Genomic DNA, 72089 nt, shown 5'->3' on the forward strand with positions numbered 1-72089 from the left:
ACCCAAGAAGGTACGTACCTACCCTTAGAAAATTTGCTCTATAAGTACCTCCTTGAACTGCAGATTTGGGTTTAGGTTTAACTATATAAACAAATGAACAAAAAAAATGCATTTTACTAAGTTAGAACTTGTATTTTGACTGCATAACCACTTATGCCTCTTTCTCAGGCATCTTCATAAACTGTCATGCACATTTTTTACCATGCATAACCTATAATGCGCTAGTTTTTAAAATGACATAAACAACCAGTTGACTGCGTAACATATTATGCATATTTTCTAAGAAGGTAAGAAAAGTTTATTAACTGATGCATAAAAGGAATTCAACGTACCTGGTTTATAGACGACACATTCCTGACCAGGCTCTTCTTCTTCCTCTTCCTCTTCCTCTTCTTCTTCTTCTTCTTCTTCTTCACTTTCGGGTATTTCAGTTTGCTTTTTCTTATTTATCCTTTTCAAGTCTTCTGATTATCTAGGTTCACGTTTTTTTTTTCTTCTGATTATAAACAACTTGCTTGACTGAAACACACCAAATCAACATTGAAACAAATCAATCACACCAAAGAAACAATATATCACATAAAAGATATCACAAGGAAATATTACCAGCTTCTTCATCATCTACTTATTTCTCATTATATGTATTATCATCCTCATTCTCTGTATCATCACCCAAAACTTCATTTGGTGCAGCTTTCTTTGCTTTATCTTTTCCCTTAGTAGCTTCATCATCCTGCACACTATATGCACTAGTGTTCGCAATTAATTGCTCCTCATCTACCCGATCAGAATCTAACAGCAAACAAAAGCAAAATCATGCATAACAAAAATGTTCAAGATGTGTAACAGAAAGATAAATAAATGTTCAGAAATATGAAAAATGTAGGCAAATTAAGTTCTTACCAGTTTTCTTTTTAGTCTTTGTTTTCTTATCTACTTAAGGTTTAGGTGATTCCTAATCTTTTAATCTCTGTGATTTCCTTGATGGGGTTGCTTCAGGATCTTTTTTAACACACAATGAAAAAAATAAATATGTCATTCATAACAGATAACACAGTAACTTTGGTAAGCATAATCTTTCATGCAACTGCATAACCGGTTATGCAAATTTTACTTATGTTGTATAACGTTTTATTTAACATTTTTTCCTGCATAACACATGAGTCACACATGAATTAGTGTAGATGCATATCCGAGACTATCTTTCTATTCTTAACAGCGTCATGCTTTTCCTTGGTTCTCATATCCGTTAGATGTTGGTCATCATTGGTTTTCATCTTTTCCTCTTCTAAGTGATTATCATCAGCAGATAAACATGAAGTTAAAATCGAAGAAGTAAAATGGAAAAAAGATTATTCATAACAAGTTTGACAAGTTATGCAGTGATTTTTGATAAGAATAACATGTGATGCACCTGCACAACTGGTTATGCACCTTTTTTTTTATGTTGCATAACCTGTGATGCACCTGGATAACTGGTTATGTACATTTTATTTTATGCTGCATAACTTGTTATTTACCATCTTTTTCCTGCATAACATATGTTATTTTCGGCAGAATTTGTTATGCAAACATGAAACACACATGAACTAGTGTAGATGCATACCTGACACTTCCTTTCTCTTCTTCATAGCATCGTGCTTTGCCTTGTTTTTCATCTCCTTCAGTGGTTGGTCACTATCAATTTATCCTTTTTCATCTGCAACATCAATAGGTAAAAATGATGTTAAAATCGAAGAAGAAGAAGAAAGTGATAAAGAAAAACAAATTATGAGTTACATTCAGGATGAAAATCTCACCAGAAACATTTTTCTTCCTAAATTTGCTCTCTTTTTTTTTCCGGATTACCGCCTTCTGGTTCATCATCGGCAGTTACTATAACAAAACTTAAAATATTAAAAAAAAACAAAATGGAAAAAACAAAATCAAACACTAACAGATCAATCTAATGATAGATCTCACCTTTTTTTTTTCTGTTTCTTCGACTTGATTTTCCTTTAGGATTTCCCTTTTTCGTCTTTTAGGTCATCACCATCAAGAAGAAAAGTTAAAATCGAAAATAAAATAAAATAAAATCTATTGAATGCATGCAAGAATACCATTGATTAAACTAGTTTTAATACCAGATTTGTTCTCTTTAACATCTTTTGACATCTGAAGACGTATTTTTGTTGGTGTTTCATCCATCTTTGTTGAACTGTAAGTAGTTTCTAAGGTTTTTTAGGGTTTGTAAACTATTGTGAAATTGATTTCTAAGGTTTAATCAACTCCAATCATCGATTTGAACGATTGATTTTCGTATATTTGAATGATGGAGAAAAGAATTTCTCTGCTGATTGATCCATTATGGAAACAGTTGAAGAAGAAATAAATATTGTGACGATTCATGAAGTTAATGAAACTGCCCGAAACTGCTGAAGGGTAATAGCGTAGTTCTACGCTTTTTTAATATTTTTTAAAAATTTTTGGTGTGACTGGATCCTGAAAATATCTTGGACTTGTGGATACAAATTTTTCTTTTTTTGGACCTGCGCCTAATTTTCCCGTTTCAATATTTCTGGACCTAAAACCAGACCCATTAACATCCCGAGTACCGTTTAGTTTGGAGCTCATTCATGCAAAACAAGGCAATCCTCCACTTTCAAGTAACTCTCTCTCTGATTCCTTTGCTTCTTCCCGAGGTGGTAGTCTTTGCCAACACAACATCAAGTAAATTTGGGTCCTTTCAACAGTTGGCCTATATATATATATATTTTTTATTCCCTCCATCTCTAATATAAAGGCGGGGAACTAAAATTCTTTAGTCTCAATAGATAGGTATAAAATCAATTCCAATGTGGTTTCTTCCATATTTATCCTAAAGAGTATGACATTAATAAGCTTAGTTAATGTCTTTGATAATTCCCAGGAAGAATTATACTATTTTAATATTTTAGTGGGATAAAAACTCGTATTTTATTGATATTTTTCATGTTTCCTAGATAAATATATTGAAATTGATGAGGGTAAATCAGGCAACATTAGAAAAAAATTTAAAAACCAAAAAATTTCTTATTCTAAGAGAATTCTATTTTTCCGCCTATATATAAGAGACGGAGGGAGTATGATAAAGAAGAAAATATATTAAGAGAGGAAAGAACAGTTGGTCTACATTGGTGTTAGACACTAAACTAAATCATCAGTAGAGATACTCCTCCGCGTTAAAGACTGATTATAACGTTGGGACTCGCACTTTAATCTTTACGCTATCCCCAAACATATGGAAATTGTTTTCATATCTCAAGTTCTCAACCTCATGTTTCGTAATCTTAGAAGTTAGAATCAGTCCAAGAATTGTCAACCTATCACATGTTTGCACAAAAAAAATCGAGCAGCTGCCGGATTTTAAATGCGCGTCTTCTTTATAAATTTCTTGATGAAACCTGGTTGTTGTATTCATCAACCATGGCTGTGATCAGTTGCAAAACACAATTGATAGTCTTTGCTACCTTTCTTATTGTTCTTCGTATTTTCTTCTTACTCTATGTAGTATCAAGTTCAACTGATTTTTGATTCATCAACTTGTATTGACTATTGATTTATGATGCCGTCCGGGGAGGGATCCAGTTGACATACAATACATGTCTTCTGACCACATAAAAAATTGAAACCACTCTCTTGCATGTTACCGTATTCTATGCCGCTTGTTCGCAAATTGTTGTTTAATGCCCTATCGCACTGCGCATTGTCATAAACTTATAGTATACTCCTCAGCCTTATGTAGTACTTACTAGAGGCTAGAGCACCCAGCCACCCACCATCACAACTTGTTTGGTTATGTCAATTCTATTTCTGTCACTCCTCAGCCTGGTGCAGCCAGTCGGCCTTATATTGGCAACTGTCCTCCAGCCTCGACTTAGATCTGATCATTGACTTCCTTTTTCACGACTTACTATATATGTGGATATTTTCCATCTTCATTTATTTCAATTTCTCTATCTCTCTCTCGAAAATACTATGGCTTGTTTACGTTAGAGTACCACTATAACTATCCAGCTATCGCGTCGGAATCCAACAAGAAGTCATTCTCTGTAGCTTGGAGCCCGAAGTCTACTTTGGGATTTCCAACAATAATCTTCTGAAATCATAGTCTTCCGGATATAAGATTGATTAAGATACTAAAAAATGTCTTAAGTCAAAGATCTTCCGATATGGTATAGTCAAAAACTACGCTTATACAACATGGCATAAGAGCATTTCCAACTTCCAATGGCGTTCGGATATTTAAGTTAAGATATGTGGCTCACAACAACGACAAAAAAAAAAAGTTTCTAAAATTAAGAAACGAAGATGATAGATGTGCTTTGACAGAAATCCCAATTAAATCACGGTAGAGGTAAAAGTTGTAATCCTAGTATTAGAGGGTGCACCGAAGGCCATTGGATTTCCCTCGAGGAGAAATTACAGCCCTTGTGTTGGTACGTCTAGAATTGTTGAACTAAAAACACCTATAATTGATGACATAGCCACATGGGTATCAATAAGAGTCTAAAACATTGCGAGCCGCGGGTTATAACTTCACAAAAAACCCGCTCAAACAAAAATGAAACAAAAACTCCAAATACCATAAACTGTCTAACTACCCTGATTCAACCCAAAAAAAAACCGTCGGAACCACCTCCACTCATTTAATGTTTCATAACGTTTCATAACGGACAAAAAATCTCAAAAACCACGCTCTCTTCTTCAACTCCCTCAAAACCAACCCAGAAAAATCACAGATCTGCTCTGAAACCTTCATCCCGCAGCGAAAATCATCCATGTTTCACTATTTCTTCTTCTTCTCTTCTTCGATGGTTACGTATTTCAACCATTGAAGCAAAATCTGACCTAACTAGCTTCATTTTTCTGAACTGATTAGTCTAAAAACACCAAAAATGGCGAAGAAAAAAAATCAGCAGGAGAAAAAGAAAGATGATAAGCTTAAGAAAATAGCGAAACCACCTCCAAAGGGTAAGAAATCTTATCGATTATTATTCTTCAATGGTTTTTGTTTCACTATTTTGATGTAACCAGATTATTAGGTTTAGGTTTAATTTGTATTTTAGGGGTTTCAGTTTGATTTTAGGTTTCATTTTAGGTTTTAGTTTGATTTTAGGTTTCAATTGAAAACTAATTTCAATTTTTGGGTGTGTTCATTTTTCTTCTGAAATTCTTTTTTGGGTGTGTTTATTTCTTGTGTATTATGTTGGCCTTGTTTATTTCTTGATTCTTTTTGATGAAACCAAAATTTGAGTTACATCATCTTCAGTTAATGGTGAAAAGCAGAGTTAATGGTGAAAAGCAGATTTCTATTGTTGTTGTTTGGTTTGATGTGAACAGATTTGTGATGAAACCAAAATTTGGTTTCATCATTTTTAGTTATTGGTTAGCACCAATGCTACAAGTGGGTTTTAGTTATGGTTTCATCAGTTTTGTGCTTATGGTTCATAACTAAATCATTTTAAGTTATGGTTTCATCAGTTTTATGCTTATGGTTTTGTCAGTTTTCAAGTGTAAAATTATGCTTTTTGTTTCATAGCTTTTCAATTTTTCTTATAGTTTCACCATTTTTATTTGTTATTCTCTTATGGTTTACTTATGGTTTCATAATAGGTAAAAAAAGAGAAACAGATCCGTACAGGTGTTCATTGCATCATTTGTGTGAGCTAGCAATGGAAATTAAGGAGTTGATTAAGAACAAACAACTACATGTGAAAGCTCTTAAATCATGTCCATTCTGGCATTTCTTTAAGCCATTCTATGATGGGGTAATGAACGAACAAGAGCTAATCAAAAAGACAAAAGCAGTAATTATGTTTTTAAGTTCAATAGAAAATAGAGAGGATGGTAGTCGCCCGTACTGTTTCAAGATTACTAGATCAAGGAAGATGACTCTACGTACTATTCCCGAACATTTTGCTGTGACTTTTGGTTTTCAAATGGTGAATTATGTACAAGAAGACGTCATAGATGAAGATCTGGTTACAAAGGTTAACGTCTTCGTGGCTAAGTATTTTAAAGGAAGTAGAAAGACGGGCAAAACTGATATTAAAAATTGTATGCTTTAAGCCGCAAAGGATGAATCCAGAGCGGATGACTTTGTCATGTTTTTCGTTATGATCCTTTTGGTTTCGGTATTCGTGCCCAACAAATGTGGACAAACTCTGGCATCAAAGTACTTGTACATGGTGTTTGATATGAACAAGGTGTGTTGGCCGGAAGTCTTTCATGACTATCTACTTGATTCGATAATGACAAACAGAGAAGACGTAGAAAAAGTAGTTGGTTGCGTCATCTACCCGCTGGTAAGATTTGTTCTTTTTGATTCAAAGTTAAGTATTTTTATAATATTTTTGATGATTAATTTGAATATTGGTTTGTTTGTTTTTTTCAGTATTGGTTGGCGGAGATGACAAAGATAGCACAAAGAAAAGATGGGCTCGACAAGTATCCGAGGTTTGCTAGATGGAACCTTAGCAACATCTGCCAACAAGTATTGTCTAAATTCAGCAATCTTGACAAAAAAACAGAACTTTTGTCTGAGGTAAATATTTACTTAGAAGATTTACTTTTCCGATGAAACCAATATTTGGTTTCATCAAACATTCTAGCTGAATTTTTGTTTCTTAGATAACTTCGAGGGTCTTATATGATATTGTTGTTAGAAAATATTCGAAATCTTATATGTTTTAGATATCGTCCATGTGTAAATTGTATATCATGCCATGTTCCACCAATAAAGCTTCACACCACAAGTGTAGCAACTCCTCATCTTGTACTATCTATGCAATGTTTAATTAGGTTAGTATAGTTATGATGTTTGCAATGTAGGGAAGCATATATTATGACTCAACCAATCATCCACCACTCAATCTATAAAATTTCCACTGATTGATATATAGATAGATGGGATACTGTGTTTTCCCCACATTATTGCGGTGTACCAAGTATGTCGGAATTGGCTTTGTTTTTCTTTTGGCATGTTATGAAAATTCTAGCTGAAACCAATTTTTCTTGTGTACTGCAGGATAATATTGGTCACCGAACGGGGTCATTCTTGCTTCAGTATGATGAACAAGAAATGCGCTTGGTTGAGCCCATGGAGGAAGATGATATTGTTGTTGAAGATCATGTTGAACCTGAACTGGCGATTGGTGATACTGAAAATGTTGAGGTGCCTGCGACAACTGAAGAAAATGTTGGTGCTAGCAGTGAAGCTAACACATATAATGCCAGATACCAATGGGCACGAACCTTGATTGAAAATCTTAGGACCAATGTTACAAATGTTCTTTCTGAAGAAGAAGAATCGCTGCTGGCAAAATATGATGCCGAGGAAAGGGCACAACAACCGGTACAGAGCACTTACTTGAGGCGTAAAAGAAAACAAGTTGATGTTTCAATCGTACCTGAAGCGGTTTCGAATCGTGAAGAATATGTTCCAATAGTACCTGAAGCGGTTTCGAACCGTGAAGAAGATGTTGAGGTAATATGTTAGATCAAGTTTATTAGGTTATTTTTTGTGCGATGTTTGGTATGGAAATTCTTTATTGATGGAACCAGAAAGGGTTTCATTGCATATTTATAACATTGTTGACTATGAAATCCAAGAAACTTCTATGAGTTATTCTTCTACCTGACTATAAATTTGTATGAGTTATTGCGAATCTTTTATAACCATTGTTCACTCTTAATCCAAAATTGAAACACCATTTCCTTAATGTTTTTTTTGATGAAACCAGATTTGGTTTCATCTATTTCCTTAATGTTTTTTTGATGAAACCAGATTTGGTTTCATCATTTGCAGTAAAATGTTTGTTTGATGAATTGGCCAGTTCTTTCTTTTCTTTCAAAAGTTTTATATAGTTACATTAGGTTATGAAAATACAGGAAGATGAAAAATAAACTGACTTAGATATCTTAATGTTGCAGGTGCTAACAAGGGATTCAACAAATGAAACAGACGAAGATTCTGCTCAAGCATTTGACAATATTACGATGGAACAAGAAAAGGATTCATCCAAAACACAGGAAGACACTGCTGAAACTCTTGAAGATTTTCTCATGCAACCTGAAAAGGATTCAACCAATGTAGAAACATAACACGAAACTGCAACAGGTGGAGATCCCATTATAGCTAGCGTCTTTTCAGATGTTGACCTTACAAATTTGTTAAAACAAATAGAAGGAGAACCAACAAAGCATGTCATATCTACTTCATCAAAGCCAACCACCGAAGATGAACAAGAAGGAGAGGGTAATGAGTTGACTCCAAATACCGTTTAGGATATCAAGATGGCCGAACAGGTGGAATCTGAAATGAAGAATGCTTCTTTGTCAAAGCCATCCACCGAGGATGAAAAAGAAGAGTGGGTAATGAGCTGAATCCAAATACTATTGAGGATATCAAGATAGTCGAACAGTTGGAATCTGAAATGAAGAACGCTTCTTCGTCAAAGCCAGTCATCGGTGATGAACAAGAAGGAGAGGGTACTGAGTTAACTCCAAATACCATTGAGGATATCAAAGTGGCAGAGTAGGTGGAATATGAAATGAAGAAAGCTTCTTCGTCGAAGCATATTATTGAACAAGAAGAAAACGAAACTCAGTTTGTGATTGACGAAGATGTTATTCAGCAAATGGAATCTGAATACAAGAAGAAAGGTTGTTCGTCGTCAAAGCCAAATGTTGGAAGCGTATACTACTACTCAGCCATACAAATGGAGAGTGATTTAGTTGAACTAGAAAATGAAGAACCTGGATTCAATTTAGGACTGTCGCAGAGTGACAACAAAGAGCAAGGACAGGGAGAAATCAGTGCTGAACAAAGGATGAGTAACATGATTACAAGAATGAGGGAAGACAGAAGAAAAACGAAAACACCTATCAGAATGCGGGATTACACCACTGTGGAAAGGATAAAGGTTACATCTCATAGGGGCAAGAACATCAAGGAGGTGCAAGAAGATCTGGGGATGAAGTTGAAACCAGTTGATAACTTGAAGATCTTGAAGGTACTCAACAGAAATGAGAAACCCCTCGTGACCACTTTTTTCAGAAATAACAATGAAAGGTAAGTGGGAAATAACTGATGAAACCAGATTTGGTCTCATCAAAAATTTGTTACAATTATGCATTGTTTCTCCTTTTTTGATCCATCATTCACCATCTTGTTAAAAATAAAATTAACAGGTCAACGGCGTGGGAGCATATGAATCTTCAATTACAGATATCAGGGAAGATGATGGATAATTTGATTAGAAAGGTTGACGTCGCATGAGACATCATTGAGTTATACATGTTGAAGCTGCAAAACAACATAAAAAAAAGTTGAAACAAGATGATAGCCTAAATTACAAGAGAGCTGTGTTTCTAAGCACATTTCACTATGTAAGTTTACTCTAAAATTCTCTAATGTGATTTTTTTGGAAGAAAACATTGGCGTGGAACACAAAAAAATGATGTTGTTTATATGGTAAATTTTGATGGAACCAAGTTTGGTTCCATCAAAACTTGCATGTCTGTAGCTCATTAAGGAGCTGTTATCTCGTATTTTGTTTCAGACATTACACTCATTAGGGAAGAGATGTGGTGCTGTAATAGAAGGTTTCATCGACAACATGGATTACAGCATGCAGATTTTATTCTTTCCGTTGCTGACAAACGATTGGAGATGTAAACCATTGGACATTGCTTTCTTTTGATTTAGAAACCGGGGAATTTTATCACTACAAATCCTTGGATTCCACAGAAGAAGAATGCAGAAAAAGTGATGAAAGCATGAGACAACGTATAATATCAGCATTTGCACAGCACGACGCAAAGCTCCTCCGTGATTAGCAGACAAGTCAGCCAACACCATACACTATGCACAACCCTAAATGTTGTGAACAAATGGGGTAAGTTATGTTTGGAAGTTTATACTTCACATATGCTTGAAATAATTTCATCACTTGTAAACAGTTAAAAATAAAATGATTTACAAATTGGTTCTAATGTCAGAGCACTCTCAATTAGTCGCTTGTAACAAATTGAGACATTTTTTGGGTTTTTCAGGAACGATTGTGGCCTGCATGTTTGTTACTACATGAAGAGCCTCTTGAAAGGAAACATGTCTACAGATGATATACAAGAAAAGGTGCATAATATGAGACCAAATTTGGCATTGAAGATACTCCTTGACGAAATAGAATAAGACTCGCATGTCGTGCCCATCCTCTTGAATATTCAGTTTTAGTTGAAGTTTAAATTACTTTTCAAATCGTGATCTAGTAATTGTAATTATGAGATACATTTCTTCTTGCACATTCCGTTTTAGTTGAAGTTTAAAGTACTTTTGAAATGGCCATCGAGTAATTGTAATGGTGACAAATTACAGTTTATATTAAGAAAAAAATTCGTCTAATTTCAGTTGTAGTCTCTTAAAAGCTTATATCTACGGAAATACGATGTAGTCACAGACAATCAACAATAGACAACATCATGTATTGTATTGTAAAAAGATGCAATAGAAAAGTGAAAGTAAAACAATGGTGAAACCAAATCTGGTTTCATCAAAAATAGGATGAAACCTATTTTGGTTGCACCAAATGCCTTCAGAAAATCTGACAAAAGCTTAATCAAATTTGTTTATTCTCTCACAAATTACAGAATGAAAACACTGCAGCACATTAACTTCTAAAACAAAAGTACCCTGAAATCTGAAATAGAAGATAAAAGCAAGTTCAACACAACAAAGTTCTCATAGTCTAAAAACGAAACTAAAAGTGAAATTCGATACAAGTTCTCATGAAATCTCACGAGAAGGGCATGTCCGTCTATTATGGGTGGTCAAAACCTTGCATAAACCACATGTTCTCATCTTTTTATTGGGAACTGAACCTTAGGAATCCTCTTCTTCTTCGATGAACGTACTGGCTGTGGTCCATTATTCGGACAAAAAACCATCGATTTCGGAGACACTGTTGCTGGCTTATCAACTGTGGGGACAGGATTGATTGCATGTTTATATGATTCTCGATAGAACTTTACTGTAAAGTAGTGTTCAACATACTTGTAAGGATCTTCTCCATTCGCCATGATACAACGGACATCATGGGCACATGGGAAGCCGTCAATACGCCAACGATTGCAAGAACATGTTTTTCTTTTCAAGTCGACCGTCTCTGTTAATGAAGCATGTACTTAAAACACGTATTCCGACAACTTGGTGACTCGGTAGTTAAAGCCATGCATCGTGTTGTCGTGGAGAAGAGCTTCATAATCTGGACATAGAGTTTGACGCCAATTCATCAAGTTTGAAGAGTCCTCGCGACGTTTACACATTTGGTACATAAGCTTCACCCTGATCTCATCAACCATGATGGCTATAGGCTTCTCTCTCTCTTCAACGACCGAACCATTGAAACTCTCAGCAATATTTGAACACAACCTACCATATCGTCTACTATTGAAGAAAAAACTTTCCCATTTATCAACAGGAGCTCTACTTAGATAGTCTTGTAACTTCTGATTTTCAACCTTCCTCAACTTATCCCAATTCTCTGTAAATTATTTATGAGTAGAAGCATATGCACATTTCTTAAACAATCCCAATACATATTTGTTATAAACCTTGCAATTCTTTGGTAAGAATGTATTGATATTGCATTCCATATGCCAATAGCACCAACCATGAACAACCTCAGGAAAAACAACATGGGTTTGAGTTACCAATCCAATACCTTGATTACTCACAAAAGTAAGCTTTGGTCGCAAAGGAGAAAGGACTTCCTTCAAATTTTCCAAAAACCATTTCCAGTTTGCTTCATTCTCCGATGAAACTGCAACATAAGCAAGAGGGTAGATTTCTGTAACATGAAAAAAAAGCAATGAACAAAAAGCACAACACAAGCAAAAAATAAAAAACAAAAAATAAAAATGATGAAACCAATTATAAAAATGATGAAACCAACAAAAAAAAAATGATGAAACAAAAAGAAAAAATGAATGAAAACTTTACCGTCATTCCCGGTTAGACCTGTTGCTGCCATCATATGACCAAGGTATTTTCTTTTCAAGTGAGCCGCATCAACGAATAATACAGGACGACAGAAATTGAATCCACGACTACAAGCTTCAAAACAGATAAACATCCTCTGAAATTTTTGAGTCCCTTCTTCAACTTCCAAAACGACATGGAATCCAGGATTGGTTTCAATCAACTTGTTTTTATACCAGTTCAAGAACATAAAGAATTTATCATTCTTTCCCCATGTGGTATTCAATGCATGCTTCTTCCCTGAGTATGCACAATAACGACTAATGTCAAAGCCATACTCTCTCGTAAACTGATCCATAATATGCTTAGTTTTCTTATTAGGATCCTGCTTAATTTCATCAATAATCAAGCTACTAATTAGTTTCTTCGATACCTGTGGTATGTTAACAAATCCACCAACAGAAGTATGATGATTATATAGTTCTTTGATAATAAATAGACTTCCTATAACACCATCAACACACACAGCATATAAATGTCAGTTACATTTCTCCTCTTTCTTATTAGCACAACATGCACCAATACTCAACTTCTCATTCCTGTAGATCTTGAATTCATATCCACTAGCTGCGTGAAACTTTAGTAAATCACAACGAATGTGTTTAACACCACCCGAGAACAACTGTTCAACTCCCTCAAAAAGATGTAACCAGTGAGCAGACTTCAGCGGTTCCTTAATTTTATCTGGAACATCATAATCAATTTGTGGCTTCTTTAAAGGTATAATTCCAAAACTCCGTGACTAGTAAAAAGCTATAACTGATGAACTTGTTGAAACAGAACACTCGGCTTTGTCACTAATTACATGTAACTCCATAGTTTCTTCTTTATTATGCAGACTAAATAGAGCCAATGATTGAAGATCAAAATCAGAATGAATGAATTTTTGCTGATCATCAACCATGTGAAAAATCTCCATATAAGGAGGAGAGAATTCACACCAACTTGAGCATATTCTAGTCTTCAAATTAAAAAAAGACTCATGGAGGCCAATACGAAGAGTTAAAGAATCTTCTTTGTGACATACAACTGCGAGAACAGAATCCATAATCTATAGAACAAATGATGAAACCAAAAACAGTTTCACCAGATATGAATATCAACAACAACAACAACAACAACAAAATTTAATTTCATAACAATCATAAAAAAGTTCATTCCAAATAGATAGAATCCTTCATAAGAACATCAACAAAAACATAAGATATCATATGAACATCATCAATTCATTTCATTCCACTACAAAAAAAATGACCAAAGGCTACTTGACCAATGGTAGTGGCCTATTCAAATCTTCAGTTGTGAATCACTGTATACAATTAATGTTAGTTGCCCAACCGTAGTGGTGTAAGAGGTTGTTGTCTTAAGTTTAAAGCAACAAGTGCACAATGGTTAGTTGGTCGCCATGTCTAAAACTACTAGTCGGAGTAGTTGACAAACAGTCGTCTCCTAATAGATAAAGCTATTAATCTGTATAGTTGACAAGTTACTAGCGAAAACATTAATGTAACTTCGTTTTGTTGGTGGTTTAATTGGTTTTGAACCTAGAGGTTTATCCAGTAGCCAACAGTATATGGCCATTGGGTTTTATAGTAGGTGTCTTATTTGCCTAATCGCTCAAACCACTAAATCTCTGGTCTAGTTGTTCAAAAGAACACGAACTAGCACTTGTAGTAGATAATATTTGTTGCCAAGATATATATGCAACTAACTAGTAGCAGCCAAACTTTTAGAACAACGATTGTGTTTAATAACTGCATAGAACGTAATGCTACTAACATCAAAACTGTCCAATTACCAATTAACATTTACTTTAATTGCCATATTTTCTTCGCGTAATTTCTGCGATTCATAAAATTTTATTTCCCAATTTGAAAGATGTCTGCCATTATTTATTATTTTGAAGCATAAAATATCCTCTTTTTTCTCCATATTTTTTGCGGTTAATAATTCTAATTTAAGAATTCCAATTAAGACATACTAGTATTGGATTCATCAAACAAGGAAAGTTTCTAAGAATAAAATATTATCATAAATGCAAAAATACAATATAATAAAAATTGAAAATAATTATATACTGTATTTAGGAAAATAAAATCCATATATATTGTGCCGTCGTGTAAACATTCTTTGAAATCTATAATACACTCATTTTCTTATTTTCGAAGATGATACATTGGTGGTTACCAATGATTACACCAAAAAGTAATTTTCTTATATTCTAAAAATGCAGAAACAAAAACAATGACGTCATTAAGTGGCAGTCCGAGGAACACCGGTGGACGGCTTTCTTTAAAACGCAAGATGAATGACTGTCCAGATTCATATAGATGTGATGACCCATCTATCTTTATTGTTACACGTCCTGAACAACATTACCTCTTCAATAGATAAATGAGCGATTGGTTTTTACCCTGCACCAAAAGATAAATGAGCAATTGCTATATTATCTCTCCACCAAACAAAGCCTATACGATATATTCCGAAAACTAATCATCTGCACCTCATTTGCCACATCTTAAATGTGCACACCCACATCAACATTGCAGGCATGGATATTCCTTGTAACTTGCAAGTCCTATTAAACAGCACAGACAATTGAAACAGGGAAAAGGGAAACATATTTAGGGGTCCAAGCAGTAATCACCAATCTTAAAGTAGGTTCATCTAATTCCATATAACTTGCAAGTTACCCGATTGAAATGGTAGAGTACAACCTTCATGTAGCTTCTAACTCCTGATAATATTGTTGAAGTTCACATCATCCATTAACATCTTTGCTCTGAAGATTAAAAGCATATAATGAAAAGAACATTATGTTATGGTCAAGCTTCTACCCGTACTCGAGTAGAACTACCGATCAATGTACATGGTTATGAATAATATAGATATTTAATTTCTGATCATATAACATAATGGCCGCATGCACTATATATTGTCAGAACCCTTAAAATTAAGCTTCCCGGAAGGTTCACGAATCTATATACTTCAACATTAAGTCATTGTTTCATGTGGTATTTCAATCAATATAATTTTTAGGACACACAACATACTCAATAACAAGATAACCAAACAAAATAAAGAATCATATGAAATTCAGAGAATAAGTAACATCTATTTATATCAGAACTTCATTTTCACTTAATACAAATAAACAAACTGTATGAGACCCAATCACCCCCAACTAATACCATCACAAACAATAAATTGAAACAAATTAAGGTAAACCTACGCAATTAAAAACTTAAATGGTTCCTCTAAAAATCAAAGAAACTCGTGACCAAAATCATCCAAACAAGAACCAGAAACACAAAAAATAAAAAAATAAAAAAATCCCTTAACGAATCACCAAAGAAAACACTCACTGGTGGTTTCCGATTTTTTTTAGGAGGACCCCTAAATAGAATAAGACCATGATAAGGTCAATCAACTAGTACTTTCCTTTCCGAAGCCTACCTTTAATCATCATAGAACAAATCAGAAACTAGATCTGAATATTAAGCAAGCATAAAAATACATGGAAGAAACCCTGACTTGTCGTCGTTACTGGTCTATGATTTAGGCATTTTCGTTGAAAAATATGCAGAAAAACACACTTGAATCGTTCAGAATCATACAAATCGCTGAAAGAAACTCCGGGGATAACCAAAACTCGCCTCCGTTCAAAACTTCCAACAACTCTTAGAGATTTTATACAAAATAAGTTTATGGAATTGAAAAATTAAGATATTGGTTCTCTTGGAATTATTGAGGAGTGGTTTTTTTTATTTTTTTGCAATTTTGTTTGAAACAGTGCTTGTCATGTGGTGGGAGAGATGGTAAATTGAGGATAAAGATTATGTTTGTAGTGAAGATGGAGGACGAGCCGCCGAGGGAAAGGTGGAAGGTGCACAGTTAGGGCTTTGTACAATATTTCGTTGTACGTAATGGATACGACTTTGATGATTTAACAACTCTAAGATTGACACGTTTATATCGGGATAACTTAGATCTTCTCTTATTTAATTTTACCTGTTCATCTTGGGACCATGTAAATAGCCAAACACCGGCGCAGTACGTGGTTGATCCTTTGACCAAAAAAAAGAAATTGTTCATAAAATTTGCCATGTATCTAAACAATAAGAAGAAGAAAAATTATATTAGTGGAAGTCATAAGAAATAAAATTCTTTTTTCTTGATTTTTTGGATAAGAAATAAAATTTAAAAATTCCTTATGAAATTTAATTAGGTCACCAGTATGGCTTTTGATCCGTTGCAATTACAACTTTTTGGTTAACAATATCGAGAGATTTTGGTCCAAAGATGCATATCATAGTGATAATAATTTGATTTTGCGTAGATAGCTTGACCTTTGGTGGTCAATTATAAGATTTTAGAACACGAATATGGATTTGATCCATCATAAAAAAAAAAATTACTTTACAAGGTAATTTGCTTCGGGTTATGGGATTTCTAGAATTGCATATTTTTCTGATAATAAGGTAACTCGATTTTTGGTTAAAGTGGTCGATCTTGAGTCACCAAGTAAATTCAAAAATTCCTTGTGAGATTTTAGGTCACGAGTATGCTTTTGATCAATCATAATAATAATAATACAAATACGAGGCAACTGGTTCTGGATTATCGAGAGATTTTATTTTAAAAATGCATATTATACGTGGTGATCGTAATCTAGTTTTGCCCAGGTAGCTCAACTTTTGGTTAAGGCGGTCGAATTTGATCCACCAAGCAAATTCAAAAATCCATTTTGAAATTTCAGGCCTCGAGTATAATTTTTGTTTTATCATAGAAGTAAAGATGGGCTTACGAGGCAACTGATTTTGCAATACCAGGAGTTTTCGGTCTAAATATGCTAACTGTGTTTGTAATAATCTGATTTCATCCGGGTAACTCAACTTTTGGTTAAAGTGGTCGACTATAATAATGATAGTATATTCAAAAATACTTTATGAGATTTTAGGTCACGAGTATGCCTTTTGATCAATCGTGATAACAATTTTTGATTCATGAAGTAATTGATTTCAGGTTATCAGGAGATTTTTATCCAGAGACACACATGTTGTTAATAATAATCTGGTATTGTGTAGACAACTCGATTTTGATCAAAGTGGTCGGTTTTGAGTCACCAAGCAAATTTCAAAATATCGCATGAGAGTTTATGTCATAAACAGAATTTCTAACCCATCACAATAAACAAATTTTGTCCATTGATAGAGTTTGGGTGATTAGAAGCCTATTTTATAACTCATAAACCTATTCTAGGCCACTAATCAGAATTTGTGTATCTTACCCAATTTTTTGATAAAAGGAGTTAGTCACTTAGAAATTTTAGGATTTGAGATTTTGATTTTAAGTTGCGGTATGGTTTTTGGTCACCAATAAAAGTTTATTTTGGTTTACGCGGCAAATAAAAGTTGCGGTATGTTACATTGGTCGATTTTGAGTCACCGAGTAAATTCAAAAATCCTTTATGAGATTTCATGTTACAAGTACCGTTTTTGATCGCCCACATCAACAAATTATAGTTCACATGGAAATTGGTTATGGTTTGTTGGGATTTTTGTCCATGAGATGCATATTGTGCAAATAAAATAGGAAATCGGTATGTCATACCACCTCATTCAAATCTCAAAGATCCACGTAAATTTACCTGACTCTGATTTTTTTCTTAGATCTGATTCTATATCATCAGATGCTCAAAAATTAACAAAAATTCATTTAATTCAATATTCGAACTTCGTTAAATTTGAATACTCAAGGATTTACAAAAATTCACACCGCACTCTGGGTTTTGGACTTCTTGATCTAATTACATCTCATCGGATTATAAATGTTTTACATGAACTAATAAGAGTTAAGTACTAACTAATTAGTCACATCTTCTTAAATTATCGGACCCTGCTCGCCGGATTTACTTACCGGAGTTAAGTACTAACTAATTCCATCCCATCCGATTATAAAATATTTACATGAACTAATAAAAATTAAGTACTAACTAATTAGTCACACCTACCTAAATTATTTGACCCTCGCCAAATTTATTCCCCCTGGAATTCGACCTTGAATAAGCAGTAGAATGTTTAAAGCGGTCTCCAGTTATCCAATATTATTCGATATCAATAGATTTCTCCTCGACTCCATGGGGTTTATATTATTGCTTATCAATTCAGACCGAATTTCCATCGGGTTCACTTAATTTCGCTTGTTATATCCGTAAATCTTACTCAATATCGGTTGACTTTACTCAATTTCTCTAATTATCTATTATTTTACCCAAATGTCTATAGACTTTAGTCAATTCCATCTCCAGTCATAAGGTTTGTTGTTACAATTGACCAGGGCACCAAAAAGTAAGGTTACAATTGTATTTGTTCCCTGCAGTATACTTTATTTTCGTGCCTGCAATATACTTTGGTTTGGGGCAGGACTGATGTTCAACCCAAAACCATCAGCCATGAAGAAGTAATTGCAGCCATCCAAGCACAAGATGAGGAGGAAGCTGATAGAGACGCAGTTTAAACCACCAATGAAGACGATGACTTTGAACTTGGAGATATGGGATTCTAATAGCCTACGTTTGGGGAAGGTGCCGTTTATGAACGTTGTTCACACGTATACAATAGTTAATTTTTTATTTTTGGTTACGAGAAATTTAATTGTTTTGGTTGTATGGAAACTGAAAGTGTGCCCAGACTCTGTGAAGTATGGATATTTTTCTTCTCTTTAAGCAAATTTTTACCACTTCAGTGTGAAATTACAGCATATTTTGTTTATTAAGAACAAGTGCACGTGCTTTTCACCTCAACCGCTGAATTTCAAATGCACATAAATTTGTAGAAACCCAATTCTTGGAAAACAAAAATATGAAAAGGTACTAACTGCACATCGATTTCAGTTAAGTTCGAAGAAAAATGATCAATATGAAAAACAGACAAAGAAAAGTCAGGATAGATGAGTATGTACTTGAAACCCGAGGAATCATTTTTACCTTGGGCAATAATTCCAAAACGAAGAATCATTGTTACCTGGGATTATAGAGATGGATGAGCTTCAAAGAGGAAAAGGAGAGAAAGAAATTTTTTAGTTTAGATTTGTCTTCCCTTTTACTCGATTAAATCCATAAACTAAATCGAACTAAACCCTTGATTACTCCTCTTAAGTTAAGCTACTAAGATGCTTAAGTTGGTTCCTGAAAGTATCTCAATGTATATGCCTACTGTAGTTGGCATGGTTAGTTCCCAAAGATTTAATCAACTAGACTTTTTGGTAGTTGCGTTACTTTAGTGGATGAATAGAGCATTAGACAACTAATATCTGGCCGTTAGTTTTTTCGAAGTGGATGAATGTCTCAAGCTACTAATGCATTTGTTTAGTTGGATAAAATGTATTGTTAATGGGATTTCCAAACTGTAGTTGTTTACCGTTTAGTGGCTTAAACCAATAGGCACACCCAATTTCCTTTCTTAGTGGCTTAAACTGTTAAGGCAACTAAATTTTTCTGCTGTTGAAAATTTTTGGTAGCCTTTGATAAGTTTTTTTGTAGTGTTCGTTTATTCATAAGAACATCAAATTCAGTTTCTTCACTAGAAAATCAAAATTCAACATAAAAGAGACAATTGAATACCTGAAAAGTTGATTGATTCATTATTGAATAATCTGAATACTACGCAGAGCTTAAACTGAAGGCGACGATGATCAATACGAAGTGATTGATTCATTGATGAATAATCGGAATATAACACACGGCTTAACCTGAAACAAATTCTATAATCTCCTTCGATTAAATACCAGATCCCTGAATCTGTATCTGTAGCTTCTCGTATCCTATTGAATCAGTTTTAGCCTAAAAAAAATTCTATGAATTGAATCGAAACCATGAGAAGATGATTCTTCTAATTTGAATTAAGATCTGAAACTGAACAAACGAAGAAGAAATTTCTCTGAATCTGTAAACTAAGAAGATGATTCTTCTGATGTGAATCTGATTTCGACGGAAACAAAATCTCGTTTTCGCTTTTTTATTTCGCCGGAACTGGAGCTCTGGTTTTCAGAATTCTGTTTCTGATCGGAAGTCATTTGAAACAGTTAGACTTATACCAAAGGTCAGTTTTGGAAATTACAAATTCAGACAAAACTAAATTTGCTCATTATTATTTGATCTGGGATTTTTGTGCCACTTTTAAATTAAACTGTTTTAATTTATTAAAAATAATATGGTTAGCTTTTTTGTGCCACATAGTTGGTCACCTAGGGTTTTTGTCACTAATTTTGAAAACAATATCTAAGTAAACTCAAATTGCCAGATCAGGAAAGTAGGAAAGTACGATAGTTTAAGAATAATTAGGGTTCATTCCCTCCTTTTTTGGATAGTCTTATAAGGAAGGAACCCATATATAGTGAATCTCTATAACTTTTTTCTTTGTTAATGTATAGTCGTTTCTCAGCAAGAAAAAAAAAAACTCAAATGGCCAAATCAGGAAAACAAAGATTAACTATCCAACTATCATTAGAGGAATATTTTGTGACTTAGAAGAGAATCTCTAAAATATTAGATGACATCATTTTATAGATACCCAAACTTCATTAGAGATGTTTTAAACATTATAAGTTTCCTGTACTTGTAAATAGTTACAGGTTCGACTAGTATAGGAAACACTATCTCCAAATCACTTCTGTTTAGTCAGACGCCATGAAACAATCTCACCGTTGGTTTTGCTAAGTAATGGCCTAACTCCAAAGGTTCATTTTTTTACGCCAACCCCTCAGAATGCGCTCAACCCTAACTAGGGAGGGTATCAAAATGTATATAAGTAAATCACTTTCAAGCTTATTGTATATGGTTTTTGGTACCCTCCCCAACAGTCTATATCTCACTAGAACACCACTCCCACCGTCATCGCAAATGTAACCATCAATAATTTTTATTTTAGATATATGTACTACTCCTGATTTTTCTATAAAAAATTCCTAATATAGTCTACTATATTCCATGGATTTTTCTAGATTTTATATAAAGCCTCGTTTGGGTTGTTCTTTTTTTCTACAAAAACACTTTGCAACAAATTTTTCAGGAAAAAAATGTTTGGTAAACTTTTTTCAAAGTGCTTCAAAAACACTTTAGTTTTCGGCCAAAATTTTAAAAACCACACATGAGTAGCTTTTAAAAGTAGTAAAAACAGAAGTTATGGGCCCGCTCAATCTTAATCAATTGATTCTTTATTATTTAAGCAGAAGTTGCAGAATTTGATTGACATGGAAGGTAAAGTTAGGTTGTCTCCATGCGACATAATCAGTCCCCTATCCTCTTTGGCTCTCTTGGCTGGTTTTTCATGAGGCTCGCTGGTAAGCTTGCCTGAGAACCTATTCAACTAGTAGTACGTTATGGAGCTAAGCTTGCCAGGCCTCCAACTAGTTTCTTATAAAAATGTTCTTTATTAAATGAAAAATAATTAAAAGATAAAAAGGATAAGGCAGTTTCAAAAAAATTAAATTAATAATAATAATAAATATTTATATTATTTAAACAATAGTCAAAATAAAAAATATATATTAATATTAATATATGTCATTTAAAAATATTTTTTAAAATATGTATATTTTCGTCATTAGCTATATCATCAGCATTTCAACATGATTGTTTGCCAAACAGAATTTATGGTTTATTGATTTCGCATCACTTTATATACCGTAGTTTAAATCAAATGTCTAACCATTTTATTTTTACAACACGGCAAACAACGCACATCACAACACAACATAAAAACGTTTTCGTAAAACTCACAACAACACAAAATTGCCTTAAATCCTTAGGATTCTGGCAAAATCAAAATGCATTATTATCCATATAATTTCTAACCCAATACATCCTTGAAAGAGACTTTATCTTCTCCGCTTGTATATGAGGGGTGATGGGAGTAGTGGATGATTTTTTTTCCCCCGAAGCAAAATAGTAATTAGATATTGAATAGTTCAGAAGCAGTTTTGTACAATTTCAAGTATACCTGTTCCCTGCAGGCTTAACTTCTCGCGCACGTTGAAGTCTATTATCGACTAAGTGCTGCTCAACCCCCAGGAACTGACCTTTTGGATTCAACTTCTCCTGCTCCCTATTTGTACCGTTGGTGACTTGGTGTATTTACTCCTACAAGCAGTAAATAAGAGAGGTCATGGAATTGTAAAAAGCAACAAGTCGCTTGTATTAACCAGGCGTTGTTGAAGTGTAGAGAGACCAACGGTTGTGCTTTCTTAGCCTACAAGATGTTGAATAATTCTGTTTCACCCCACTCTGTTAGGCGTTCTTCCAAGCAGAAAAATAAAAATACCAATCTAACTGCTGTGCGCAAGAAATTCAGTTGTGGCCATTACACGTCTTAATTCGAGTGGTATTGCACCTAATATACCTGAGACTCTCACTAAATTGCAGCTCAAACATCCTTACGCTCTACCCCCACCATTCCAGCCGATGCTATTAATTATCCCGTTGTGACTATCGACAATGTTGTTGTCCTTGGTGGTTTGACACGCTTTCCGAAAGGGATATCTTGTGGTAGAGATGGATTAAGGGCGCAACACCTAGTTGATGCTCTAAGTGGTCCTGCGGCTGCTGGTCGGGAGATATTCTCATATCCTTCACAAGATTAATCAACCTCTGGCTTGCTGGACAATGCCCTTATGCGCTAGGTGAGTTTGTTGCGATCTCCCCTTTCACGCCTTCGTTGAAACCAGAGGGTGGGATTAAACCCATTGCTATAAGGACTATATGTTGCGTCTGTAACAATAAAACATTTAAGAAAAATGTTAGAAAGATGTTAGAATAAAAAGATTAATTTCTGGAAGGTAAATAAACATTCAATTGGACTGCAAACAGAGGACAGAGTCACGTGTTCAACACGCTGTCCTTAACACGATATTTGACCGGTACGCCTCAAGAATGAGTGATGCCTATACCCTATGGTCAAGTTCGTATCCAGGATAAAACTGCCCGTTGCAAGCACTGTTAGCACTACAGTACTTGCCCACTCTTACGACCTCAACAGCGATTGCGCACGGAATGAAAAATAAAGGACAACACAGGGGGAGAAGACGAAAAGAAGAGGATAGTAGCTCTTCTGGACACAAAACGAAATGAGAGAAAGTGATCGTTTTATATAGGGGAGAATAGAGAGAGGTCTCATATACACGCATTAAAACAATTTCAATTAATTCAGATTTTTTCCAACGGTTTTAAACGTTCATGCATCACTTAATATCGATTTGAAACGTTCATGCGTCATTATGTTTGATATAAAATGTTCATGCAAATTTAAGTTTGATATAAAAACGTTCATGCAAATTTAAGTTTGATATAAAATGTTCATGCATAAACATAATGCTGCCCAAAGAATTATTTTGTTTCAAATATTAATTCGATAGTTCAAACGAAATTTTGCGAAAAAATATAAGTTTTGACCCACACCCACACCCGAACCCGAGCCCGAGCCCCGCCCGCCCGCCCGCACGCACGGACGGCGGCTGTGTGCGTGCTTCGGTGCGAAGCACCGCGCGTGTGTGAAAATGTGCGATTGCACCAACTAGCCCATTGCCTAAGTCCTCTCCCTCGCACAAAAGTGCTAATGACCCAAGGGCCACTCTAATATCAAAAAATTCAATACTTATGGAGAGGTATCATCTTTAGTTTTCCCTATGTGGGACTAAAGGTTCATTCACAAATAGTGAAAATGAGCTAGTGTCCTTAGTGACCAATAGATCCTAAGTTCCAATCCCACCACGACCAAAAAACCAAACTATTGTATAAATTCATTTTCTCTAACACTATATGGAGGAGATTAGTTTCGAAATCAACTGCTTTTCTGTGGGTAAAGAGATGGCAGTCTACCTCGGAGATTTTCAGTTTGGCGTTGGTATGCCTTGTGGTGGAGCGGGTATTTTGCGTTCAGTTAATAGACTCCTAGAGTTTAAGGGGCATCAAGACATCATGTCCATGGTGCTTGTGGATTTCAGCAATGCCTTCAGTTTAGTGGATAGAACAAAAATAATCCTCGATGCGATACGTAGTTGTCCAATGATCAAGTTTTTTGATTGTCGTTGTAGTAATAAAGATTCGAACTTTAAGACTTGTTAAGATTAAATTTAAAGGTTTAATAATAAAGGGAGAGTTACTGGGTTTAGGATTCCACCGAATTCATATCATCAGGCTCAATTATTTATTCTCTACAATTATCGCTCAATAAATGAAAACATGGACTCTTATTTTTGCCAAGGTAGATTCTCAAAATATTAGTTATAAATCGTAAGCATGGGACATCAAATAAGCAAGCATGACCCATCAAATAAAATGATAACTAATTAATTCAAATCATAAATCAATTTAAAATAAATGCAAAAGTCATAAAAAGAATAAAATAAATTCACCCATGTATGAAGTTCGGCTTCCTCCGTCGACCCAGTGTTGGGGTTTAGCTTCTCATGATGAAAACACACTCAAAAATATAATTCATAGCTCAAATGGTGTTTTTATTAAAGAAAACTAATAATACAATGAATCTGCAACGCTGTATTTGCGTTACAGAGGTCACCGTTACAAAAAACTGTTGCAAATTCAAAACAAGTGTGTCAAACTGATTGTTGCTAGTACTGTTAATAAACGACAGTTCTCTGCGACAGTCAATAGGCGTCAAATGTTCTTCTTCTTCTTCTTCTTCTCTACAGCAGCAGAGAAATATGATCTGCAACCCTCTGTTCTTCCCCCCAACTCTCGATATCCCCTCTCTGACTCCTAGGAATCACTTATATACCCAACAGTCAAGAAATATTTCGAATAAATGCTCATAATCTCCTCAGTAATGACATTAAACTCGGGAATATTTTTTTTATTCTCACGTGATTCTGAGTTGTTTGATTTATCCCCAAAACTTCCATCCGACAGAAAAATCCTAAGAGAATATCCTCTCTTCAATCCTAACTTCCTATTATAACTCAGATAATCAAATCAATTACGCCCGATAATATCTTCCTTTCCCTATTTTGGATAACTACCGAAAATAACCGAGTTTGCTTCTTCAAAACACGTAAAAGACGTGTGTACATAGTGAGCATATAATATTTGTTCAAATCCCATGAAAATCTGCAATAATATCTTCCCAAAAATACAACCATACTCCAAAAATATCTCACGGGCACGTGCATTAACCTGTTTTTCTTCCAACTCCACGTAACCTCCTGATTCTTCGAGTTTAAACAACTTGCTATCCCTGTTTAACCGTAACATGGTTGTATTATCCAAATATACGAGAAAATCTCGATAATAACTCTTCAATCAATTTTCAGAAATCTTCACAGGTTTAAACATTTTCCCGCCAAAAGTATTTTTTATCTTTTGCTTCAAATCGATCACTGAAGCCAAATTCAATCAAGTTCAAAGACCTTACCAAGCCTGTTTAACCAAAAGGAAGATGCCCATTCAATTTCAGCCATTAAGTCTCACTCGAACCCCTCCAAAAACCAAACCCTAATTATTCCACCATTTTTCCCACCGAAATTGAATATTCAAACGAAGAAGAAGGTTTCCCCTTATCCTGAGTGCTGGAGTGTGAATAGCAATAGGTGCTGATTAGTAAAGAAGGTGCCCCTTAGTTATTAAGTGCCTCTTAACCAACAGTGAGAGTCCGAGTAACAAATTCCCTCCGGGGTGCTTTTAACAACTTTTCGAGCAACATTATCTACAAGAGCTTATTCCCTTCAAAAGACTTAAAACAAGTTTATTAGCCATAAAATGAGGCTTAGCTAATGTAATTATGGGTGAAAACGTGTCGCACTTTCGTACTCATCATCCAGCCATTTCCAGGTGGGTCGAATTTTTTTATACCAAACCAGCACGTATGTACTATAGGGACACTATTCTTTTGTCTGCTCAGGGTGTTCAACAAGGTGACCCTGTTGAGCCTCCCTTAGTTGCTCTTGCTTTGCATCCTCTTGTGAAAAGAATTGATACGGCACAATTATGCTGATACCACTAAGGCCTCTGAATATCTTGCAATTCAGGGGTTGCAGCTTAATGTTTCCAAAACTGAGCTGTTCTGGCCTACCCTTGACCCATGGGGTGTTGATTTGGGTATTTTCCTTGATAACATTGGCAGACCTATGGAAGGCGTCAAACTCCTTGGTGCACCAGTTATCCTGGACGTACAGTTTTGTAGTCAGATGGTGTTGGATAGGGTGAACGACACCATACAGTTAATGGATTCGGTTCGTAATCTTAGAGACCCTCAAAACGAATTGTTGCTCCTTTGTAATTGTTCTAGTACTTCACAGCTTTATTTTTCTATGCGTACAACTTGTCCTGCAGCAATACAATAGGCTCAAGCTCATTTTGATTGCCATCTTTAACAATACCTACGCCAACTTATCACAGGACATGGGCATGGATTTGACCCTTTGCAACAACGCATTGCTTCTTTCCTCATTAGGGATGGTGGACTTGGCATTCATCCCATGGCTGACACTGTTCAATATTATTTCCTTTCTTATTGGGCTCAAAAAAAATATCTGCAGGACAATATACTTCATATCACCTCAGTCACATGTACCATTTCTATTTTCCAGTCTGCTCTTGACAATTACATACACTTTTATGGGTCCTTACCTTCTTCTTTCAATATCGTCGACACTGCCTCATATCTTATGAGTACCTTGGCAGTCCCTTACTTCGATGTTGTGAAGAAAGAAATGCCTACAAAATATTTTATGTCAGAACGCGACTCTAATTTCTGGCAATGCAACAAAACTAACCATGCCCAAGACTACCTCATGGCCATGGTGGGCTTAACCATAGTACCGGGTCGTGCCAATTTGCCTCAGTTCTTTGTTATCGTTTGGGTATCCCACTTTTTGAAGAAGGTTGCTCTTGCTCTGGTTGCAATAAGGTGATGGATGTTTATGGTTATCATTCCTTACATTGTGCAAGTGATGTAGGCCTTTAATTCCGGCATGACCTTGTTCGTGACACTTTAGCTGATGCTTGTTTTAGAGCCGGTGTGCCTGCTAGGAAGGAATTGTCCTTGGGCCTCCTATCTGATGATGGTTCCATTTTAAGGCCTGCTGATATTCTTGTTTACAACTGGGATAATGGGAAAGACACATGTTTTGATGTCACTAAGGTTTCTCCTTTCATAGGAAGGGGTGTTCGTACTTTCGCTCCTGGCCTTGCTGTCTCTCGCAAATGCAAAATATATTTGGATAAGTGTAGTGCTCAGGGATTAGGTTTAGGTGTTTTGGCGTTCTCTACCCTTGGTGGCTTTTCTGAAGAGATTGAGATGCTACATAGCCTGCCATGATTTCAATGTTAAAATTAGCAATTTGTTTTTCATAGAATACGAATTGTCATTCAGAAAGATGTTGGTGCCCAGCTTATAACTAGGCTACCGACCAACTCCTTAGCTTTGGATTACAATTCACATTGATTATTGTAATTTAAACAAATTCGGTTTACTAAAACTGTTCCATATAAAAATAGCTCCAAACAACCGGATGTCGTCACCTGGTCCCCGAAAAAGAATATGGGAATACAACACATTTTTGTTTTAGGGAAAGCTGATTAATTAAAAAAAAAAATCAGACACAATCACTATAGAGGCTAAAATCCATTTCGCAATTACATAAAAACTTTTTCGATTTTTCTACCACGTGCAATCAACTTGAAATTTTCTTTACCCATGAATCAGGAGTCACATTGGGATGGAGAAAACGTTTAAAATCTGGACTTATAAAGAAGGGGAAGCACCTTTGGTGCATGAAGGGCCTCTTAGTACGCTCTATGCCATTAAAGGCCACTTTATTGAAGAAACGGAGAGCGAGAAAAACCCATTTGCAGCACAAAACCCTGGAGAAGCTCTTGGATTCTTCCTTCCTTTCAGCGTAACAAGGATGAGAACATATTTTTACATGCCCTCTGATAATTCGTTTTCTCTTGATCCCATTACGGATTTCGCTACAGATTATGTTCGTGTCATATCAGAGAAATATCACTATTGGAACAGAAGCAATGGGGGTGAGCATTTTATGGTTTCTTGTCATGACTGGGTAAGTCTTTGTTCCTAATCTGTGTACCGGTTGTAATTCTTTCTTTTTTTTTCCCCCGAACCTCTAACTTGTTACATTACATTGCAGGTTGGCTGATAAGTTACTAGAATATTTTTTTAGTAAAGTAATCCGATAGTCTTTACTAAAATATCTTTTTCCCGGGGATGTTTGACATATTACGATTACAGGCGCCTTATTGTGTAAGCGAGAAAAAATCGAAATTATTCGAGAACTTCATAAGGGTTCTATGTAATGCCAATTCATCAGAAGGATTCAAACCTGGACGAGACGTTTCCCTACCAGAATTTAAAGTCGAGGAAAGAAGTCTATTCACCTCAACACAATTTCATGCAAGTGGTACTAATCGTTCCATTCTTGGTTTCTTTGCTGGTAGGGGTCATAGGCACATAAGGAAGGTACTACTTCAACATTGGAAAAACAAAGACAATGAACTACAAGTTCATGAGTATCTTCCTAAGGGACAAGATTATGCTGGATTCGTGGCTCAAATCAAATTTTGTCTGTGCCCAAGCGGATATGAAGTTGTGAGTCCTAGAATTGTTTAGGCAATCCATGCGGCATGTGTTCCCGTAATTCTGTCGGAAAATTATGTTCTACCATTTAGTGATGTACTTGATTGGAGCCAGTTTTCCATACAAATTACAGTGGAAGAAATACCTCGACTTAAAACAATTTTACAAGGTATAACGAACGAGGAATACCTAACATTGCAGAAGGGGGTCATACAAGTTCAACGGCATTTTACTCTTAACCGTCCCGCGCAAAGGTTTGATATCATCCATATGATACTACATTCGGTTTGGTTAAAACGAATAAATTTTCGTCTACCAGTACCATCTTGAACTGAGATCATTAATAGCTTCCACACTTGTGAGGGATAACATTTATCAGTAACTCTAGATGTAGTGGTTGTATCAGTATTACTACTACTACGTACTGCTGACGAAACTGAATTGCGTTCGAAGTCTAGTACAATTAGTTATTTACTCAACAATTTTGAATTTACAAGCTCATGTTGTGAAAAATGGTCAAAATTAGCGAGTGCCCATTCGCCATGACATGGATTGCCTGTACTATAAAGTGCTGGTTGAAATTTTTGATCGGAATTAATAACTCTTTCTCAGTAGTCCGTAGGGCGCTATTTGAGAACTTAATGCAGTGTATGGAGCTCTTGAAAACCGAGGCCGTCCTGTACCTTCAATTGTCGCTTGCTTCTTCCCGAGGTGCGTAATGTTCGCCGCCTTGATACTGGTCCTTCCCACAGTTGGTCTAATAGACGGGGGCCTTAAGACATAGAAGAGGTCACACTAAATCATGTTAGAGCGAATCCTGTGTAATGAAGGCCGATTACGTACAATGTTGTAACTCGCACCTTGATCTTTATATATACGCACTAAAAACATACCGTAATGCTTACGGCTTACATCGAAATCATTACACTGCACCAGATATATAGACTTTTTTTCCCCATCTCAAGCTTTGTATTTGTAGACTCAAACTATAAATTTTCTACTACTTATCAGTGTTGCACAAAAGAAAATCGAGTTGGATGAAACCTGCTTGATTGTATTGTTTGTCATCAAACATGGCAGACTATGTGATCAGTTGCAGAACGCATTTGATAGTCCTTGCTACTTTCCTTCTTGTTCTTTTTACTCTATATATTTCTCCTTACAAAATCCGCAATTCCATTGTCAACACTAACTTCTTCAATTCTTCATCTTCGTCTTCCATTTTGCATGAACGACTAAACAATTTGTCGTATTTGTTACATCTTCCGAAGAAAATTACTAGTGCCGAAAAAATTGAAGATGATCTTGCAAGAGCAAGGGATGCCATTAGAAAAGCTATTCTGGCTCGTAATTACACGTCTAACAAAGTGGAAGATTTCATTCCCAACGGAACAGTTTACAGAAATTCGTTTGCCTTCCATCAGTAAGACCTATCCTTCCATTTTTATTTTTTTTGTTTACTCTCCGAAGATTTTCTTTTTTAGGTACTTCCGTACTGCACCTTTATATAAAATATAAGCAAACAAACAGGTGACAAATTGCTCAGCCAGTCCATTTTTAATTTACAGAGCATCAGAGGATGTAGTTTTCTGTTAAGGCTTTCATTATAGCTAGGACCATGAAGTGTAAATCAAATTTATGGATTATCCTCAATTACTCTGAAGAACAGTCTTTCAAATGTTTTATCTTAGGTTTCATTTCAACTCAAGGATAGTATCACTTTTTCATTTTTGCCAATTTTCTTGAAACAGAAATAGTATCGGACATACTGGCTTACTGCACATAACATGATAATATCATGAAAGTTCCTTCGACGGGGATGAAAGTTGAACTCGACGAGAGGATTAGAATTGAACTATTGCATCAAGTAAGCTCCATATAAGGAACATGGCATAACCATCAAGGAGCTAATGAGATTAATCTTTTTCTTATTAGCCACGTCGAGATTGTCTTAGTGCGTAGTTATTTTTAAGCAAATTGTTTTAGTAGCAGAGATAGCTTAAAGTTAAAGATCCCTTTTGCTTAGGTCGATAATATATATCTAATATATATCTCGAAAAAGATCTTAACATGTAAATTAATGTACATTGATTTTGCTAATTAATACCTCAACTCAAAGGTCCGTTTGGTTTACGCCAATACCTCGAAATGATCCCAGCATTATACTAAGTTGTTAATTAGATTGGCCTCACGCATATCTGAGCACTGAAGAAGTATTATCAATACCATCACTCTTTTCATGGAAAAAAATACTAAAATAATAATGCTACAGATAAAATGCCAAATTTTCCCACAAACTCAATTTTGGTGCTTTGTACTACTTGTTTTAATGAATCAGGAGTCACATTGAGATGGAGAGAACATTTAAAATTTGGACTTACAAAGAAGGGGAATTACCTTTGGTGCATTAAGGACCTCTTAATTTGCTCTATGCCATTGAAGGCTACTTTATCGAAGAAATGGAGAGCAAGAAAAACCCATTTGCAGCTCAAGACCCTGAAGAAGCTCATGCGTTCTTCCTTCCATTCAGCGTAGCAAAGATGAGAACATTTTTTTACATGCCCTTATATAATACATATTCCCGTGATCCAATTCAGCATTTCGTTACTGATTATGTTCAGGTCATATTAGAGAGATACCATTATTGGAACAGAAGCAACGGGGGTGATCATTTCATGGTTTCTTGTCATGATTGGGTAAGTTTTCATTCCTAGTTAATTTATGTTTAATAAAGTTAATTTGCTGATTGATAATTTACTATGAAGTTTTTTTTTTTTTTTTGGTGTTGACATATACTACAGGCACCTTGTATAAGCGATAAAAACCCGAAACTTTTCAAGAACTTCATTAGGGTTCTCTGCAATGCTAATTCATCCGAAGGATTCAATCCTGAACGAGATGTGTCGCTGCCAGAATTTAAAGTCGAGGAAAGAAGTCTTTTTACCTCAACGCAGTTTCATGCAAGTGGTACTAATCAGTCGATTCTTGGCTTCTTCGCTGGTGGGGGTCATAGGTACATAAGGAAGGTACTACTTAAACATTGGAAAAACAAAGACAATGAATTACAGGTTCATGAATATCTTCCTGAAGGACAAGATTACGGTGGTTTGATGGCTCAAAGCAAATTTTGTTTGTGCCCGAGCGGATATGAAGTCGCAAGTCCTAGAATTGTTGAGGCGATCCATGCCGCGTGTGTCCCCGTAATTATGTCAGAGCATTATGTTCTACCATTTAGTGATGTACTTGATTGGAGCCAGTTTTCCATACAAATTACGGTTGAAGAAATGTTGGAAAAAAATGGGTTTCACAAAGGATGAATGACACATAGAAGAAATTGTTGCACTCCAAAACTTTCAAGGCTTGTATAAATTTCTTTTAGACAAATATTTCTACCCTCCCAATAACAATTGGCGATTACAACAGGTATGCGAAATATTGCCTTCAGGATACAATGAAAGCCCTGCAACGAAAACTGAATTCAAGGTTTGTACCCCTTGATTCAATCAAGAACACACAAAGAGATTTCTGATTTCTGATGATGCTTTTTGAAATAGAGAAAACAGATTGATTTTTCTTATATGTTAAACGAAACTGGGAGAAGCTATTTATAAAGGGTTTTGCACCTGTTGGGAATAGGTTTTTTATTCGCCAACAGGTTTCTATTCACGAAACGTCAGGTTCCTTCATCAACAGACATCAATGGTGTCTTTTGGATTCGAAATTTTCGAACAGGTCGACCACAGCCTGGGGGGCGATGCCCCCCAGGACCCCCCTTTGGTTAGCGGCGTTGAAAATATTCCAACATTCTCCCCCTATTTTCAAAAACCATAAAACAAAGTTAAAACTTTTAAATCAGAGTGACTGCATCACCGAAGTGACTGCCTACGTACCCGAGTGGGATCAAGCCAACGTAGTTCAAGCACAATTGAGACTAAGCATCATCGTTGAAATCAACACATAAATGATAGGTATTTTTTGGATTTGAACCTTCACTTAGTGTAAGAAACTCAAAGCCTTATCGAGGTTCTATGGTGAAACCAGTCTTGAACCAAGTACCCCTTATGATAAAACCGGAGTCTCCACACATATTGATTTCATAAAATCATGTGTTCTGTAGCCAAGCACGTTAATGGCCATGTGCTTATATCCTTGTTCATGAGTCTTCTTTAGAGAACGGTCTTCTTCTCTTAGGAAACGGCCTTATTTCCATACTCATATAGGTAAGTCTCGAAGGTGTTTCTGCGATACACCTTTTACTAATCATAGACTCATTAAGGATTTACATCCATCCTATTTTCTTGCAGAAACCAGCACTAATAAGAAATGGGAAGTTTTTATATTAGTGCTCCATAATCCACATCCATAACTTGTTGGTACCACATTGAACCTTGTTTATCCTTTTCAAAACATAGGTTGGGTTTCTGCTATGGGAGATCAAACTTCCTTCACAGACCTTAGTCCCATTTCTTTCCTTTTTATTGAAACCACTGAACTTGGTAGACTTTTCGTAAATGGGTCTGCCAAATTCCTCTTTGATTCAATAAAGTTAACCGTAACTACTCCCTCTCCTGAGTAGTTGCCTAACCATGTAGTGTCTAAGACTTGCATGTCTAGACTTTCCATTATAAGTCTTATTAGAGACATTATAGATTGTAGCTTGATTATCACAATTAATCAAGACCGCCGGAGTTGGCTTCTTCCAAAAAGGAATTTCCATAAGTAGGTTTCTAAGCCAATCTGCCTCCTTACATGCATCAGTTAAAGCTATCAATTCTGACAACATTGTTGAATCAGAAATACAAGTCTGCTTCTTGGAACTCCAAGACACAGCAGCACCCCCTAATGTAAAAATCCATCCAGAAGTTGACTTGGAATTTGATTCTACATTGTTCCAGTTAGCATCGCTGTACCCCTCTAGTGCAGCGGGATAGCCTTGGTAATGCAAACCAAAATTTATTGTTCCTTTCAAGTAAGCCATAACTCTTGAAACTGCTTTCCAGTGTTCATATCCTGGATTACTTGAGAAACGACATAATATTCCCACGGCTTGGGCTATGTCCGGTCTTGTGCAATGCATAGCGTACATAAGACTCCCAATAACACTAGAATACTCAAGTTGAGCATGAGTACGGCCGGTGTCTTCATTAACTTGATAGTATGGTCTAAAGGAGTAGGTGCTGGATTGTCATCAAAGTGACCATATTTCTTGAGAAATTTCTCAATATAATGAGATTGAGTTAAAACCAACTCATCTCCCTTTCTTAGGATCTTAATTCCCAAGATTACATCAGCCTCTCCTAAATCCTTCATATCAAAGTTAGAACTAAGAAACTTCTTTGTTTCTTCCACAACAGATATGTCAGACCCAAAGATTAACATATCATCAACATAAACAGAGAATCACACAACCAGAACTATCATGCTTACTATAGATACATTTGTCCGCATCATTCACCACAAAACCATATGACAAAACTACTTTATCAAACTTCTCATGCCATTGCATAGGGGCTTGCTTCAAACCATAGAGAGATTTCACTAACTTGCAAACTTTCTTCTCTTGGCCTGGTAATATGAAACCTTCAGGTTGTTCCATATATATCTCTTCTTCTAAATCCCCATTTAGAAAAGCAGTTTTGACATCCATTTGATGCACAACCAACTTATGAATAGAAGCAAGTGCAATCAAGCAACGAATGGATGAGATGGGCAACAGGAGCATATGTATCAAAGTAATCAATACCATGTCTTTGTTTATAACCCTTGGCAACTAGCCTTGCCTTAAACTTATCAACTTCACCATCAGCTCTCAACTTTCTCTTGAATATCCATTTACTTCCTATTGCTTTAGCACCAGGAGGTAAATTTACTAATACCCAAGTCCCGTTAGTCAAAAGCGAATGCTTTTCATCATTGATGGCTTCTTTCCAGAAATTTGCATCTCTAGAACTCATGGCTTCAGCATAAGTTTTAGGGTCATCATCAGTATGCATAACATACTGGTTAACACTAAGAATTCTATTCTTATTTGCCTCTACAAGGTAATAAATAAAGTTTGGATCAGGCTTTTTCTCAATCCTTCCTCTCTTACTCCTTCTAGGTTCGATATCTTCAGTAGGCACTGAAATATCATTGTCATGAGTAGGAGAGGGATTTTCATCATTGTTATCAATCTCCATAGGTTCTAGATCAGGTAACAATGGATTCTCCATGGGTTGCATTTGAGAACTGTTCCTATTTAAGTTCTCAAAGAATTCCACATCTACAGATTCTATAATCTCAAAAGTGTCAAGGTTTATAAATCTGTAGGTGATACTATTAAGAGAGTATCCCACAAAAGCACATTTATAAGCCCTGTTTCCCAACTTTGGTCTTTTGGGATCAGGCTTTCGAACATATGCTAAACAACCCCAGACTTTAAGTCTTCTCAAGTTTGGTTTCCTCTTAAACCACAACTCATAAGGAGAAACACTCTTCTTTTTCAAAGGAATTCTATTCAAAATATAACATGCAGACAACATAGCTTCACCCCACAAAGAATTAGGCAAACCAGAACTTATAAGCATGCAATTAACCATATCAATCAAAGTTCTATTTTTCCTTTCAGCCATACCTTTGTTGAGGTGTGTAAGGTGCAGTACGTTGATGAACTAAACCATGCTCTTGACAAAAGGAATTAAATTCAGTAGGAAAGTATTCACCACCACGATCAGAACGTAAAATCTTAATTTTGTGCTCTAATTGTGTCTCTACTTCTGCTTTATAAATCCTAAATTTATCAAAGACTTCATCCTTAGATTTCATTAAATATGTATAAGCATATCTAGTACTATCTTCTATAAAAGTGACATAATACTTATTTCCACCACGAGTGGCAGAACCATGCAAATCACCCACATCACTATGTACTAATTCAAGTAAGGAAGAATTTCGTACTACAGACTTATGGGAAATTCTAGTTATCTTTGCTTGCACACATATTTCACATTTAGAAGCATGATCAAAATTGCAATCAGAAATCAAGCCTAATCGATTCATGTTTCTAAGAGAACCATAATTCACATGCCCTAATCTACCATGCCATAAATTAACAGAGTCAACAATATAAGCAGAACCATTATTTATTAAATTAAGCTTAATCATCCCATTACAAGCATATCCTTGTCCAACAAACACACCATTTTTGGGACAACACAAACTTATTAGACTCATAGGTCGTCTTGAATCCAGCCTTCATAACAAGGTCGCCGGAAACAAGGTTCTTCACGATGTCAGGGACATGTAAAACATTGTAAGAGTCACAGTCTTTCCCGAAGTAAACGAGAGTTCAACAGTGCCTTTCCCAATAACTTTGCTGCGTTGACCGTTTGCGGAGACAACATCGTTTCCTTCTCCACTAACCGGTTCGTATGTCTTGTAAAGATTTCTATCCTTACAGATATGGATGGTTGCACCATTGTCGTACCACCATCCACCCCCAGTTTCAGCAACAGCATTGGCGGCTTGCACCACGATCACAAGTTTGTCATCGACCATATTTGCCTCCTTTTTCTGGTTCTGCTGTTGTTTCTTTTTGAGACGACAGTCACGAGCAAAATGGCCGGGTTTGTCACAGAAGTAGCAAGGGCCGCCATCGCCCTTCTTCTTACTCTTCTTGTTGGGATGCTTCTTAAACTGAGTATCATTCTTAGGTTTCAAGGAATTCGGTGTTTTAGATTCTTCTACGCTATTCACCTTAGAATGGTTTTCAGAATGTGGACTATCCTTAAGTTCTCGCTTACGAGAGTCCTCTTCTATGCGAAGATGACGTTGTAAGGCCTCTAAATCATAGTCAGTCTCAGCATGCTTAAGTTTCTTCTTATAACCATTCCAAGAAGGGGGGAGACGAGAAATAATAACCCCAACAACAAACGCAGAAACAAGATCCATTCCAGCATCCTTAAGATGATTAACTATGAGTAAAAGTTCACTGACCTGGGTAATGATTGACTTACTGTCAACCATCTTAAAATCCATGAAATTGCAAATCAGGAATTTCTTGTTGCTTGCTTCAGAAATCTTGTATTTGTTGTCAAGCGCAGTCCACAATCCCTTTGCAGTCCCAATACTCCGATGTGCATTGTACACATGTTTGTCCAGAGCATTCAAAATATGACCACGACACATGAAATCATCTTCCTGACGCTGCTTTCGTCTAGCCTTCAATTCCTCAGTGTCATTGTCAGTTGCAGCAGGAATTTCCTCCAATCCATCTTCAAGTATGTACCACAACTTGATGGTGATCAGGAAAAACTTCACAGTCTCTTGCCAACGGGTAAAACCTTCACCATCAAAACGTTCCAATCGAGTAAAGGTTTGGTTCATCACTTGCAGAGATTGAGCAGTAGCATTCGAATTCGAAGATTCACCCTCCATTGCCAGAAAATTATTTGTCTAAAAAACTGTTGGAAAAAAATGGGTTTCACAAAGGATGAATGACACAGAGAAGAAATTGTTGCACTCCAAAACTTTCAAGGCTTGTATAAATTTCTTTTAGACAAATATTTCTACCCTCCCAATAACAATTGACGATTACAACAGGTATGCGAAATATTGCCTTCAGGATACAATGAAAGCCCTGAAACGAAAACTGAATTCAAGGTTTGTACCCCTTGATTCAATCAAGAACACACAAAGAGATTTCTGATTTCTGATGATGCTTTTTGAAATAGAGAAAACAGATTGATTTTTCTTATATGTTAAACGAAACTGGGAGAAGCTATTTATAAAGGGTTTTGCACCTGTTGGGAATAGGTTTTTTATTCGCCAACAGGTTTCTATTCACGAAACGTCAGGTTCCTTCATCAACAGACATCAATGGTGTCTTTTGGATTCGAAATTTTCGAACAGGTCGACCACAGCCTGGGGGGCGATGCCCCCCAGGACCCCCCTTTGGTTAGCGGCGTTGAAAATATTCCAACAAGAAATACCTCAGCTTAAGAGAATATTACAGGCTATAACGAATGAGGAGTACCTTAAATTGCGAAAGGGGGTTATACAAGTTCAACGTCATTTTACTCTTAATCATCCGGCGCAAAGGTTTGATATTATTCACATGATACTTCATTCCATTTGGTTAAGACGACTAAACTTCCATCTACCATCCTGAAATCAGATTGTTCGCAAGTCGCAACTTCAAAAAAGTTAAGTTATTTTTTACCCGTGAATACTAAACAGTGTAAATGTGCATAAACTGCAAGTGGACTCCAAGTCTGATTTGTTAATAAAGTGGTGGATTTTGGATTACATATGGGGAAAGTTTTGGCTCCCAATAATTTGTTGAGAATAACAACTAAACAAGGGTCTCTCATTTTCCTAACTCCTCTCGTAGCATTTATAAGGGACAATAGTACTCTTGTCCCAAAAACCTTGCCCAAATTCTGAAGTAACGCTAGATATAGTGGTTGTAGTAGAAATTAAGAAACTGCAACTGCTCCTACTAATGAAACCGAATTTTGTTTGGAATATATTATTCTAAGGACTGTAAACCCGAACCTTCCCTTGTTGGCGCGGTTCAACTTGGTTTGCAACAATCAAGTCTTGAAAAAGAAAATCAAGGCATATGGACTGCCTGTAGTGTACAAAATGGTCAAAATGGTTGAATGGCCGTGGCATATGGACTGCCTGTAGTACAGATAATGCTCGTAGAATTTTGGGGTTGGAATTAATAACTCTTTTCTCAGTGTATGAATGATCCATGGAGTGCCATTTAAGACTTCAATTAATGCAGTGCTAGAAGTACTTAGAAGCTCATGAAAACAAGGAAGTCCTCGCTCCACTCCACCTTCGCTCTAATTTTCATGCTTCTAATTCCCGAGGTGGGTAATCTTTGCCAACTTGATATTCGGGGGTCCTTTCGACAGTTGCTCCATATGAATAGATAGTGTCCTCTGGATTGAGACTCATTATAATGTTGGAATTCACACTTCTAATCTTTACACTGCCCCAAATATATAGATTTGGTTTTTTTCTGAGAATCAAAACTAATGTCAAGTGTCAACTTACATGTTGCACAAAAAAAATCGAGTTGCTAATAAATTCAACTCTTCTTAAATTCTTTGGATGAAACCTGCTTGATTGTATTGTCATCAAAAATGGCAGAAATTGTGATTAGTTACAGAACGCATTTGATAATCCTTGCTACTTTTCTTCTTGTTCTTCTTACTCTGTATATTTCTCCTTACAATCACCATTCCATTATCAACACTGATTTCTTCTCTTCTTCGTCTTGGTCTTCCATTTTGCATGTACGACCATATACTTCGTCTAAACCTTCTCTTCTGTTAGCTACAAGCAGTACTACTAGTAACGATGATAATGGAATACTCTCGGCTACCTCCGTTGTTGATGGAACACATAGTGCAATTCATATCAGAGTGAGTACTTATCTTTTGCTTCAGTTGTGTGCACCTACTAGTTTACTGTTAATATTTGTTTCATTTGCAGGAGAAACTTGCAGGTGCCGGAAAAATTGAAGATGACCTTGCAAGAGCTAGAGATTCCATTAGAAAAGCAATTCTCACACGTAATTACACGTCTAACAAAGCTGAAGATTTCATTCCGACCGGAACAGTTTACAGGAATTCATATGCCTTTCATCAGTAAGAAATATTTTTGCCATTTAATTCAACATTTTTTTTCCTGATCAATAATTTACATTAGAGTACCACTACTTTTACTATCCGGCTATTGCTTTGCAATCCAAAAAGGCATTTTCTATAACTTGGAGCTCGAAGTCTACTTTGGGATTTCCAACGATATTCCGGAAAATGTCTTTCGGATGCCCTATTTTACGTTAACTTAATTAATTAAGATGCTATAAATGTCTAAGTCAAAAGGTCTTGGGATATGCTACAGTCTACGTTAGGAAATTACCTTACGGCTTACGGGCAACATGCATATATAACAATTACTCCAGTCCATGTAAATAATTACCGACTTCCAGAAGAGATGGGAATTCTGTACCCTTCCGTTTAGTCCGACACCTCGAAAAGACCTCACCACTGATTTTGCTAATTGTTGATTCCTCAACTCTAAAGGTCCGTTTTGTTTACGCCAATGCCTCGAAATGATCTCAGCCTAAATTTGACAGTTTACCAAAGAAAAACTCGTACTAAAATAATTTTTTGATCACTGTCAGTATAATAAGAAGGCTAAAATTCCTTCTGTTACTACACAAGAATTTTATTTTATTTTTCTTGCCATGTGCAATCAACTTGAAATTTTTGGTAGAGAAGAAAATGTTAAGAATTAGAAAAAGTTGGAATTTGAAATTTTGTTTACCCATGAATCAGGAGTCACATTGAGATGGAAAAAACATTTAAAATTTGGACTTACAAAGAAGGGGAATCACCTTTGGTGCATGAAGGGCCTCTTAGTTTGCTCTATGCCATTGAAGGCCACTTTATTGAAGAAATGGAAAGCAAGAAAAACCCATTTGCAGCACAAATCCCTGAAGAAGCTCATGCATTCTTCCTTCCTTTCAGTGTAACAAAGATGAGAACGTATTTTTACATGCCCTTATATAATTCATATTCTTTTGATCCCATTCAGCATTTCGTTACAGATTATGTTCGTGTCATATCTGAGAAACACCATTATTGGAACAGAAGCAATGGGGGTGATCATTTTATGGTTTCTTGTCATGATTGGGTAAGTTTTTATTCCTAATTCGTGCATGGATTGTAAAGTTCGTTGGCTGATAAATTTCCTTATTTCTTTTATTTATTTATTTATTTATTTTGGTGTTTGAAACATTATACTACAGGCACCTTGTATAAGCGATAAAAATCCCAAACTCTTCAAGAATTTCATTAGGGTTCTCTGCAATGCTAATTCATCCGAGGGATTCAAACCAGGACGAGATGTGTCCCTTCCAGAATTTAAAGTCGAGGGAAAAGGTCTATCAACCTCAACGCAATTGCGTGCACCTGGTACTAATCGTTCCATTCTTGGCTTCTTTGCTGGTGGGGGTCATAGACACATAAGGAAGATACTACTTAGGCATTGGAAAAACAAAGACAATGAACTACAAGTTCATGAGTATCTTCCTAAAGGACAAGATTATGGTGGATTCATGGCTCAAAGCAAATTTTGTTTGTGCCCAAGCGGATACGAAGTTGCGAGTCCTAGACTTGTTGAGGCAATCCATGCCGCATGTGTTCCCGTAATTATGTCGGAACATTATGTTCTACCGTTTAGTGATGTACTTGATTGGAGCAAGTTTTCCATACAAATTACGGTGGAAGATATACCTCAACTTAAAAAAATATTACAAGCTATAACAAATGAGGAATACCTGAAATTGCAGAAGGGGGTCATACAAGTTCAACGACATTTTACTCTTAACCGTCCGGCGCAAAGGTTCGATATTATTCATATGATACTACATTCTGTTTGGCTAAGGAGAATAAATTTTCATCTACCATCTTGAAATAAGATTGTTAATAGCTTTCAAACTTTAACTTTTACTCATGAAAACCATAACCTTTACTCATGAAAACCAAATGGTACGAGACGTGCAAAACGTGTAAGTGGTCTGTAAGTCAGATAATTGTAATATACAAGTTCCTTTTTCATTTTGTTCTTCCATCTTTTTTTCTTTTGAAATTTTCCCATCTTATGTACGCTCCAAATAGGTTACATCGTTTCAATTTAAATATCCAACCTGCACTTGTTAGAACTCTCTCTAACAGAAGGTTATAATTTTATTATTATATGAAACGTAGGATTTTAGTTCGCCATTTAAATTAATATTATGTCCAGCAGTAGGTCCTACAAATTAAGAGGGATGTCATACTAAATAGAAGATCTTGAAGAAAGTGTTAACTACACCTTCGGACGCACCTCCCCGTTATGTTTTCTCTTTTAATAATTAATTTTAAGGAATAAAATCCTCCACTATTGGAGATAGTTTTTCAGGACTAAGGTCCTAAATTTGCTCTCTGGATAGACCTCATAAATAAAAGAACTAAATAATAAATCCCCATAGGATTTTTTGCACCTTCTGTTGGAAATGCTCTTAACATTCTGCCAATAAATTAAATTTATCAATGTAATTCTTGTCCATCAGTGTCGAAGTTCAGAAAACTCCGTCCATTGGATTCTTAATAGAGATGTAATTTTTAAAGAGATCAATTTAACAGAATACTATTCTTGATTAATCAAAAATACATGAAAGAAATATAAATCACACAGAAAATCAAATCCGAGATCAAAACCAAAATTAATCTTCTCTCTTACCGAGATAAAGAAAACAAAAACAGAAAACGTTATGCATGAGACAAATTTTATGATCGAAATCCGGGACAACAAATCTAGACCCTTGATCATTCCCATTTCCAACTCGCTACTAATTCCAATACTATATTCCCCTCTTGATTATTAAGATTGTGCGACGTCTTGTCCCAAGCATTGTTGTCCTTCTTGTAGGAGGGTCTGAAACTGTAATATGTATAAATAGTAGCACACAAATTGAGACATCATTGAGCAAATCCATAACTCAATGTAAAGAACAATGAGAGAAGCTCACGTGTGATGAGACAGTTGGGACAACTATGAATTATGTTACCAACTGAAACCGATAGAGTGTTAACATGTAACATTATTAATAGCCTCGCTCAAGTTGAGGTGTCCTAAAGGATTAACCTTCAACTTGTCTCTGAGAAATGTGAACCTTGGACAGAGAGGTCCTTAGTAAATATATCCGCCACTTGATCTCTGAGAAATATGAACCTTGGACAGAGAGGCCCTTAGTAAATATATCCGCCACTTGATCTAGTGTTGAGATGTAATGAACCTGCAATGCTTTGTTTTGAACAAGTTCCCTGGCAAAGTGAAAATCCACTGCTAAGTGGTACAAATATTTATTAAGTATTTCATTCTACTGTAGAAAACTGGATTTGAAGACAAGGATACGGCATTGTTGTTGTTACAATGCAGTGTAGGAGAAGTGGCAGAAAAATATCAAAATGCTTAAAAAGTTGACACACCCAAACAATTTGAGTAGCTAAGTTGGCTAGAGACTTTCATTCAGCTTCAAGACTGGATCAGGAAACTATAGTCTTCTTCTTACTAGATCATGAAATAGGATTGGACCCAAAAAAATACGCAATAGCCACCTGTGCTTCTTCTAGTGCCAGGTGCACCAGCACAATCAACATCACTAAAACCATGAATATCCAATAAACCGTTGCTGAAAAGAATGTAATTTTCAATGGTGGATTTGATGTATCTGAGAATTCTCTTAGCAGCAATCGAGTGTGTGGAAGTTGGATTCTGCATGAACTGACAGACTTCATTAACTTCATGCCATTTTCTGCTCTAGTCCATGTTAGATACTGTAATGCTCCAACCAGAGATCTATAAGGAGTAGTATCAGGTAATAACTCTCCATCTGAAGCATATAATTTATTTCCAAAACAAACTAGTGAGGTACATGGTTTTTCTCCCAACACCTATCATGTTTATTCAACAAATCCATAATATATATACTTCGTTTGACATAAGAATAGACTAGAAGTATTTATCTTGACTTCAAGACCCAAAATATAGTGTAAATTTCCCAAATCCTTGAGAGGAAAATGAGTCTCTAAAAGTTTGATAAGTTCTGAGTTGTAGATGACAAAATTACCTATAATGAGAATGTTACCGACATAAGAAAGAATCATTGTGATTCAAGAACCAGTCTTTTGTACAAAGAGACATGAGTCCGTTGTAGAGGCCGGACACAAAGTTATAAGATAGAAGGAAATCCATATGCCTCTCATATTAATTATCCCATGTAGCATATCTAGTTTAACTAAATCAAAAAAAGATAAAAGAAAAAGAAAAAGATAATTAATATGTTACATATGGATATAACCAAATTGAAAATGTGAAAACTACAGTGAGACCCATTCTCACACATTTTTCTACTGAGAAACCCACCAACAGAAAACTGAAGGCGCGCACCCATTTTCGGGGAAAAATTATTCTCAAACCCATAATTATGAAATTTTGTTTTCTCTCTTCGTTCTTCTTATATTCTTCTTCTTCTGTTCTTACTCCGCCGAATTCAGTTCATAGAATTGAGTTAAATCTTGTGAGTTGTCCTTAGGAAGCTTGTTAAATTGATTAGTTGGAGACGAAGGTGATGGTGTTGTGTTTGTTTGAGTTCCAGGAGAAGAAGAAGATGATGTTGATGTTTGTGATGAATCTCTCAAGGTTTGATTTCATGAACTTATTATCTCAAGGTTTTTATATCTCATAGTTTTCTTGTGATTTGACGAGTTTTTTTTTGTTTTTAGCTTTCTAGATCTGGGAACTTTCGGTTCCAGATATCACACAAAATTCAACGGAAACAGTCGATCTGGTGTTGTGTTTGATTGAAGAAGATGTTAGAAGGCATGAGAACGAATGGGTACTTCATTGACGGAATTTAACAACAACAACAATGGATTTGTGGTGATGATTGGACGCATCATGTCGGCTGAATTGATTTGTTGTGCTATGAATTTGAGGATTAGTGGCCGGAATTTTGAAGGATCGGGAAATTGGTGTTGTAGATGTAGAGGTCTACTTCAAATTTCTAAAAAAAGTTTCAAGTCGTGGATATTTAGCTGAAACGAACATTTGAGTGCGATTTTATGCAGCTATATGGTAACAGACTCACAATCGTGTCTTTATTGCTTCCGTGGAGTTTTGCTCTGGCAATGGTGGATGCGTTTTCACTTTGTGCCAAGCGTCGTCTTCGGCAATTAGGAATTCTGTGGATCATTATAAATGTTAAATGTTAAATAATCCTATCCTATCCGGCTATCCCCACTCATTCATTACTTGAAAAAAACAGGTTTTACCAGCGTTAGCAGTAGCTTAGTCCGGCGTTAGATCTTTTGCTCCAGAATGATGGAAGTTACTATCCAAATGAATTAGATATAATAGTACTTTTGAAAAATACTGATTAAATTTTCTATAATTATGGTTGTTGTCATGATTGAGCTACGAACAAATGGATGAATGGATCAGTGAAGTGAGTTAGGAATGGTGGTGTTGATGTTATGCAACAACTATTTAGTCGAGAAACTGTCTGCATAACATGTTATGCATTCGTGAGAATGGATGCATAACCTGTTATGCATCTACAAAATTTGTTGCATAACTTGTTATGCAGTCCAGAAAACCTGCATAACCTGTTATGCAGGTTTAATTGCAGATGATGGTGTAAATACATGAAAGAAGATGATGGTGTAAATACATGATTTTGACCAAGAGCCCCCGAATAACTGAAAGATAATGGTTTGCGTGGGAGTTAATGAAACATGAAAGAAGATGATGATGTGGTTATGACTGCATAACATGTCATTCAGTCGAGAAACTGTCTGCATAACATGTTATGCATTCGTGAAAATGGATGCATAACCTGTTATGCATCTACAAAATTTGTTGCATAACTTGTTATGCAGTCCAGAAAACCTGCATAACATGTTATGTGTCCGAAAATATGGCTACATAATGCATTATGCATCGAGAAAATAGATGCATAACCTGATATGCATCCGTAAATATGGATGCATACTGCATTATGCATCAAATTTTTATATGTACGGCTAAAATCAACCAAAACAATGGTTACATAACTTGTTATAGATGCATAACTTTGTTATGCAGATGCATAATTTGTTATGCAGTCGAGAAAATGGTTGCATAATTCGTTATGCGTCTGCATAATGCGTTATGCATCCTTTTTGGTGGCTGCATAATGGTTATGTATCAAGTTTTCGAAAATTTTGCCTAAAACGATGATCACCTCCGATTTTTTCATGAAAAACAAAAATTTGATATTGTTTTTTGTACTCGTTGCGTAGCTCTCTTTAAAAGATTTCCAACCATATAAAATTTGTAAATTTCTAAGGTGCGGATTTTTAGATATGTTATGTCCAAGTTGAGTTGCCAATTATACCCCTGATGCATAACTCAGTCATGCAGATGCATAATACGTCATGCAAAAGTTTTTAATAATTTCATATAATTATGGGTGTCACGGAAATAATTATGGGTGTCAGAGTATCCAAAATTAATTATGGGCCTGAAAATGAGAATATTTTTTTTTTTGAGTCTCCCCCTAATTTCCCCATTGAAAATTTACACTTCAAAGGGAAAATATAATATGCTCATAATCACGAAAAGAAACATTGTGAGTAAACAAATATATAAAGTTAGGCCCATTTATTTCATGACATAATTTATAAAAGACATTCGATTTCTCGTGATGTGTATACAGACTAGAATTTACCCACTAAATTGGAATGTGCTTCGACTGGAAAATTAATTGAAGTGAAATCCCGTGTAAGAGTAGCACTATTACGGGAAATCTCGAAGTAGGTCTAGAATACTCGTCATGCTGATCCGAACAAACATTCAATCATGTTCCTAAAAATGTTCTTTTTGACAAACTATTCTCAGAAACCGGCTTATAAGGATATCTCTTAAATCATTACATGATCTTCAAAGTCCTTCGTTTGGCATATGGGACCAAGTGCCTCAGACCAATAATTTTAACCAAGATAAGTTTTTTTCCATTAGGTAAAAATGTGGAAGGATGATTATACCCCGATTAGCAATTATCCTTCTACACCAAATAACTAAATTCATTATATACCTACAAATAAGTGAATTGTTTACTAAGAAGACCAGGTACATAGTTAAACCTAGAAGTTAGAGATCCCTAGAAAAATGAGGAATTGGTTTGGATCATGATGAACCTAGAGTCCAGATACATAACCAAATTGTATCTAGATGAATATTGAACTGGATACAATTCTTCTACAACCTATAAGTAGAGGTTGAATTCCTGGAAAAGTACACATTTCTAATCTTTCCATCCCCATAAAAACGTGCAGTAATCTCTTACTCAATTGAGGCATCGTACTGTTCCTACAAGTACACTTACTTTCATTCATGAACAATTCTTGGAGAGTCAAAGCTTTAGGAGAGTTGATTCATCAAGCAGGTGGAATTTACTCATCCATTAAGAACGCATCACGAGCAATACTACTGAATCATCCGGCGGTTCATATTTTATCATCAAAAATCAGAACTTCCATCAAGAACGAATCTCGAGGAAATTGTAGAATCATCTAGCCGCTGAAAACTCATCGTCAAGTGCAAATTTCAAGGACTGTTGTTGGAATATATTTATTACAACTTCCTCTTAGGATAAATTTACTACCAGATACACTCAATACATACCATTAACGATTTATAAACAAAAAAAATGAGAAGGTTTTAATTATCGTCAATTCATGAGCAGTAATTTCATCCAATCGGGTTATTTTGATCTGCGTATAAGGAACGAATTGACCCAATAATCTAACTTCACCTTGGGATCGAAAGATTGGTGCAACTGTAAAAATGCAAAGTCGTAGAGTGATGCAACTGTAAAAATGAAAATTCTCTTACGACTTAGAATATAAGCTTAATGTTAAGCCAAGAGATTATCCTCTCTCTTTCCACTTTGACAAAAGTCATGATCAGTTGATAAAGTCAACACTAAAAATACAAAATCTAAACACATAAAAAATTATGATAAATTTAGTTCACAAAGAAATTCAATCTGCTTAGGCTCATATTCCACCTTTATAAAAGATTACGCTGATAAGAGAACAAACCTTTTTTGTGAGGAAAAATAATAAAAAAAAGGGAGTTGAAAACGATAAATATAGTAGAACTTAGTATACCACTTGTTCAGTGAGTGCCCCGGAGGTAAGTTTACATGGGAATGAAAAGTTTGGGTCATTTTCTCTTCATTGGCACTCATGGTTGTAGGCCTCAAAAAATGAGGAAAAAAGATGATTGGGAGAGGATAAAAGAGAAGAAATGTGTGTTCTTTTTCTTCTCTAAAGTTGCAAAACAATGTGGAGCTAGTTAGCATAAACTGTTGGGTAGATCGACAAACTTACAGATCATCACTCGAAAAGCCTACACTGTTGAATGGAATACACTCCCTTACGTTTTCATTCCTCTTGGCCCTATAAAGAATATTTTTTCTTTTTGCAATGTTCCAATCTAGTATAACACCGATCTAGTATAACACTAAAAAAAGCGCACGCCTTGACAAGGGACAACGCCTTTATAGCAAAAGCAACGTATTTTAAGCGTTAGTACCGATCAGAATTACTGTTAGTTTGTTAAATAAAGTTACGAGTTAGTATAACAGAATTATCTTACATAGTTGTTTTGATCATCAAGTGCCCCGAAATTAGTCATTAGATTTGATATCAGTGAGCCATCTAAAAAAGATTAAAGACATTCTTGATATAAAATACTGCATTATCTAGCTTATCTCTTATATACTTAAGGTTTCCTACTCCAAAACACTAAATTTGTTTGGTTCTGTCTTAATATTCCCATAGAAAATTTAGAAATCTATTGACGACTGTCGCAATAGGATCTCATTTTTGATCTGGGAGCATATGTGGCATTCTTCCTGCACACTTGACAAAATGACAAGTGCGAGAAAACTCGTTAAAGATCTTCAATCAGAGGACTCACGAATGAAATGGTTATGTTAAACTATCAATGAGTTAATCTGGATTTTGTTGGGCTTAACTATTCATTTCATTGGGCTATTACTATCAATGAGTTAGTCCTAAAGTATCACCTAAAATAACGTTTCTTGCTTGCTTAATCATATCATGGTATATAAGTTAAAAGGATCCCTTTTTAAAATGATTCTCTTTTTAACCGGTAAATAAGGGATGTTATTAAGAGAGGCAGAACTATCGGAGATTTGAAAACGTGACGGAAAGCCGAATTATCGGCATCGAGAAGGGTCGAGCGAAGAGTGTTTTCCTTGACAACAAGGGCGCTTAGGCGGTCTGGCCACGCCGGCGGGACATCTAATGTCTGCGGTACTCGCGGTCTAAATGGTGCGATTAGCTCACGTACAAAACCACCCAACCCGAACAAAGGGAACAAAAGGATCATTTTCATCGGGGATTAAGAGAAGCAGAAGCCGACTGCACTGATAATTACAACTTCTTATTGATGATCAAGGGAAATTTACCAACAACCGAAGAAAAAGCTGCAGAAAAGGCAACAAATAACGGTAAACGAAAATTGAAAACAGTCCAACCTAGAGCTCATTACAACTATAGGTACTCATGGTGGCTCAAAATCCATGTTTTAGGTTTTACCTCCGAATTCTCAAATGTCACTAACCTGCTGCTAGTCTGCCACAGATTTTTATCCACACATTTGTTGCAACTGTAACAATAAAATACTCAAAGAAAGAAAGATGTTAGAAGTAAAATTTCTGGAAGCTAAGACAGCAAACAGAGGACAGAGTCACGTGTTCAACACGTCGTCCTTAACACAATAGTTGACCGATACGTCTCAAGAATGAGCGATGCCTATACCATGTGGTCAAGTTGTATCCAGGATAAAACTTCCCGTTGCAAGTATTGTTAGCACTACAATACTTGCCCACTCATAGGAACTCAACAGCAAGACACGGAAGAAAAGAAAAAGACCACACAGAGGGAGAGAGACGAAAAGAAGAGGATAATATCTCTTCTGGACACAAATGAAAATGAAAGTTTCGAATTCTTTTTATAGGCAAACAGAAAGGGTGAAATCAATGCACATTAATGTGCGAATCAATATTGCATGCGAAATAATGCTGCCATGATGTCGACATAATTCTGTCATCAACATTCAAAAACCGGTAAGAAAATGTTTTTGGTAATAGAATAAATTCACCCCGGTCACACGCCCCCCATATGTAAGACAGAATTTATTTTGATTTTCAAAATGATTAGCAAATAAATCAAAAGAAATTTTTCCAAAAAGGAAAGTCTTGGTTGACCAAAGTCCATGGCACAAGCACGAGCTCGAGCTCTAAGCCCAAGCCCTTAGTGGAAACAAAAATATTTCTCCCCACCCGTTGCACCCACATTGTTTTACTAACTATCCATAAAGGAATAGCTATATAGTGGAACTCCTCTTTGGTTATGCCCAATGTGGGACTAAAGGACCTATTTCATTAACTCATAGAAAATGAGTAAGAGCTCTTAGAGACCCAAAGGTCCTAAGTTCCATTCCCACCAAGACCATAAAATCAAAACATTAAAAACTCATTTTCTCCAACAATCCCCCACATGAATGAAATACCGATACAAAAATCAGAAAACGGAAAGCGAGAAATACCACTTAGGAAAGAGGTGTCCATGAGGTCATGAACCTTTACTTAGTGAGAAATTGTCGGAACTACTTGATGGACAGTGAACGCGATGTCTTGAACTGTCATCGTTTGGTGTAATCCGCGATAATAACCACGCGTGATATCTCTCTAGGTACTGTCAAGTTCGTTTCGTTGTGTCCTTTTTGGCCCTGGACAAATCCCGTTTCTCAGAATGCTCTAGAGAATCAGCTCTATTCTCATAGGAAGCGACTCACTTCCACATTCAGATAGGTGAGTTCCATCAAGAGTGTTTACTGCTACACCCCACTTCAATCTTAAATTGAAATTATATAACTCATTAAGACTTAGTTAAAATTCATCCTTCACATGCAGTCACGTTATCACGTATACACCATAGGGAAGGGGAAGAAAATGAAATTCTCTGATAGTGTTTATCTTGACCCGCCACAAATTAGTTGTCTCATTCAAAACCTTGATCGTGGGATCTCCAGTCAGCAAGGTTGAGTATCCTTCATGGAAAGTTTATTTAATGAGACTAAGCCCCATCCCCTTAGATGCATTACTAACTATCTCCTTGGACAAACCTTTCGTCAAAGGGTCCGCGATATTCTCTTTGGACTTAACCCAATTAATGGAAATAACGCCTTTCTAGATTAGCTTTTTCAGGGTATCGTGTCTTCTCTTTATATGAATAGACTTCCCATTATAGTAGTTGTTTTTAGCATTAGCTATTGCAGATTGATTATCACAATCTATAGATATAGCTGGCACAGGCCTATGCCAGAGAGGAATGTCTTCTAAAAAGCATCTTAGACAAGCGGCTTCCTCTCCAGCTTTATCTAACGCAATAAACTCGGATTCCATAGTGGATCGAGCTATGCAGGTCTGTTTGGAACTCTTCCAAGAAACAGCCCCACCTGCTAGAGTGAAAACATACCCACTCGTAGACTTGGACTCATATGAGTCTGATGTCCAGTTTGCATCACAAAATCCCTCAAGGACGTCAGGATACCTTTAATAATTCAAAAAAAAGGTCAAAGTGTATTTGAAATACCTCAACACTCTAAAAAGTGCATCCCAATGTTCTTGCCCTGGATTACAAGTATACCTACTTAACCTACTCACAACATAAGCAATGTCTAGCCTAGTACAGGTCATGAAATACATCAGACTTCCTATAACTCGTGAGTATTCAAGTTGTGATACTCCATTACCCCTATTATTTTTGATTTTACAACAAGGATCATACGGAGTATAAGCAGGTTTACAATCAAAATGATTGAATTTTCTAAGCACAGACTCAACATAATGAGATTGACTAAGACTATAACCGTTAGAATTTCTTCTAATTTTCATCCCTAAGATTACATCTGCGGGGCCTAAGTCTTTCATGTCAAAGTTATCATTCAACATGCTCTTAGTGGAATTAATTACATCCATGTTTGTACCAAGTATAAGCATATCATCAACATACAAGCATACAATCACACAGGCATCATTCACAAGTTTAGTATAGACACACTTGTCAGATTCATTGATTTTAAAACCACTAGAAAACATTACATGATCAAACTTTTCATGCCATTGTTTAGGTGCTTGTTTCAATCCATAAAAAGATTTTTTCAGTTTACAAACTTTGTTTTCACAACCTTTCACTACAAAGCCCTCAGGTTGTTCCATGTAAATTTCTTCATCTAATTCACCATGTAGAAAAGCTGTTTTTACATCCATTTGATGTATATCTAGGTTATGAACCGCATCTATAGCAATTAACATCCTAATGGAAGTAATTCTCGTAACAGATGAGTAAGTATCAAAGAAATCTACACCTTCCTTTTGTTTGTAGCCTTTAACTACTAACCTAGCCTTTTATTTTTGAATAGTTCCATCTATGTTACGTTTCCTCCTGAAGATCCATTTACATCCTATGGCCTTACACCCTGGAGGTAAATCTACTATCTCCCATGTATCATTTTCTTTGATGGATTCCATTTCACTAATAGAAGACTCTCTCCACTATGGAGCTTCATAAGAAGTCATGGCTTCTCTATAAGTCTGCGGATCAGACTCTGCTAGTTTTACGCAGTCAGGTCCAAAGGAGGTTTTGGTTCCAGCCCTTTTACTTCTCCTAAGATCAATTTATACTTCATCTTCCCATAAAGGTAAAGTCTGACTGGTTGAAGGGACATCTAGGGGATCAACACCTCTATTACGAGAGTCAGATTTTAACGGAAAAACATTTTCAAAAAACACAGCATTCCTAGACTCCATAATAGTATTCACACCAATTTCAGAAATATCAGAACTCACAACCATAAATCTATATGCAGGTGTATGCTCAGGATAACTATGAAGACACAGTCAATAGTTTTGGGTCCTATCTTGGTTGCTTTAGGTTTAGGGATCTGAACCTTACCCAAACAGCCCCACACTTTGAAGTATGCTAAAGAAGGTTGTCTACCTTTCCATAATTCATATGGAGTTTTATCTAATCCTTTAGAAGGTACTTTGTTCAGGATATAGCAGGCTAAGAGGACAGCTTCCCCCCACAAGTTCGAAGGTAATCCTGAACTAATTAACATGGCATTTATCATCTCCTTAAAGGTACGGTTCTTATGTTCATCTACACCATTCGACTGAGGTGAATAAGGAGGGGTAACCTCGTGTATTATGCCATGTTCTACACAGAAATATCCTATAGCAGTTATGTAATCACCACCACGGTCAGACCTAATGGTTTTAATGGTAATATTCAATTGGTTTTCAACTTATAGTTTATACCTCTTAAAGGCTTCTAAGGCATCATCCTTACCTCTAATAAAATATATGTGACAATACCTAGTATAGTCGTCTATAAAAGTAACAAACCATTTCTTACCACCTCTAGTTTGAACCGATTTCATGTCAACTAGGTCTGAGTGAATTAATTCTAAGGGTTTAGAATTTCTATGAACATTTTTGCTAAAATGTTTTCTAGCAAATTTTGATTCTACGCATATTTCACATTTGTGTTCATTGTCCAAACTAAATTTGGGTATGCAGCCTACATTGGCTAGTTTAAGCATTGACTTATAATTAACATGTCCAATTCTACCGTGCCAAACATTCAAAGACTCACAAACATAAGCAGAAGAATCATTCTTATTCATAACAGCAGAGTTTACATTAAGCTTATACAGACCCTCAGTCTTATAACCCTGCCCCACATAATCCTTACCCTTAGTTACAACACATTTCCCAGATTCTATTACAATTTTAAAACCCTTATCATCTAAAACAGCACAAGAAACAAGATTTTTGCAGATGTCCGAAACATGAAGAAGTTCATTCAATGTGAGAGTCTTGCCAGAAGTGAGTTTGAGCCCAACTTTGCCTTTTCCTACAACCGCAGCTGTAGATGAGTTACCCATATAGAGTTTTCCTCCTTCCCCTACCTTATTATAGGAGGTGAACATATATCTGTTTCCAGAGACATGTTTGGTAGCACCAGAGTCTACCCACCAGTCTCTCGTATCTGTTACCAAATTTACTTCAGGTACCATGATAGAAAATTCATCTTTTTTGTTTTGAACCAAATTAGCATTATTTTTATTTTTAAGGTCCTTACGGTTTCTACAATGAACCGCCATATCACCAGGATTTCCACAAGCATAACAATCACCCTTAATTTTATTAATGCTAGATTTGGGTTTCTGAAACATACCTTTCTTGCCTGGAGATTTCTTGGAGTTGTTTCAGTTCTTTTCAGAATTGGAACCTTTGTGTTCAGTCACACGAGCTTTGTTAGACATGTCTCTTGCAGAAGATACATTTTTTTCCTTGGAGCACAACAATTCTTCAACTTGAATCTTCTTACCCAGATGAACCATAGTAAATTCAGCAGTTTTATGTCTCAGTTTCTTCTTGTATTCGGACCAGGAAGTAGGCAATTTCTCGATAACAGTGGACACTTGAAAAGTTTCATCAATCACCATACCTTCCGCAAGAATTTCACTCATAATTTGCTGGAGTTCAAGGAATTCATCAACCAAAGATTTGTCATTCACCATTTTATACTCATAGAGCCTAGCTACCAAGAATTTCTTACTTCCAGCAGTTTCATCTTGGTATTTTGCCTCAAAAGCAGCCCATAAATCAAAAGCATTAAAGTTCTCTTTTGCAATATAGAAGTCATACATAACATCTTCTAAACAGTTGAGAATATGAGTTTTGGCCATATAGTTCTGCCTAACGCAATCCTCCAACTCAAGTTCACGTCCCATATCCTTCAAACCCTCATCAAAAGGAACCAAAAAATAATGATCCAACTCATAATAACTCAGAAAAAATAACATCTCCGTTTGCCATCTTTTGAAGTCTTTCCCATTGAACTTTGCAGGCCTTTCAACATCGTTCTTACCCATTGTTACAGATAGAAAAGCAACTATTGTGTTAAGATTGTTACAACTGTAACAATAAAACACTCAAAGAAATATGTTAGAAGTAAAATTTCGTGAATCTAAATAAACACTCAAATGGACAGCAAACAGAGGACAGAGTCACGTGTTCAACACGCTGTCTTTAACACAATAGTTGACCGGTACGCCTCAAGAATGAGCGATGCCTATACCCTGTGGTCAAGTTGTATCCAGGATAAAACTTCCCGTTGCAAGTATTGTTAGCACTACAATACTTGCCCACTCATAGGAACTCAACAGCAAAGCACGGAAGAAAAGAAAAAGACCACACAGAGGGAGAGAGACGAAAAGAAGAGGATAATAGCTCTTCTGGACACAAATGAAAATGAAAGTTTCGAATTCTTTTTATAGGCAAACAGAAAGGGTGAAATCAATGCACATTAATGTGTGAATCAATACTGCATGCGAAATAATGCTGCCATGATGTCGACATAATTCTGTCATCAACATTCAAAAACCGGTAAGAAAATGTCGACATCCATGCAAATAAATCCGTTAAGAAAAATGTTTTTGGTAATAGAATAAATTCACCCCGGTCACACGCCCCCCATATTTAAGACAGAATTTATTTTGATTTTCAAAATGATTAGCAAATAAATCAAAAGAAATTTTTCCAAAAAGGAAAGTCTTCGTTGACCAAAGTCCATGGCGCAAGCACGAGCTCGAGCTCTAAGCCCAAGCCCTCAGTGGAAACAAAAATATTTCGCCCCACCCATTGCACCCACATTGTTTTACTAACTATCCATAAAGGAATAACTATATAGTGGAACTCCTCTTTGGTTATGCCCAATGTGGGACTAAAGGACCTATTTCATTCACTCATAGAAAATGAGTAAGAGCTCTTAGAGACCCAAAGGTCCTAAGTTCCATTCCCACCAAGACCATAAAATCGAAACATTAAAAACTCATTTTCTCCAACAATATTTCATACGGATCTAAAGCTCGGGCCTTGTTGTTTCGTCTATCTACTATTCTTTATGTCCTAGCTGATGGCTACAAGCGTGTATATCCCTGAAGTACCAGTTCTCACTTATGAATCTTCATTTCAAAAACAAAACACCAATCTTATATGTCAACTTAAACACGTACTACTGATACACTGAACGACCACTGTCTCTTTTTTTTATCGATAAAAAATTTGGTGTTAATGAGTTTTGAACTCAGATCACTGGCATCATCACCGAGTGCGAAACATAAAATTCCACCTAGGTCAAAATGGTAGGGTCCTTGACCAAACACTAGTTAGAATACAGGAAAAAGATATCAAGAACCCTAGATAAAACCCTTTTTAATGGGGGTTAACTGATAGACACATTTTTGTGTCTGATATAATCTCAATTGTATATATTGTTAGTGCTCGATTTTGTATTTATTTTGCCTTTTTATGTCTTTGTAGGTGTTTTTGGAAAAATAAGATTTTGCAACGAAATTGGCTCGAAAAGTGTTTTTTGCGTTCATGGGAGGACATTTGCTATTCGGACCCTCACTTTGGATAAGGGGTAACCTAATTACTAAGGGGCATCCCATTTCCAGGCAGCTGCTAATCGCTCCCCTACTCTGGATAGGGGGCGACCATCTTCAACATTTCAAAAACCAAGTTTTGGCGGGAAATATCTTGGCAGTGAAGAACAGATTTTAGGGTTCTTGATTTGGAGGAGTTTGAGGTCGACTAAACCTCTGATTTTCATAGGATAGACTCCTTATGGGTGTAGGAATCTGATATGGGTGTTGAAATCGATTAGACTGGGCTCAATCGACGGATTTTTATCACAACAGAAAATATGGAAAGTCACGTGTGTGACCTGTTTTACGGAATTTTAGAGAGATTAAAGTGCTGTAAACCTTCCCAAAGATTTGTATCTATCTAAGGAAGAGTTTAGAATAAAAATGAAAGCTCAGAAACGCGTAGAAATTCTAAAACAAGAAATTGCCGAAACTTTTTCGTGAAGAGAAGGAAAGAGATTTTGGAAGATTTGGGAGAGATTTAATCGGTATTTTTAATACGAATAGATTTTTTGGGTCATATAGAAGGGGTGTCGAGAGTTTGGGGACCTGAGGAGAGCCAGAGAAGAAGAATCAGAGTTTTATCAAACTCTGTTTCTGCTGCTGCTGAAGAGGAAGAACACGAAGAGCATTGACGCACAAGCAATTGTCGTAGAAAACTGTCGTTTTTCAACAACAGAAGATAAGTAACGTTTATATACAACAGTAACCATTGTTCCTCTTTGTACCAGAGATCTGTAACACTTTTACACTGTTGCAAATCAGCTGCTTTACACCTTTTAATCAACTTTTGAGCAACAAACATGTATTTTGAGCAAGTGATTAATATGAGGTGATAAACCCCATTGCTGAGGCGATAGAGGAAGCTATTTTTCCAACAAAAAGTGGTACATTATTATTTATTTATCGCAATTATTTTTATGATTTTTTTGCCTTGAGTGAAAATTGTTTGAATGATTCTTGTTAAGCAATTGTTATTTCTTTTGATAGAGCATGCTTGGACCTAGGTTTTTGATGTTCTATGCTTCGGATTTACACTTGTTATTTTGAGAATCTACTTGTTGCAATAGTTTAGAATCAAATTGAACGAAAAAATTGCATGAATATAAATATTGGATTAAATCACTTTGAATTTGGAAAATAGTGGAATCTTAGCCTTAGTGTTCTTTTAATATTGATATCAACTTTGAATGAGTTTTCTATAATTTTTACAGAGTTTTCTATTTGAATATTAGAATTTAAGTCTAATTAATATCCTTCACAAGTCTGAGAATCGAACCACTTTTACCACTATCTACAAATCACATCAATTTTACCTCTGCGTAGAAGATTAAGAGAAGAATTCAGTTTAAACCGAGTTGTATTAATTGTTGTGTTTTCATACAAACTCGAGCTAAGTATTTATAGTTAACGGAATTGCTTGTTAAGAAAGCAAAGCTAATAAAAAGAAGTTTAAATCAACTAGGAAAGCTATACAACTAAATATAGTAAATCTAAGTAAGGAAATAATAGGCAGCAGGTTTGGTGTCGCAACATTCCATCCTGCTTGGGAAATGGCTTGTCCTCAAGCCTCAATATCTGGAAAACGCAAGAGAATATCATCTGCATCCTCCCGTGTAGCTTCTTCTGGCGAGTGATCCTTTCATTGTACAAGCCATTTGGTTCCAGCACGATTGTCCTTCTTGAAAATTTTGCGTTCAAGTATAACTCCAGGTTCCCACTTCTCATAGTCAACCATATTAGGTAAAACTGCTTCAGTAACAACAGAAGAGCGAAGTTTTAGTTTCAACTGTGAAACATGAAAAACTGGGTGAATACGGCTCTCAGCAGACAATTCCATCTTATATGCAACTTCTCCTATCTTGGCAATAACTTTAAAGGGTCCATAAAATCGAGGAGAAAACTTAGAATAGGGTTGATTTGTCACCGATGTTTGTCTATTAGGTTTCAGACGAAGAAATACCCAATCATTAACCGCAAAACTTCTCCCAGTATGGTGATTATCAGCAAAAGACTTCATCCTAGCTTGAGCAACTTGAAGATGGAATTTGAGAAACTTAAGTGTGTGATCACGAGCTCTTAAATTCAGGTCAACAACATTAACAGATGTAGTTCCAGGTAAGTAGCTTGAAATTATTGGTAGAGCTCGACTATACACAGCTTCATAAGGTGACATATGAATGGCTGAGTGATGGCTAGTGTTATACCACCATTCAGCCCAAGGTAACCATTGTATCCATTCTGAATGTTTAATGCTAGCAAACCAGCGCAAATAGCATTTAAGAGTGCGATTTGTTACTTCAGTTTGTCCATCTGTTTGTGGATGATAGGCTGAGTTGCGGCATAATTGAGGTTTTTGTAGAGAAAAGTATGCTTCCCAAAAGTTACTCATGAAGATTGGATCGCGATCACTTATTATTTTCCTTGGAATGCCATGTAATCTGACAATCTCTTGAAAAAAACATCAGCAATAATAGCAGCAGAATATGGATGAACTAAAGCTATAAAGTGTGCATATTTTGATAGACGATCAACAACTACCAATATGGATGTGTTTCGATAAGATGGTGGAAATCCATCAATAAAATCCATTGAGATATCCATCCAAACATATGCAGGTATGGGAAGAGGCTGTAACAATCCTGAAGGAGCTATAGCTTTGGATTTATTTTTCTGAAAAACATCACAATGAGAAATTAACTCCTTAACTGCATGTTTTAACCATTTCCAATAAAAAATTTGTTGAATGCGTTTATAAGTGCGAAGATAATGATAGACGCATTTATGTGTCTATTTTGTTCTCAATTTTCTGTATTGTTAGACTCGATTAAGTACTTATTGTGTTATTTTGTGTTCTTGTAGATGTTCTTAGAGAAATAAGCTCTTGCGGCGATATTGGCTCAAAAAGTGGTGTTTCATACCCCAGGATAGAGTACTAAAGGAACCCCAGAAATGCACCGGAAGCGTCCCAGAAATGTGCCCGAGGAATCCAGAAAAATTACTATTTCCACCCCAATTGCTAAAGGGACCCCAGGGATGGATTAGGGGGAGGTCACTTTCTTCCCAGAATTTGAAAATAATATTTGGCGGGAAAATTTCTTCATGTACTGGCAGATTTTCCAATCGATTTTTGAAGGTGTTTTAAGGTGATTAAATCGCTGAAACTTAATGGGTATATGTGATATGTATATAAGAAGATATTTTGGTGGTTGGGATCGATCAAATTTGGCCAGATAATCGATTCTCGATTAAAACAGGAAAGAAGAGATATCGGTTAAACTTGGAAAGAAAATTACGTGAAGATGCTGCATGGGTTGTGGAAATTAAGTGCAGATATTCTCCTAGGTTGTGTATCAACATATTGTGGAAATTTTCAAGACAATTAACGCATGCATAGAAAGAAAATAGGAAATTATTCCCAAGAATAATTTTCCTTTACTGTGAAGATTTTGAGGAATTAATGGAGAGATTTGATGCGCCTAAAATGTATAAATAGTAGCTACATGAGTCCTGGAAGGGTTGTCGATAGTTTGGGGTCGAGAGGAGAGCTCAAGAGGCGTGAAATCAAGATTTTTCAGAACTCTGTTGCTGCTGCTCCTGCTGCTCGTGAAGAACAGGGAAACGGCGACGGTTTATTCATCCGTCGTAACAGTTTCTTCATCCTCGTTTGCAACATTTATCTTCAGATTTGTAACTATTATCTTCAGCATAACAGTTGAGACTTGAAACAGTCGGTCTGTAACGCATATGCTCTGTTGCAGATTTCATGTTTCATTGTTTTCTCTTCTTGTAAATACGAATTGAGCTTAATAAAATATTTTGAGAGGTATTTCACCATGATGAGCTAAACCCAACATTGGGACAACGGAGGAGGCGATTTTCGTCAGTCTGGTAAATTTAATTTATTCTTTTTATGACTTTTGCATTGATTTAAAATTGAAAAAATGATTTTGATTAATTAGTTATCATTTTATTTGATGCGGCATGCTTGCTTAAATGTTTGATGTCACATGCTTACGATTTATAACTAATATTCTGAGAATCTATATTGGCAAAATAAGAGTCCGTACATTTTATGTTTTGAGCAATAATTGTTAAGGATAAATAAAATGTACCATATGCATGAGAATTGGCCAAGTCCTTAGTCCCAGTAACTCTCTACCAATTTGTCAATATATTTGTATATATATTTATTTTCTAAAAAAATTATCCTTCACAAGTCCGAGAGTTTGAACCTCATTACTACAACCCCACGAAAAATCTTTAATCATTTTGGCGCCGCCGACGCGGATTTGTGCTTAGGTAGAATTTTTAGGTTTTTATTATTTTTTATTATTTTATTTGTTCCTTTTTACGTTTCTTTTTTTTTTCTTTGATTTACAGGTTCGAAGTGGAATACTAAGGACTTGGGAACAAAAAGCTAAAAGCTAAAGGAGAAGAAAAAAAAAGACATAATTTTTTTTTTAGGATTTAATTTTTATTATTATTTTTTTTTTGTATATGGCTTTTATTTATTTTTTTTAGAATTTATAAATAGGCTTTATTTTTCATAATTTTTGTATTTTTTTGGACTTTTTATTTGGACTTTATTCTGGACAATTGGACTTTATTCTTTTTTTAACCCTACGGAAGGGTATTATTAAAAAAAAAAAAAATTTATATAAACTGTATGCAGGGAAGGACGAAGATTACTATATCGTCTCGGCCCTTCGGGTTCGTACATGACATAGGAGTCGTGGCCCGAGTCGACTTCAACGGTTCATCCCCCGTATGGTACGGGAGGTAAGTCCATCGAAACACTCGCGAATCTCCTGTAAGCGAGTTACTATATTCCTTAAGGTGATTCATTGATTGAGGACGAATTTGGACTGTTTTATATTCCTAGTAAAGGGAAAGGCCTGGCCAATACAAGATAAGGGTTCGGATTTCATCACCGCTCCCTTCTTTCCCGCCTTAGGAAAACGAAACCTAACGCGAACCCAAGCTTTAAAATTTGGAATAGAACGAGACCGATAGGGTAACGAGCTTAATAGGAAACTCGTTCGAAAAATATTGGTTGCTCTTTAAGCACACCTCAAAGTTCATGATGGTTTCTGTGAGTTGAATGCGTAAATGCGCCGCCTTGTGATAGCGGTGAGGCCTTGGGTATCAAAGCTCCACTGAGCTTCCCTCGCCTCGATTCAACTTACATTAGCTCGGATTGATTCCAGAGGGGTGTGCTCAAATTGTAACGAATTCCTTTTCGAAGGAATAGAAGCTGGTCTAGAAAACAATCTAAGTGGAGCCATCATGCTTTTTGTTTGCTAGATTCTATAGGTTTGATTTGGTCGAGTCATCCTTGTTTGTGATTGTGTAGAATTCCTTTGCAATTAAGAATGTCGAACTGGTATGATAGAAGCCAATACAATGAGTATTGACCTGAATTTGAATATGGACATCATCCTTTTTATGACCATGTTGGGAATAGTGGTTGGGAACGTCATCCTTTGGAAGGATATGGGTCATACCCTGGTGAGCCCAATTACTATCCACACATGCATCAGTCTTACGAGCAAGAAGATTATAGTACTAGTTCTTCGTTTCCAGAGGATACAATCAAACTATTGAAAACTAGTCCCTATTATGATCCTTCTGTACCTGTTCTTCCTCTATAAGAGTCTCTCAAACAATTAACTGAGAATACAAATAGGTTTGTGTTAGAAATGAATAAACAAAATGCACCCATGAGTGAACCTTCTATACACGATTACGTCAGGAATTCATGTGAGTCGGCCCAAAAGCTTTTGTTAGAGACCCAGAATAGAACTTCTCTAAAAGATCTAAATTTCCAAAATAGTGTTTCCAATTTTACCCTTGATGTAAATAGTGAATATTTGCCTAATTTAGAGGACGAGGTTAGAATAAAAGACACTACTTATTTAGATAAGGTTCAATCATCTTCGTACTATGATGATGAGGATAGCAGTAATGAAGAATCTGAAATATGTAGGCATAGTGATCAGGAGTCTAGGAATCCAATTGAGCTGTATAGTGATTATATTATTTCTAGTTCAAATTCAAATAATTTTTATGATTATTCACCTATTCAAAAGGACGAGGATTTGATTAGGGATACCATCGTTTTAGATGATGTAGTTTTCCTTTTGATTACGAAGCCGATAGTGGTTTAGAGGAACGGGTTCATTTCGAAAATACTGTTTTAGAGTCTAGCGACTTAGAAACAATAGTCTTGGAAGAAGAAGATTAACCCGTAGAGATGAGTAAAGATGCACTACCTGATAATAACTTAGAAGAATCTCTTGAATATTTTAAGGACTCTGAAGATACGGAAATTCAAGAAATAATTAGAGGTCTATCTAGAGAGACTGAAAACTCTAAGTTTGGGGGTGATTATCACTTCCCTAGTGCCTTAACTTTAACTCTCAGAAAGTCCCTACACTTAGGACTTGATATCTGTGCCTCGACCATTTTACAAGATTACCTTCATACTCGTTTTCCCAAGCCTAATGATGTCCATGAAGGAGTTCAGTCGTTAGAAACCCATCCTCTGGTTGATGTGGTTTGCCCAGGCTATGATCCCCAGATTGACTTTGTTTTCCCACCAATAGTTTTCTTCCAACTGTGGAAACGTTTATATTCCAAATGTGTCGAATATTAAGTTGTGAGACTAGACCTAAATGCTTTAGGAAATTAGAATAAACACATTTGCTTAAGAATGACCACTACTCTCACTGTGGTCATTTATGTAAGTCAAACCTGATTGACTTAGAGGATCCTCAGTTATTTAGGTTATTATTATTTTGTGATTCTAAGTTCTTATTTGAGTTTTTCCAGACTCTAGGACCTAATAATTTGGATCCAACCTATGAGGAAATGCATCCGAGGAAATTATTTTATTTAGACCCTTTCATAGAACCTGAACCTGAACCACAATTAGATATAAATATCTTAATCAAGAAACTAGATAAGGGCATGTTATCCTTGTTCACTTTCTTGGGTTATTGTAGTTTCCTTTGGTCAGCTCTAATTAATCAAAATCATTTTTTCAATTTTAAATCAATACAAAAGTCATAAAAAGAATAAATTAAAATTTTTACCAGATTGACGAAAATCGCCTCCTCCGTTGTCCCAATGTTGGGTTTAGCTCATCATGGTGAAATACCTCTCAAAATATTTTATTAAGATCAATTTGTATTTACAAGAAGAGAAAACAATGAAATACCACAGCGCATATGCGTTACAGACCGACTGTTTCAAGTCTCAACTGTTATGCTGAAGATAATCGTTACAAATCTGAAGATAAATGTTGCAAACGAGGATGAAGAAACTGTTACAATGAAGATAAACGTTGCAATCCAGTTGAAGAAACTGTTACGACGGATGAATAAACCATCGCCGTTTCCCTGTTCTTCACGAGCAGCAACAACAGAGTTCTGAAAACTCTTGATTCACGCCTCCTGAGCTCTCCTCTCGACCCCAAACTCTCGAAAACCCTTCCAGGACTCATGTAGCTACTAGTTATACATTTTAGGCGCATCAAATCTCTCCATTAATTCCTCAAAATCTTCACAGTAAAGGAAAATTATTCTTGGGAATAATTTCCTATTTTCTTTCTATGCATGCGTTAATTGTCTTGAAAATTTCCACAATATGTTGATACGCAACCTAGGAGAATATCTGCACTTAATTTCCACAACCCATGCAGCATCTTCACGTAATTTTCTTTCCAAGTTTAACCGATATCTCTTCTTTCCTGTTTAAATCGAGAATCGATTATCTGGCCAAATTTGATCGATCCCAACCACCAAAATATCTTCTTATATACATATCACATATACCCATTAAGTTTCAGCGATTTAATCACCTTAAAACACCTTCAAAAATCGATTGGCAAATCTGCCAGTACATGAAGAAATTTTCCCGCCAAATATTATTTTCAAATTCTGGGAAGAAAGTGACCTCCCCCTAATCCATCCCTGGGGTACCTTTAGCAATTGGGGTGGAAATAGTAATTTTTATGGATTCCTCGGGCACATTTCTGGGACGCTTCCGGTGCATTTCTGGGGTGCCTTTAGTACTCTATCCTGGGGTATAAAACACCACCTTTTGAGCCAATATCGCCGCAAGAGCTTATTTCTCTAAAAACATCTACAAGAACACAAAATAACACAATAAGTACTTAATCGAGTCTAACAATACAGAAAATTGAGAACAAAATAGACACATAAATGCGTCTATCAGATAACCAGAATGACCTCCCAAAGGTGTAGAATGAAACTCATGTAAAAGTTTAGTGCACCATGCAGAAGTAGAAGATACTACCATTCTTCCCTTGTAACGCAAAATTCCATCATTGTAATAATAGTGTGGTTTGTTACTAGGATTGTTGCTTAGTAATGCAATGAGTTTGCTTAATTCTTCATCAGTATTGATTTCCTGAATAATCTCATTGATACCTGAGAAAATTGGAGTAGAGATAGAATAAAATTGGAGGTCTGTAGTTCTTGACAAAGCGTCAGCAGCAACATTCTCCTTGCCTTTTCTAAAAAAGGATTTCATAATCATACCTCAATAATTTAGATAACCATCTTTGTTGCTCCATAGAAGAAATGCGTTGATCTAAGAAATATTTTGGGCTATGATGATCTGTATAGATCTTAAAATGTCGTCCAAGTAAATATGGTCGCCACTTTTGCACTGCAGAGACTATAGCTAGCATTTCTTTGTCATAAATGGATAAGTTCAAGTTTTTACCTATCAATCCTTTGCTATAATAAGCAATTGGCTTGCCAGACTGCATTAAAACAGCACCCAAACCCATACCAGATGCATCACATTCTAAGAAAAACTCCTTTGAAAAACCAGGTAATATCAACACTGGAGTAGTACTAAGTGCTTGTTATAGTGCTTTAAAAGCAACATTAGTTGCATCATTCCACACGAAAAAATCCTTCTTCAGCAACTTAGTTAACGGAGCACTTATCTTACCAAAATATTTAACAAATTTTGGATAGTAACCCACTGATCCCAAAAAACATCTCAAGCTCTTAACTTTGGTTGGAATTGGCCAATCAAGAATACTTAGAATTTTATCCTTTTCCACTCCAACACCTTCCGAAGAAATAACATGGCCAAGATAACCAACTGATGATTGTGCAAAAGTGCACTTGGATTCTTTGACAGACAATTGATTTTGACGCAAAATCTCAAACACTATGGATAAGTGTTCTAAATGTTCTTTCATACTCATACTGTAAATCAATATGTCATCAAAAAAAACAAGAACAAACTTTCTCAGATATGGTCTAAAAATCTGATTCATGAGACTCTGGAATGTAGATGGTGCATTTGATAATCCAAATGGCATAACTAAAAACTCATAGTGACCATCATGAGTTCTAAATGCAGTTTTTTGAATATCCGATTTGTAAAGACGAATCTGATAATACCCAGAACGAAGATCAAGCTTAGTAAATATGATTGCACCATGGAGTTCATCTAATAGTTCATCCACCATTGGAATAGGAAATCTATCTTTGATTGTTAATTTGTTCAAATCTCTGTAATCTACACACATACGCCATGAACTATCTTTCTTGCACACCATTAAAATAAGAGAAGAAAATGGACTGGAACTAGTTCGAACGAATCCATCTTGACTTAAATCATATATAATCTTGTCGATTTCATCCTTCTGAAAATGAGGATAACGATAAGGACGAACATTAACTGGAGCTGATCGTGGAATTAAGGGAATTCTTTCATCCTGTAGACTTTCAGGTGGAAGTGAAGTTGGAAGTTGAAAAACATCAGCAAATTGAGACAATAAGCGTTGAATCTCAGGTGTTGGAGGCGTTATAGCATTTAATGAAGAAGTAGTTGGAACAGAAATTTGTAGAAAAACACCATAAAATTCACGATGAAATAAACGTTGCATGGGAACACTATCCAAGAGCATGACAGAAGAAGAATTATTACTCAATAATTGAATGTCTGTGCCTTTAATGTTGAACTTCATAATTAACTTGTCAAAATACCAAGAAATTTGTCCCAATGTGCGCAACCACTGTACTCCCAAAACAGCATCACAACCACTAATTGGTAAGACATGAAAATCAGTAATAAAGCAATAATCTTGCAGTCGAATAGGGACGCTGAAACAGGTACCCAAAGTGTTGAGTTTACCACCATCACCAATAGTGACACAAAAGGTAGTATCTTGTACTTGTAAAGAATAACCACACTTCTTTGCTAAGGCAGGATGAATGAAATTATGAGTTGATCCTGAGTCTATCAAAATGGTGAGAGGTTGAGACTTAGAAAAACCATGAATGCGCATGGTTCTCGGGAAATAAGAACTCACAAGAGAGTTCATTGAAATTTTAACTGCATCTCCATCTTCAAAATTATTGTCAGGCAGCAATGTAGTTCCTTCATATACGATATTTTGTTCAACTTCAACTACCTCTGGAGCTCCTTCCAAAATTAACAATCTTGGTTTTAAGCACAGATGACCATGAGTATAAAATTGGTCACAGTTAAAACAAAGACCCTTCTCCCTTTTTTCTTTTTGTTCTTCCCAAGTGAGTCTCTTAGCTCTAGGAGGTAAATTAGGACGTTTAAATTGGGTAGGTGGAGGAGGATTTGCAGACCTAAGCTGTGGAGGTCGATAAGGTTATTTCAGAGACGTAGCTGCTAACAAAGCATCCTCTTGATTGATGGCTTTTGTAAAAGCCGCAGTTAGAGTTTGTGGTTCAAGCAACTTGACCATAGAACCAATATCAGTCAATTGACGAAGCTCCTGCAACTGTAATATTTAGTATTGCCTGGAGCATTCAGATAGATAGATATTTCCAAATCTTTAAAAGAACAGCCTAAATCATCACATCACTGCTAGGAATGCCACGAAAACTAGTAAGGGGTGCAACCATATGTCTAGAGATCTATCCTTCTCTTCTTCTAGCTATTCTAGGACTTTTAATAATCAGAAGGATAATAATTATCCTGGCTTGATTGGGGATACCCAGATTAATTGGGGTATATCCAATTTTAAGTGGACTCTTTTTTAAGGGTAAAGGGGGAGTCCTAACGAGTAAAGTTACAAAACTACCCTTACCCTTTACAATTCTAATTACCCTAAATCAGTTTTCTTTCTCTTCATGTCATCTTCTTCTCTTCTTATTCTCCTCCTCAAACACCTTACCGGCTCCTCCATCCCCGCCACCGAAACTCGTCGATTAATTCGTCGTAATCGTCGATTCAAAAGTTCCGATTAATCTTCAAAAATGGAACCACCACGGTGGAAGGGAACTCGTACGAAAGACGCTAATAGAAAACCCAATGAATACAACCCTGGATTTGCAAAATTATTTCAACAAAAAGAGAATAAAAAAACGGTTGAACAAGAAGAAATCGTAGCCGCTGAAAAAGGAGAAATGGTGCGATTAAGAAAGTAAGAGCCTACTTACACTCACTCTAGTACTTCAATTTCATGTTTGCATGTCAAATTAGGTCAGAAAAATCAAAATTCTGAATTTGCAGTTATATCGCCGGCAAGGTGTTTGTTCCACGACCTTGCCGACATTTCGTAGCTAGGTTTAGTTGGTAAGCTCTTAGGTTGAAGATCTTGCCGGCGGTTAATATCTGTAACTGCTACTTACAGGGTCGGCAAGGTATTCTGCCGGCGTTAGTTTTTTTTTAAGTCGGCGGATTATAAATTTTTACCCTGCCGGCTGTATTTCAATTTGTTAGTATCTCCTGATGCCTTAAATTTTGAAAGTCGGAATGGTATTTGAATACTACCCTGCCGGCTTTATGTTAGCCGACATTGTTTTGATTATAGAGCCTGCCGACTATTTATGTTGAAAATCCTGTGTTCAAGTTGTTATAAGCCGGCAGGTTATTGGAATAAGACCCTGTCGACTATGCTTTAGCCGACATGTAGTTTAGGTATCGACCCTTCCGACTTTTCGTTGGTAAGGTTATATTTTTCGACCCTGCCGACTATTGAATTTTTTTTTAAATTGCTCTTGTTTAGGTCGCAAAAGGGAAAGAATAAAACTACTACTCCTCCTTCAAGATCTCCTCGTGTTAGTGAAAAACTCTTGACTGCAACACATCGAGGGGAATTTGTTGATCCGGGGACGCTCAAGATCCGTGTACAGAACGATTTTCAACCACCACCGGAACCAAATGATTCGGATGAATACCATTCAATTCCATCTGGTAGAAGAGGTGAAGATGACGATGTTGTTGAAAGAACTTCGGTTGATGGAGGAGGAAACAATGATGATGATGATGATGATGATGGTGATCAAGATATGCAAAATGTTGGAGGAGGTAATGATGATGATGGTAATGGAGATAAAGAAAAGGATAGAGAATATGAAATTGTTAAAGAGGAAGAGGAACAAGAAGAAGAAGAAGGTGGAGAACAAACCCAAGATGCAACCGCAACCGAAAGACCGAAGAGGGTTATCACTAAACCAGTTGATTCCCACATGCCTCCCTCTCACTTCATGGTTAGAGTGAAACCAGGTGAGCCTCCAAAGGGAACCCCGAAGATGGTGAACATGTTATTTTTGGATACAAAGACTCATGGGCATGTCAAATCCATAATACTATCGTAAGTAATCTCAATCCGTCTTTGTTTTTTATTTAAGTGTATCTATCTTAAATTTGCGTCAAGTGTTTGTATTTATTTTCATTTTTTTTTGGTATTTAGGATCACTAGCATGCCATCCGTATCATGAGGCGCCAAGCTACATGTTCAGTGACTATGAACTGGGATCTTGACGATGAATGTGACGAGGTGCAAGCGATTTTCAAGAACTCCGGGTTGTAGCCTGCGGTGGAGAGTTAGAATAATGAGCATGATAGAGTTACTGTATCTGCATTCTGTGAGAGGTTCTACGGAGAGACTGATACAATGTTATTCCCATTCGGTGAGATGGCGATAAATCCCGTTGATGCTAATAAAATTCTAATCCTCGAGGTTGAGGGAAAATAAATCAGTGAGGGATTCGATAATAAAATTTCTTGGGAAGGTATCTTCAAATTGACCAAAACTTTGTTCGGTTGGGATCAGATTAAGACGGAGTCTATGCTTGTGGTGAAGGATGGTCATCTAAGCAAGAAGTTTAATCTGAAGAAGTTGAAGGACACATTATCTGGGACCAATAAAATCTATAATGAGGAATGAAGGGTGGACTTTGGTTCGAATCAATGTTACTGCGTCAGCTTATTTTCTATACGTCCTAGGAAAATGTATCTTCCCGGCAGTTCCGGAAGTTTGGTCGACGTCAGGTATATGCAACTATTGGATCCCTTAGATAAGATGTATGAGTATTCTTGGGGTACTGCAGTGGTCGCCTTCTTGAACAATTAGTTGACAAAGGCTTCAAGGGTACTCACTGCGCAAGTTAACGGAAATATATGTCTCTTCCAGGTAATTTTATTGTCTAAATCATTTATATTTGCAAAATTCTAGTAAGATAAAATTCTTACTAAACTTTGTGTTTGCATAGGTTTGGATATATGAGCACTTCCCTACTTTATTGAAAGGTAACTCCTACGTCAAAGTGGATGAGAATGTTACGATTGATAAGCCAAGAAGACAAAGATACAGTTTTAAGGGTTGTCAGAATAAGGAAATACCGCAACATCTTATCAAAATCCGAATTGCCTTGGACAAATTGACTGCGGATGAGGTAATATTTGATCCTTATCGAGATGCTAGAAATCAAGGTTTAATCCAAAGGAGAGATGATGTTGCATTATACTATGGTCCCTTGTTGTGCACCCATGGATATTCAATGTACGATCCGCATCGGGTAATGAGACAATCTGGACATCCAAGAAGAACCCCATTTCGATGCTGAGTCGTTCTTTAGAGTGCTAAGGGAGGACGGCACCACGTCCCAAAAAATTATTAATGTCGCTTACGATCCAGCTCCAGTTAAAGATCATTGGAACGAAAGACGTGACCGCAAAATCGATACGAGTCTTTTGGATGAGGTGAGAGAAGGTCATGAAGCTCATGAGAGATACATGCCATGGTACTCGGGTTGGGATCGTCCAACTGTGATTAGGGAGAATTGGCTCGTAAGAGGAAGATGGTATCGAAATACCCAGCAACAAGTCTTACGTTCTTTGTAAGTATTTTAGAGTTGCTCTTAATGTTTTAAGATAATTATCGAATCATTCTATTAATTGTTTGTTGTTTAATTGAAAATACAAGGAGAATTTGAAGAGCCTTGTGAGGGTGATGTGTTGCGCGAGAGAAAGAGGAGAAACTTTGTCCATTGAAGAGCAAAGCAAGCACATTGACTATGCTAGCAATGTTGACAATGAGGATGCCAATGAATTGTTTAAGCAAGCTGATGCTGAAGTAAAGAGGAAAGAAAAAGCCAGAAGGGAACCACAAGCCAAGATGAATGCTGACAAAAAGAGAGGTCGTTCCCGTGGTGATGAATGTAGTAGTAGTGGTGGTGCTCCTAAACGGGGCCATGGTTGTGGTCGTGGTCATGGTGGTGAATGAATGCAGTCTCTAGTTTATTTCTTTATGTCGTGGTAGACAAATGTTAAGGTTAACGGTTGGACAAATGTTTTTTTTAAGGTTTATGGGATATGTTTTCGTATTTTGGACAAAAAGTGTAGGACTTCTAGTTGTTTAATGAATGGTTTGTTTAGCTACGTAAAGTTTCAGTAATTATGCCGGCATGCTTTTTTTAAGTTACATTTCCGACTACACCAGGGCCGACAAGGTTGTGAACTGTCATACTGCCGGCCATGAGAACAGAAATTATTTGCATACCAGGGTCGACAAGGTAATCAGATTAATACCTAGTCGTATGGTTTACGGCCGTCAAGGTATTATGTTATCGACCCTGCCGACTATGTGTTGAAGAAAATACCTTCTCCTGATGCCTAAAAGCATAATAAGTTCGGCATGGTTATAAATCACGATATTGCCGACTATAGCCGGCACGCTAATGACAAAATACCATTCCGACGGTTAAACAGAAGAAAATGAACTTCTGATTCCTAAAATCATAATAAGGTCGGCAGGGTAAGAAAATTAAGACTCTGTCGGCCAAACTTAGTCGGCTTATTGGGAAAACAAAACCGCGCCGCCGAGTTCAAATTTCAAATTTTTTGCAAGTACAATTGCATTGATTGACTTGTACTTAGGCACTATAAAGGCCAAATTTGGGCACCATCCTATAAATACACTACTTCTCTCTACAAAACAACACACAACTATTTGCATATACTCTCCTAAGATCATATCATCATACACTCCATCTAACTCACCCAATAGATCTCTACATACAAAAATGGCATCATTTGATTCAAATGAAGATTTGGCATGCAATCACCAAAGCTTGGTACGCGGAAACTCGAGTTAGACATCAGTCCTCCGTAAGGGTGGATGTCGTAACCTTTTGGGCTAGGGTATACAACAAATTTAAGCAAGAGTTTGGGAATCCTAATGGAATAAGTGTTCAACAAGTCCATGATAGGAACCTAGTCATCGAAAATGAAATACTTGCTTATTTAGCTCTCCAAGCCCGAATTTTCAACGCTACCAACTTCAGCTTCTACATTGAATAATTTGTAAGTGTTTTTGTGGTTTATTTTACGTGATCCATGTTGTTTGGTCTTCCTACTAAACACCATTAACAAAGTAAGTTTGTGTTTTGCTTTTGTAACATGAAGTCGTCAAAGTGATCTACTTGGAGGAAAAGGGGGAAGCGTTCACATTCGATGTAAGCTTTGACTTCATGGTCTCCAAAATCCCGGAGTATGCCCCGGACTTCATGCAGCGGAGATGAACTGGGATTTCTCCAACGAAGATTGATGGTTTTAGTGTAGGTTTTGTGGGTAGATCTCTATGTAAACCCTCACGAGACTATAACTCCTCCACTAGGGTCTCCTATGGGTTCAAATGCTTGATGCACATGCTAAGTGCATTCGTTTTTCCATCGACAAGGAGTTATATTTTATGTTTCAATCAATGTAGTATCCAAAATTGCATGAATAAAGTGAATTACGTCTATTAAAATTTAGTTTTCTTTTTGGGGATAACTAAAGATTACTACAGTGCCGACTAAATGCTAGACGGAAAGATAAGAAAGTTAATAAATTTCGACTACAAATAGCCGGTAAGGTAAGAAATCAATACCATGTCGAATACCGACGCATTTATAACAATCTTCTATGTGTCAAAAATAATA

The 72089-nt window shown here is 36.2% G+C and overlaps 1 protein-coding gene and 2 pseudogenes across 1 annotated transcript; all 3 read left to right on the forward strand.

Annotated features, from left to right (window-relative positions):
• Positions 1-25854: 25854 nt before the first annotated feature.
• On the forward strand, positions 25855-29001 carry LOC113306481 (annotated as a pseudogene).
• A 681-nt stretch (positions 29002-29682) lies between these two features.
• LOC113301887 lies at positions 29683-37819 on the forward strand (annotated as a pseudogene).
• An 887-nt stretch (positions 37820-38706) lies between these two features.
• LOC113301444 (probable glycosyltransferase At5g20260) lies at positions 38707-41288 on the forward strand. Its single transcript, XM_026550218.1, has 4 exons — positions 38707-39086; positions 39157-39311; positions 40005-40362; positions 40478-41288. Exons 1-4 carry the CDS (start codon positions 38805-38807, stop codon positions 41141-41143), a joined length of 1461 nt encoding a protein of 486 aa, XP_026406003.1. The 5' UTR covers positions 38707-38804; the 3' UTR covers positions 41144-41288.
• The last annotated feature ends 30801 nt before the right edge of the window (positions 41289-72089 follow it).

Source organism: Papaver somniferum, chromosome 8 (genome assembly GCF_003573695.1).
Source record: "Papaver somniferum cultivar HN1 chromosome 8, ASM357369v1, whole genome shotgun sequence".
Classification (NCBI taxonomy): domain Eukaryota; kingdom Viridiplantae; phylum Streptophyta; class Magnoliopsida; order Ranunculales; family Papaveraceae; genus Papaver; species Papaver somniferum.

What these genes read in the sequence shown, in the direction of transcription:
- LOC113301444 (XM_026550218.1), top strand. Translation starts at nt 38,805, where the DNA reads ATGGCAGAAATTGTGATTAGTTACAGAACGCATTTGATAATCCTTGCT. An exon ending in AATTCATATGCCTTTCATCA is followed by an intron (nt 39,312 to 40,004) that starts GTAAGAAATATT and finishes CCCATGAATCAG; the next exon opens with GAGTCACATTGAGATGGAAA. An exon ending in TGGTTTCTTGTCATGATTGG is followed by an intron (nt 40,363 to 40,477) that starts GTAAGTTTTTAT and finishes ATTATACTACAG; the next exon opens with GCACCTTGTATAAGCGATAA.